Here is a 67,862-nt window from a genome sequence, read left to right on the forward strand (position 1 = left end):
TACTCGCGAACCACTGCACCCAGGACCTTCAAACTTCACCTGCTGATAGTACTTATTGAGTAAACCACCCCTACTGACTTTGGGGTTACCAGGTCAAAGGTCAAGGTCACAGGGGCCAACATTAACTTTTTGCACGAAGGCACTTTACTCGCGAACCACTGCACCCAGGACCTTCAAACTTCACTTGCTAATAGTACTTATTGAGTACACCACCCCTACTGACTTTGGGGTCACTAGGTCAAAGGTCAAGGTCACAGGGGCCAACGTTAACTTTGTGCATGAAGGCACTTTACTCGCGAACCACTGCACCCAGGACCTTCAAACTTCACTTGCTAATAGTACTTATTGAGTACACCAACCCTACTGACTTTGGGGTCACTAGATCAAAGGTCAAGGTCACAGGGGCCAACGTTAACTTTTTGCATGAAGGCACTTTACTCGCGAACCACTGCACCCAGGACCTTCAAACTTCACTTGCTAATAGTACTTATTGAGTACACCACCCCTACTGACTTTGGGGTCACTAGATCAAAGGTCAAGGTCACAGGGGCCAACGTTAACTTTTTGCATGAAGGCACTTTACTCGCGAACCACTGCACCCAGGACCTTCAAACTTCACATGCTGATAGCACTTAATGAGTACACCACCCTACTGACTTTGGAGTCACCAGGTCAAAGGTCAAGGTCACAGGGGCCAATGTTAACTTTTTGCATGAAGGCACTGTACTAGTTAACCACAGCACCCAGGACCTTCAAACTTCACATGCTGGTAGTACTTATTGAGTACACCATCCCTACTGACTTTGGGGTCACCAGGTCAAAGGTCAAGGTCACAGAGGCCAACGTTAACTTTTTGCATGAAGGCACTTTACTCGCGAACCACTGCACCCAGGAACTTCAAACTTCACTTGCTGATAGTACTTACTGAGTACACCACTCCTACTGACTTTGGGGTCAAAGGTCAAGGTCACAGGGGCCAACGTTAACTTTTTGCATGAAGGCACTTTACTCGCGAACCACCACCCAGGACCTTCAAACCTCACATGCTGATAGTACTTATTGAGTACACCACCCCTACTGACTTTTAGGTCACCAGGTCAAAGGTCAAGGTCACCAGGTCAAAGGTCAAGGTGCTGCGGGGGCATTTGTCATCATTAGTGACAGCTCTTGTTTTCTTTTTTTTTTTTTGCTATTGGGGAGCCAATTTTCAGCACTTTATTACGAATTGAAATTACCTGGGCTTTAGTACAGCATGTCAGCTTTTAATCTATGAAAAAATATTTGAGCTCTGGATAAACAGAAATCCCACAGGGGTCCGTAACGGACCAAGGGTACATTGATAATTTTGGAACTTCATCAAGTCGCTCAAAATGTCATTTTTGATGTTCTCCGAGAGTGTCAGTATATGCCTCAGATGTAAGATATAACCGTATTTGAGAGCTGCAGACCTAGACATTTCAGAAATATTTTCAAAATAAGTTTCGTGTAAATGTTGTTTCTACGGAAGCGTGAAAGGGCCATCAGACGCTAATACGTTTTAGTACGTTAAGGCTGCGGAAAGGATATGTCATTTCCAAAGAGCACTAGACCTGACTACATAGCTAATGATCCATGTATTTGCAGCTTGCTGTGGACTGGTCACTGCTAGCTTACTGGAAGGCTCTGTGTTACAGACGCCTGGATAGACACCCAGTCTGTCCTTATATGGGGAGAAACACTGATTCGGTGACCAAGGGTGACTGAGCCAATTTTTAAACAATGATTGTGTCAAGCCTGTTCGTTTATTTGTAAGCTTATTTATATCCGCCACCGGTTACCCATATGGGCGACTCCTCCAGAAGTCTGTTCGTAATGTTAATGGGCGGATAGGGCATGATATAAAAGACGCTGCATTTACAGATTCTGAAGCTTCCCTGGTTCTTTAGCGTGCCAGGTGTAAAACACCCATACACGGGACTCTTATCTCAATGTTAGTAATTTTTAACTGGAGAGGCGGGGGCTCGAACAGAGTCAGACGATCTTACCACTGAACCACTGCGTCTGCTCTAAAGCCTGTTCATTTGCTAACTCGTATATAGCAACGGTTCGTACTGTGTACTGCTATTTTGAACAACTGATCCTTGTCCAGAGATAGTTTTCACATAAGGCAATGTGAGTATATATGCATGCTTCCAAAAACCGATAAATAACTGTTTATAATCTTAGGAAATACATGTATTACTTACCAGTCAGCACAAGTTTCACGTGCACCGCGCCTCATCTAAAAACGGTTTCTCGGAAAAATAAAGCAATGCTTACATCAGCAATTAAACAGTTATTTATCGGTTTTTGGAAGCGTGCATATAAACTCACATTAAAATATAATAATGACAGCGATTATAAATAAAAATCCGAAATTCAATTTATTATAAATTTGCAAGAATATTTCTAATGAAAACCGTTAACTTTTGCGTTAGTTACTACTGTACATAATTACTGGGTGCGACTTTGAAAAACAAGGGTTTCGTTGGATTAGTAATATAATCAGTTATTTTTAGACTTATTTCATTGTTCATTTTGTACCAAACGATGTCTTATATATTGTTCTAAATTTCCTGAAAAATTTATTCAGTTCTCTTCGGTAGTTTTAAAGTTTTTGCGAAAAGGTTACGGGTAGCGTTAGAAAAGTTGTTAAGTGTATAATACTGTGTATATACTCAGTTCCAAAAGAAAGTGTGCACTTAGTTTTCTGTTATTTTTTTCTCGGTTATTTTCATGAAAACTTATAATGTTTGGTACCAAAATTTAAATCAGTTCGTAAACAAATTGGTGTGCATTTTAGATTTTGAGTTATACCTGAAAGTTAGTGTATGAAAAAATGAAACAAAAACGTCGGGGAATTTTTTTAAATATTTAAACTTAAAAAAGTGCACACTATCTTTTGGAACTGAGTATATACTGTAATTTAGGGGTTCAAAAACGCATCAACCTAATAAAACGATGAGCATACATATTGATAGCCTAAAATTCAGACCCAATGCCATTTTGCTCGCTGCACTCGCAAAACTTGGTATCAGTAGCATTTATAATAAGCTAAGTCCAGGAGAGATCAGGCAACAGACCCACTGTCTCGTTATACAACATACAAGGGCTCTTCAAAAATAATGTAGACTGTTGCTGCAAAAAAGCTACATATTCTGTATATTGCAATGCAAAATATATGACTGTTAATTTGCAATCTTTGTGTAATTTGGCCATACATTTTTGTAGGCAAGTTTGATGTTACGCGAAAAGCGTAGATGGTTCCAATATCATGTTAACTACATATAACCGCACCGGCGCAGTCGCTTTTTCAGCTCCCATGATTTGAATTCGGCCGCTAATTTTTGCACTGATAGTCCACTTGTTTACCTGAAAATATACCAAAGTGCAGCAATTCGTCAAGGCGATGTGCACTGGAAATATGGCGTCAAATTTGTTGGGCTACTAAACGACAAACGATGATTTTATTCAAGAGCAAATCACTGTTTGAGATATATTATTTCTATTCTAACACATTATCAAGGACTTGCTGGCTCCCATGTTTTGTACAGTGCTTTAGGGTATAGCGGATAGCTAACTAATTTTTCCTGCATTCCAATTCAGAGAAATGAAAATAGTAGTTTTTTAATCAGTGTATCAGGCAGAAAACATCTATTCTTCTTAAAACAGTCAGCATTTCATAGAAATTCATGTGTTTTTTCTCTCCAAGCCATTCTTTACATATGAGCTGATTTAGGGTGTACAGGATAGTTTTGGTCATTTTCTCCATTACTAGTTTAAAATCCACATCTTAACAAACTTTCCAAGATTTCTTTACTCTAAATCAGAATAATAATGTATTCTCTTTTCAAAAACATTCAGCTTTATAATTTCTATCTAATACCGCTTTTCATTCACTGACGTTTTTTACATATACAGTACACTGATTTAGTCTATAGGGGATAGCTTTATTTCACATTTGATGACATATGAAAAATAACACAACAAGCAAATATTTAAAATGTATGTCAGAATGTCTGTTTGCATGCCAGTAAAGAAAGATATGAAAATTTAAAAAATAATTCAATTCTAAATCTAAAATTTATCAATCTATCCTCTATACCCTAAAATCCGCTATACCCTAAAGTTTCTTATTCAGCGGATTTGACGTGATGACGTAATATGGTGGCGTAAAAAAAAGTGAACACACATTAGGAATTTAATTATTAGGTATTCGTGGCATGTTGAACCATATTATCTGAGAGCATTTGACCCATTTTAGGCTCGTTCTGCTTTTAGTATGGGACAGTAAATATATGACACAATAGTCCTAAATTCCATAGTTGTGTCCCCTGTCAACACTTAACACCATTTGTAAAAATGTGAGCGGATTTCGTCATTTGTCTTAGGTAAGTGCATTCAATTTTAAAGGCGCGTGCATACTGCGACGGTGGGATGGAGACACTCTACTGGATTATTAGTGAACACGACTACTCTTAGACCGGTAGCTCACAGACCTTGTCCGGATCCCATAGCCCGCCAACCATCCCGAAACATTTTGAGATAGTTATAACTTAAATCATGTTTTTTTTTTTTCATAAATGCATATTTATTATTTCAATTTAATGACATCTTTAATTAATTAATTACCCGATTATCACAAAATTAATGATCTTAAGATCTGATAAAATAGAATTTAGGATCGATTTTTTGATGTAATTTGATGCATTTTAGTTTTTGATGTAATTTGATGCATTATAGAGTTTCACTATTTTGTTATGTAATCTAACATTAAGGACACGTCGCGGCTGAGATAGTTTAGCATTATTACAATACACAGTAGGTATTGAAATTGTGTTTCCAATACATGTGGTCATTAGATAAATCCTCAATATCTATGTAAAAATAAGGGATGTGTTTTGTATGATTGCAACACTGTAAGTTGCTCTAATTACTGACAAATGACTGAAACAATAGGAATTCGTACGAGACATGGATAGACAAAACGACAGTGAAGTAACAAAATATTCTTTTATTGTTTTAATGTATGAGTTGTAAGCTACAATATAGAATACCCATTTTATGAAAATCAAACTGGAAGTTAGAAATAACAGAAAAAATTTAATTAGGTCATGAGTCATCATATACCTGTCAAAATTTGTCATTAGTTTTCACGAGCTGTCAAAATTATTTTTATCTCTATATTCTGCAAATGCATAGTTTTTGAAAGTATCTTGGTTGGATATTGTAGTGGGTAACTTACTTTACATTCCACATTAATATTTGTGCTTGAAATTGCTTTGTTGAGCTCACCGGAGTCACATATGAATGTCTATTGTTTTAGTTTATTGTCTGTTATAAAGGTACCAAATCTCAATATTAAAATATAAGAAGTGTTTCTTTCTGGTAGACAAAGGAAACTATTTGGTTGAATCATAATATAACGGTTTTTGGTAAGAACTGAATATTCTTTGGTTTTTTGTTATTCACCAGAAATTCAAAAAATGACATCACCTTAATTTCATGTTATGGATATCATAAAATCAGTCTATGATATCATAAATTATCTGAAATGCATTTTAAGATATCACAAAGCGGATAAGACATATCTGTTTTTTGATATCTTTAAAATCATGTTTTAGTTTTTCATTAATTCTTGTATCTTATCTTTTTACTCAATAAGTGGATTTTGTGTCTCAAAAATTAAACAGATTTAAGATAACAGAAGTGGAATCAAGGATATCATTAAAGACAAAACAGTTTTATGAAATTTTAAAAGATATTGAGGTATTATTATTATACCAGATTTATATTATTATAAATCTGGTATAATAATAATTGAGGTACAGTCGATATTGATATATGTTTGATGAAAAATGGTGAAAAATCTTGCAATAAACATTTTATTTCAAAGTATTAAATTGTTATATATCAATAGAATTTCAGATATCACAAACTCACACACATTTTTTGATACTTTAAAGTTTTACACATGTCATTATATTTTTTCAGATGCATGTTTGAAAGTGAAATATCTAACTTAAGTATAAAACATTATATTTGTAGGTATTGAATATATATACTATATAATGATACCATTAGACATGATTAATGATGTCTTGAATTGAAATAAATGATGTTATTTAAAAACATATTTTTTTTAAGTATATCATAAATGAGTTAAGGATGTTGTATAAAAGTTTAGGGTGGTTGGTGTCTTCACCGCACCACCACAATAATGCATACACTTTCAGAAATTGGAAAAAAATTCCTAGTTTCTGTTCCATAACCTATATATGGATATGACTTAATGTAAACATAATGCACTCATTCAATCCAGGAAGTGTAAACATTGTAAACATGATTTTCAGAAAATTGGTGTCACTATTGATTAGAATGATTTACTGCTGATAATTGATTAGTAAAAATCATGTGAAAATCTAAAATACCTGATAAAATGTGCAGGGATAAACTAATAAATTTGCTTCGATGCTGACACTATTTCATGTGCTTTAATTTCCATTACCAAGATTGACAATTGTCTTGTGTGTGTTTTTTTTTAGGAAAATGGTACAAATATTTCTAACTACGTAGAAGGGAATGTATCTGTGATAGGCTATTGTACAAGCCTGAACATGAGATAATGGCAGAAAGAAAAGTAAGTTAGATCTTCTTTTAGCACTTAAATACCAGTATCATGCAATATAGCATTAATTGTTATTTCAATCAAGGTCATTATTTGTTAATTAGTAACTGATAAAATACTGGAGGTTGCAGGATTGAATGGCACTGAGACATTGATATCAGTATGTTTTCCTTGGAAGAGGACTGTTTTAATAATATATATAATAATGATACCGGTAATAAAATAGTAATAGGCGTAAAAAAGAAAATTGTTTGTTTCCGGTATCCCTACCTGCCCTAAATTTTTGACCCGACCCTAAATGTTTTTATGGCCTTGGAGAATGATTTTTTTCTACTTTTTAACAAAAAATTGCAAAACTGCACTTTTTATGCTTTAAATATGGTTAGTGATGTTAGAAATCAACTTAGTAGTGCTCTAAGGCATATTAAATCCCTTGATTTGTGTTCTTTTTTTGACACAAAAATAATTTCTGAAAAGTCTCCCTTAATAAAAAAAATTCCAAAAAAAAAAAAAAAAAAATTCCGACCTACCTACCCTAATTTTTATACGCCCAAAGGGACGTATTATGTTATGACGCTGGTGTCCGTCTGTCCGTCCGTCTGTCCTAAGCAATTTCATGTCCGCTCTGTAACTCTTGAATCCCTTGAAGGATTTCAAGGAAACTTTATACAAATGTTCACCACACTGAGACAATGTGCAGAGCGCATGTTTTGGATGTCTAGCTTCAAGGTCAAGGTCACACTTAGGAGTCAAAGGTCATATCAGTTTGTTTCGTGTCCGCTCTGTAACTCTTGAACCCCTTGAAGGATTTCAAAGAAACTTGACAGCAATGTTCACCACACCAAGACGACGTGCAGAGCGCATGTTCCGGATGACTTGCTTCAAGATCAAGGTCACACATAGGGGTCAAAAGTCATATCAGTTTGTTTCGTGTCCGCTCTGTAACTCTTGAACTGCTGGAAGGATTTCAAAGAAACTTGGCAGAAATGTTCACCACATTGTAACGATGTGCAGAGCGCATGTTCCGGATGACTCGCTTCAAGGTCAAAGTCACACTTAAGGGTCAAAGGTCATATATGACTTTGCTTTGTGGATATTGCTCTGCATTGCAGTGCTCTTGTTTTTATTTGGCAGATCTCTTTTTTTTGCTTAAAATAATTTTTTTTTAATTACTTCCCTTTTAAGTTACTATAAATAGCTTATTTTGAAACTTTTTTATTATTGGACGTAGGGAAAAACCGAGACCACTTTTCTGTGGTACAACATGGATGGTACCTCCAATTTTTAGGTGTATTTTTACATACCTGTACCTGATAAGTATTTTTTTGTAGACTTTGAATATTTTTTTTGTGGACTTAGATTTGTTTTTTGAAGTTTTCCTTTTGTTGTTCCAGTCCTTTGGGGCTACCACATTCAAGTTCTTAAAATTTTGCTCCCATCCTATGATGTAAGCCTTCGGGCGTATATTGCCCCGCTTGGCGGCGCTCTTGTTATCTAAGGTGTAGAGTAAAGATTTTAAAATGCTACTTTTGTTTAACACTTACACTATTGTCATGACTTAGGACCTAGAAGGTGTCACAGTTGTAAAATACTAGTTTCCAAGCTTATATATAGCCAAGGACTACTATGTACTCTGATTAAAGGCAATAAATTTTTTATATAAGTTTATTTTCTGTTAAATTGATTTTGACTAATGAAATTATTTGCTTCTTATTTTGAGCATGTTACCGGAAACAAAGAATTTTTTTATAGGCCATATTAATAAATTTTTTTATAATTTTTATTTAATGAAGGTAACATACAAAATGTACATGGGCATAATGTAATATTGACATAATGTTTATTTTCAGTATGGCCTTCAATAAACAACAACAACAATATACATGTATATTCAAACATTCACAATTTTATGACTCATTTCCAGAAAAAAATATATAACAATGCTTTCCATTTATTCATTTGACAGATTTACATATATTAGTAAAAAGAGAAAAACAACAATAAAATAATGTATATAAATAGCATGTATATAAATAGCATCAACAGAGTAACACTTAGATAATCCTCATTATAGATAGAGTTTATGAAATGAATTCTTTGTGAAAAAGAAAGGGAGTGACCGACCCAGGTTTCTTTTTCTCGAAGAATTCTCTTAATGGTCTCTATCTGACATAGTGTGAAATCTACGTTTGACCAATCAGATTCTCTGCCTACCTTTGAGTGACACCTTGAAGTAATAAAAATGTGTCCGCTTCCTTTGAAATATGATGATGGGGTGGCCATTGGTACGCATGCGTTCTTCAGCATATAGAACCGTTGTTTGAAAATTATTGCTTAACAGTCACATTTGTCAGGAATAAGAATCAAATTTTTTTTAAAACAACTCGCTCTGATTGGTCAAAAAAGTAGGTTGTAATAGGGTTCTTTACTATTTATTGCATTGATAGTAAATGGGAACCTTTTTAAACTAACAAATCATGTTTAATGATTGCGACTTGTGTCCAGTTTGTTAGCTCACCTAAGCACAAAGTGCTTAAAGGTGAGATATTGTCATCAACATTTTGTCTGGTGTTGTCGTCAACATTTTACCTTGTGAACACTCTAGAGGCCACATTATCTATTGTATCTTCACGAAACTTGGTCAGAATATTTGTCTTGGTGATGTCTAGGCCAAGTTCGAATTTGGGTCATCTGGGGTCAAAAACTAGGTCACCTGGTCATATCAAAGGAAAACCTTGTGAACATGCTAGAAGCCACATTTTAAGTCCAGTTGTCATGGGAACTTGTAAGAATGTTTGTGTTGATGATTTCTCGGTCGAGTTCGAAAGTATGTCATCTGGGAACAAAAACTAAGTCACCAGGTCAAATCAAAGAAAAACCTTGTGGACACTCTAGAGGTCACATTTTAAGTCTGTTTGTCATGAAATTTGATCAGAATATGGGTGATCTGGGGTCAAAAACCAGGTCACCCGGTCAAATCAAAGCAAAACCTGTGTGCAATAGGGTCTGCATTTTTCATTGGATATTCATGAAATTTAATCACAATGATCTTCTTGATAAAATCTAGGTCAAGTTTGAATATGGGTCATCTGGGGTCTAAAACTAGGTCTTCCAATCAAATCAAAGAAAAACTTTGTGCATGCAATAGGGGCTGCATTTTTCACTGGATATTCATGAAATTTGATCAGATTGTTTGTCTTGATGAAATCTAGGTTAAAGTGGCATTATGCGCATCTTACTGCACATAGTGTGTTTCTGATGACTGTTTTATAAAAGCAATTTTCAGTTGCTGTGCATTTAAATGTGTTACATTAACGCCGCATAAGTATTTGAAGTTGATGCTTTAGATTGTTGCATTCACTTGTTTGAAGTGGTGTTCACTAAAAATTTAATGACTGAATAGCAAACAGAGCAGACTATGATCCATGCAGGCTGATCTCGGTCTGCACTGGTTGCAAAGGCAAAATCGCTTGCCGCCAGCAGGCTATTAAAAGGTTAAAAGACTAAAAGATATTGATTGACAGTTGGCAGAGGTGGATGAGGGGAGGGGGCTCACCCCCAGGTGTCTGTTAATGAATCAAGTTAATGGCAAAAGTTCATGTTGATTCACAACATTACACAGCTGGTGAATTATTTACCTTGAAATAGGGCCATCTGACATTGTTAATCGTGTTTATATCGATTTGTTGACAATATGGTCATCTCAATGATATATCAATACATCATTTTGGATTATCGGAACAATTAGAAAAGGAAAACTGATGAAAAATTTTCAAAGATGAATAAAAAAATAGTTTCTTTGATTAGCCAAAAGGATGAATTCTTAAATTGTTATTTAATCTTGAAATTAATTTGAATCTGTCAGTTAAACTTCTGTGTTTTAGGTATTGTTGATATTTTGTCAGTTGATATAATATTATGTTGATATTTATTGATATATGACAGTTCTACCTTGAAAGAGTAAAGTTCTAGTGTGTTGTATCATGTCCAATTCAAACAGATCTTTTCATTCAGAAGCAGTTACATACCTGTAAAAAAAAGGTTATTATATCAATGTCCAGACATAATATTGTGATAAAAGCAAGTGATCTCTTTATAATTTGGTGACTTCACTTCCTGATCAATTCATTAGATCTTTGAGGATTGACCTAATGACCTCTTTTTTCATAACCCAATATACCATACATACACACTACTGCACACACATGCGTGCAAACCTAAGGAAGGGACTGACACGTCCTGTAACATATTTTTTATTTTAGGATAGTCTAAAAGCTGGTAGCAGATATGAAGCCAACACTCAAAGCAGTCCAGGGACAAAACCTTCTGTAAAGTTGGAAAGTCAAGGTATTTGATTTTTAAACCTTCTTTAGTCTCATACAGTTTTAGTTAGTTACTTTCAGATTTGTATGAGTGTTAAAGTCAAATTTAATTGTGCCAAATGACACTTCTGAATCAGGAGGCATTTGTCTGTGAACTTTTAATCTGAAAACTCTGTGGTTGATTTTTGTCGAGCCCGCTTGCGGATGCGAAGACATAGTTGTCCAAATGGCTGTTCGGTGTATGTGCGTGCGTCCGGTCGTGCGTGCATCAGTGTGTGCGTGCGTCCGTTGGGATTTGTTTGTCCGGACCGTAACTTTGACATGCATGGAGCAATCTTGTTTATATTTGGCATGAATGTTAACCTCAGTGAAACGGAGTGTCTTGCGCAAACCCCAGGTTCCTATCTCAAAGGTCAAGGTCACACTTACAGGTAAAAGGTCAAATTCATAAATGACTTTGTCTGGAGCATTTCTTTTTGATGCATAGAGGGGTTTTGATGTAACTTGGCACAGTTGTTCATCATCATGAGACGGAGTGTCATGCACAAGATCCTAGAATTACTTCCCTTTGTTGTTACTATAACTTATATTTGTAACTTTTTTATTACTGGTTGTAGGGAAAAATCAAGACCACTTTTCTGTAGCACAACATGCATGTTACATCCAATTTTCAGGTGAATTTTGACCTATCTCTACTGGTGAGGATTTTTATGTGGACTTAGAATTTTTTTTTTTTTTTTTTTTTTTTTAAGATTTACGTCCCTTTGTTGTTACTTTAAATAACTTATCTTGTTACTTTTTGCAATCTCTTTTTTATTCGGCATAAATGTTTGCCTCAGTGAGACAGGGAGTGTCATGTCCAACTTCCAGTCCTTTAGACAGCTGGCGGGCTCGACATGTTGCCCGTGGGCATCTAGTGTTTATTAATATTTTACGGTAGGTGGATTAAAAGTAGTAAACTAAAAGCGTGTTGAACTTATGAAAATAATTAAGACGTTTTATTTTTACGGCTATGATAGATTGGTTGATGTGTCTGCCACTCAACCCAATGTTCAGGAGTTCAAGACCCTCTAGGGTTATAATAGCACCTCATTTGACACTAGAACTGATTTTTCGAGAAAGCAGACCCAAGAATTATTTAAACAAGATTATAACTTTCATCACAGTCTAACTAAAATAAATCAACATAACTGTATAATACTAGATAATGTCCAGTTCTGCCAGAAATTGAGGTACAAACTGTATATACTAGATTATGTCCATTTCTGCCAGAAATAAAGTATAAGTTTATTGAGGTACAAACTGTACATATGCCAGATTATGTCCATTTCTGCAGATTATGTCCATTTCTGCCAGAAATAAAGAATAAGTTAATTGATGTACAAACTGTACATACCAGATTATGTCCATTTCTGCAAGAAATAAAGTTTAAGTTAATTGAGGTACAAACTGTACAGACCAGATTATGTCCATTTCTGCTAGAAATAAAGTATAAGTTAATTGAGGTACAAACTGTACAGACCAAATTAATAATGTCCATTTCTGCCAGAAATAAAGAACAAACTGTATATGATTCTAGATTATGTCTAGTTTACAAGAAATGAAGTACATGTATAAGCTTACTGAGATACTAACTATATACTAGATAATGTCTAGTTTGCTAGAAGTGAAGTACAGTTTATCGAAATACAAACTGTATATGCTAGATTATGCCCAGTCCTGCCTGAACTGAAGAATAATTTTATTGAGATATAACTAAATATACTAGATTATGACCAGTATACAAGAAATGAAGTATTAACTTATTGAGATACAACTTGTATATACTAGACTATGCCCAGTTTGCAAGAAGTGAAGTGTAGCTTAGGGTGATGCCCTGCAGATGCTATACTTTATATAAAAGGTATATCTGTCTAATTGTCTTATCTGTTGCCAGATTATATTGTTACAAAAACGTCATGTTGTTTTTGTCTTATAGGAAAGATGAGATCAAAAAAATCGAATAAAGGACATCATGAATCAAAGCTAGAAAAATTGAAGAATGTTGTTATTCGAATTCTGAAGAAGCAACCAGATGGTGTTTTGAAAAATGATATCTGGACACTCGTTCATAAAGAGACAGGACTAAGAGTCAGTGCAAAAGATTATGGAGTATCAAAAATGGGCCGTGTGTTTGAGAAGTGGACAGATGTTATTCAGATGAATGCAGAAAAGCTATTCTTAGTGAGTTCTCAGGAAACGTTAAATGAGAATGATTTTTCACCAACAGAGTTGGAAGGGTTTGGTGAGGAAAAGGAATCTGTCACACAAAGTTTTTGTCTCAGTTCAATATCTGATATACATACTGCTCAAAAAGAAAATATTCTGTATGAAACAGATCTAAAAAGAGAACAAAAAAGACATGATGACAATAACCGTGTTCAAACAGGGCCTGACCATGATCTAACAATGTTACCAGACGTTTTTGATACAAACCATGGGAGAAACAAGAAAACCAAAGATCACTTTGCTGACTTTGTGAAGCAAAACAAGAATATTGTCACATTTGGGTTCTTATCTGATTCAGATTTATCGGATGAGTCTGATGTTGATACTGATGACGAAAGAAAAGAAATTAAATCAGTTATAGATGAGCTTATAGATGGTCAGAATGCTGAACCACCGAAGTCGGTGAATGGTCAGAAAGCACCTTCAATGCCAAGTTGGATGCATATTGCCGAAGCTTCAAAACCACCTGAAATTACAAAACTGGAAACTTTACAAGCTAGAATGCAATTACCAGTAAGAGAACAACTGGGAATGCCTGCAGTTGTAACAGAAGAACAGAGAAAATTAGCAATACAAACAGAACCTGTTATGGCACATGGACAAGGCCATGCACAGGGTATAATGTCAAAACCTTTAAAGGAACCACCAGGACTTTCATTGTCAGTTAATAAAGAACCTGCCGTGCAAGGGTTAGGTTCGAGTCAGTCAGAAATACCGTCCCATCAGTTTGGTGTAACAACTCCAGGATTAGGCAACATGGGATTTCCTCTACAAGGTATGGTGAATAGATTTTATATGCCAATGCAAGGCCATAATCAATTAGGAATGTTTCCAACCTATGGGCAAACTGGGATGTCCTTACTCGGAATGCCAGTAACATATAGAATACCAGTGCCTGCTCATGGTCACTTCGGAATGGGAACTTCACAGAATGTAGTGAATCATACCACACCTATGCCCCAAAATATGCCTATTGTCGGACAACCACACAAAGCTACAGAGTTAAGTGGAATACCAACAACTGGGACAATACCACGTGAATCCCCTTCACTGATTTCTGCATCTGAAAGTTTCATGTCAGCAACCCAAGGTAGCCCAGTGAATACAAAAACCTGGAGTCATGTAGTAATGTCTAAATCCATGTCAAAAAGTCCATCTCCTATTTCAAGTCCCAATGTTGTACTGAATTCAGACAACACAGAAGCAGGAAAACCAACCCCAGCCTGGACGAAGGTGGATGAACGAGAATCTCATTTGAGTCATGTGCAGATGCCATCACCTGTACCTAGAATGACACTGACACCAGTATCAAATTTTACAGGAGAATTGTCATCAAAACAGGAGAATGAAGGACATCATGTCGGAATGTCGTCTGCTGGTATTTCATCTTTATACAATAATATATACAAGAATCAAGCTGTCAGACCATCAGCTAGAGTCAGTCAAATGACAATGCCGATGCCTTTGACTGTACCTGGGAAAAACCCACCTGGAGCACCAACAGTACCATCAACTAGAGTCAGTCAAATGACAATGCCGATGCCTTTGACTGTACCTGGGAGAAACCCACCTGGAGCACCAACAGTAGACTGGGGACAATACAATCTTCCAAAACAAAATATGCAAGTGGGCTATGAAGGAATAATACCCCAAAATTATACAGCTTTGATTGAAAACAAGAAGGAGCAGCAAACAGTAATCAGCCAATTCAATAGATGGGATCTTGACCAGTGGCAACCATTTGCAGATGATATTAAAGATTTTGCAGTAAAGCCAATAGATAAGGAAGAGTTTGAGGCAAAGATTATAGACGTCAGGCCAGTTTATGTCCCACTAGGCAGAAAACCATCTAGTGAACAAGTGGACAGTGTTGCAAAAGAATGTATTGAAATGTTGGCTGATGCAAATGAATTTGTCACCCAAGAAAGAGTGGAAAAACTTCTTCTTCAGAGATTTGGCTGCAATGTTATTCAAGAGCTTGGAGTATACAATGTCGACCAAGTCCCATGTGTTTTTGAACATAAAAGACTTGTAAGCAAAATCAACACTTACATCACAGCTTTTCTGAAAACAAGGTCAATATGTACTCTTCATGAGCTAAAGGAAGCCCTAAGAGACTATGTTCCTGACAAGGGTGACTTTAGCATGTTGAAAACGGGACCTCTTCAAAGATTCCCGGTTTTATTTCAACAATTCCGTTTTCCAACAAACCAAGCAGAAATTCCTGAAATTACAAGTATGGATATTCTTGAACACTTTAACAATTATCTGTCAAAAAACAGATTGTGGGTTAATAGTAAACTGGAACTAGAGCCGTTCATGAACTACCTAGTGCAAGAATATGATGCTGATAATGCTTACATGCTCGGAGTAAGAATTAGGTCACTGCCACTAGCCATTGGAGTAAGTATCAACCACCTTTTGTTGAGTATGTAATTCATTCCTAGATTTTTTCCCACAAATTTCAAAGTATCATCCCCTTTTGTTCCAGAATATCATCAATGTACATTTTCCATGCACTGTTAGTCTTCTGCTTATGGACATATTGTTAGTAGAATTTTTTAATAAAAGTTTAACATTAGCCTGTACACTAAACTCAGAAGGGAGAGTGCAGATCTAAGGATTGTGAGGTTTGATTCCCATCCGAGATATATGTTCACCATGATGAGTTTATAGTAAACGTATCAGGAGTCATTTCATCCTACACTTCATGTGGAGAAGTTGGCAGTTACTTGCACAGAACAGGTTAGTACTGGTACAGAATCTAGGAAAATTGGTTAGGTATTACATGTTGAAAAACTGCACTAACCTCAAAAACTGACAAATAAAAGTTTAATAAGATAAAATATTCTTAATAAAGATCAAAAGTCATTAAGACTTAAGTGGAGACCTGCTATTTCCAACTACATGTACATTGAAAAAGTTACCAATAACAGACATAACTAAACAAGAGTGCATGTATGTAATTAAGAACAATTTTTTAAGAAATGATAAATTCCCAAACATGGTTTATCGTAAAATAACATGTGTTTTGAGTTCTTATGCGTAAGAATATATCACTTAGGCCATAGGCCTGAGTGATATATTGTTTCGCATGAAAACGAAAAACTCGGGTTATTCTACGATAAATCGCACTTGGGAACTTGTTATTTCGATTCTAACACAACATACTAGTATCAACAGTGTTAGAAAAAATGGTAACTACTTTTTACGACCGTGCTATGCCCCTGGAACGGATGACATCACTGCACGCCCATGGGTTATTGAAGAATAACCCGAGATAGATTTTGCTCTACATGTATGTAGGTTATTTGCTGGTGGTGTTAGAATAATGAATAATGAGTAAAAAGTATATGGATCAGTAAAAAACTGACACATAAGCAAACATTTATCCATATTTCGAAAGTTATATATGATACAGGGCTCCGGAAATTTTGAGAACTCAATCGGTCCGAAACGAAAATCATGACATCGGCGCTACCCGACCCACCACGTTACCCCACCCACTGCGTTACCAATATATAACAACTTTGTTTAAATTTCGATGTTTTTCCGAGAAAATACTTGCAGGATAAAATTGCCGAGGCATTGACACCGTGTACCTAACTAGTCTAAAAGCCAACGCACATGAGTTCGGTACCGTACCCTTACAGAAGCAAGCCTCTGTGGTGTACATGCTGCGTATTTACTGTGTATATGCCGCGAACACAGTAGTACGCCAGAGGAGTACATTTTACATACACCGCATGCCACATACTATTTCGACGAGTACACAACATGTACGCAGGAGGTCACTAGTACACTTCAAGTACGCAGCACAGACTCTGAAAATTTAAGGAGTACACTGCATGTACGCAGGAGGGACTTGTACAAGAAAATAGTACACTGCATGTACACCGCAGATACTTTGAAATTTGTGCAGTACACTTCATATACGTGGGAAAGACTTGTACAATTTCTTTTGGCATTTATACTTAGTTTTTTTTTTATAAGTTAAAGTCTGAAGTAAACTTCATATACGCGGGAGGGACTTGTTCATTTTCTTTTGGTGTTTATACTTTGATTTTTTTAGGTAAAAGTCTGAAGTACACTTCATGCAGGAAGGATTTGTACATTTTTTTTTTTTTTTTTTTTTTGGAAGCAAGAACTTGATTTCCGAGTAACTTTTATCTTAATAGCATAGAATAGTTCAGATTACCGGTATTCTGAACAATGAAAATTTGCCAAACTATTTGCAATGTTCATTTGTGAAGCTTACATCTTAGTGATTTCTGAGCTGCACCTTGCATGCAGTGTACAAATATATTCTTTTTCATTTTGAATTAATCCTGGAGCTTTCTAACTTGGATAATTGAAAAGCCTTATTTGAACTTCGTTGCATTACATTTTGTAATACATGAAATAATTACCAAGATAATGCCTCAACAGTGCCCGAATGAGAAGAATTAATAGCTCTCACTGTTATTTGAATACTCTTAAGCAAAACACCATTCTATCATGTTTTATAAGGGCTTTAATGCTCATTAAGTTAACTCATTAAGGCCTCACCAAATTAAAAAGTTGTTCATCGGATTTGCCACTTGTATATTTTCAGAACTATTGGCTAATTGCGCTCGCCCCATTGGAAAAAATCAATCCATAAATTTTTGGTGCGCTACTTTTTACGGACGTAAAAGTGTATAAATGCTTATATAATTCCAGTCCTACATTGTTCTCAGATGGATTTTAATCAAAATAAATACATACTATGCACACATCGTCTATAATAAATCATAACACTTATATTTAGTTGCATTAAAGTTGTTTCCCCTTGATGCAGTTACGCCATTTTCTTCAAATGTTTACCAAATTACATGCTACAAAAATTGATTTATTTCATTGAAAAGTGGATGAAGAAAAGCATACTAATTTATTTGATAACATCAATCTACATTATTTTGGTAAGGGTAAATACTTATTGATGCATGTCACTTATCTTTTTTCTGTTTTTTTCTGTCCAAATGATCAGCATTTGCATACGAAAGTTGGTGGGGTAAGGAATTTACGAGTTTTAAGAGTACACAGCATGTATGCAGCAGGAGTACACAGAATGTACGCCGCAGGACTCGGGCCAGGAGTACACAGCATGTACGCCGCAACAGTACACAGCATATACGCCGCAGGAGTACACAACATGTACGCCGCAGGGGTAGTACACCGCAGGCTCATTTGCATGTGAAAAGTGTATGTGCCGCGTACATGCTGTGTACTATTTCCCGCATACTAAATTCCTCCAGCGTACATCCTGTGTACTATGTAGTCCACAGCATGTACGCAGCAAGTAGTACGCGGCAGAGCTCATTTGCATGTCAAAAGTGTACTACAAACGTACTATCGGTGTATGTGCGGTGTATATCCTGCGTACTATTTAAAGCCCTTGATTTCAGTACACATCATGTACGCATCATATACGCTGTATGTACACAGCAAGAGTACGCAGCAGGCCTTTTTCTTCTGTAAGGGTATACACGGCAGACACTTTATGATGTTTCCTCATTCTTTGACGGAATTTTATAAAATACAATGCGTCAGAGCGATTTACTCGACACATATTCTCTGCCAAACATACTCAGTATTTTAAGAATACTCTGCCGTGGACCGAATGTGTACGTTATGTGAAGGCTGAGATCGAACTTCCCGCATGTATATACTATAGTACCATAAGGTCACGCGCGTTGGCCACAGATATTTCATTACGCTGGCGTTGTACTTCAACAAGCAGCTACATTCTATAAAATTCTCTTCTGATGTAAACAAAATTTCATTTTGAAACATTTTCTAAGACCGATTTGATAAACAGCGCCACTTCGGTTTTCTTTATCATTCGTGTTTGCCAGTCCATTTTTTTTCTTCTTTCTTTTCTTTTTTTATGTACAGTCGGGTTGCAAAGACAATTTTCTGTACTTGTTTCAACTGGAGTCCCAACAAATGAATCATGTAATTTTTAGAAATCAAGTAATTATAAAAATTATTTATATCGGTTTCCCGTGTGATGTCTCATTAAATGCAGTGACCATATTTTTTTTACCCGTGATCAAACATAGCCTTTTGAGAAAAAAGACATCCGTCGCATTCTAAATAAAAGAAGTGGATCCCCGTTGAAACCATTTGGATCCAGTCAGAAACATTTGGAAACCAGTCAAAAATGTTTAATACATTGCAGTCGGCTGTCTGCAAACATTAAAGGATGTGCCGCGCGAGCACTGATTGCGTCACGCGCTAATTACGGACCGATTATCAAGGTGACAATCAATCAGACCGTTTGAGACGTTTATTGATTATCTGAGGGTGCGACCAACACTTTCCTGCTTGGCAGGTCATCGTGTATTGACATTTCAGACCGAAATATATATTTTTTTCATTTTTACGGGACCGATTTTTTTTATTTTTTCACTCCAGGAATTGGTCTGAAAAGTCAAAAATCGGTCCAAAACCGACAAACCGGCAAATTTCCGGAGCCCTGATATGATATATACCATCATTCTGTTTTAGGTATTGAAGAAAGCTAAAAGAGACTCTGCAGCCAGTCACCATGAAATTAAAGACCATTTTGAAGAAAATTTGAAGACTGAAATTGGAGATGCTTTCAGGTAGATATAGGCACCCTTTTCTTGCACAGCAGACGGGGATTTCCGGTATTTTTACCGGTGCTGGAAAACTCCATCTTACACCCCGGGGTGTAAGATGACTCTCGTGCTGTAAATGACGTATTACGAACTACATATATGTAGAAGATTTATGTAGTAATTTTTATTTTATTTAAAAAATGGAATAAAAGTTCAATACCTTGACAGTTCCTATTAGTTCCTGATAGTATATTTCTCGATTCAAATCACTTTATTTTATCAAAAATTCATAACGTTACGCTGCAACTGATAAAACAAAACCGGAACTAAACATTGTTATTTGTTTTGAAACGTCATGACGTCCTTCCTGTTTACGGACGTTGGTTTCCCGCGCTTTGTTTACATACACTGCTATAAGAAATAGTTCTAACTTGAAGAAAGCCGTTCGACTGATTTTATTTTTATTATTATTTCTTGAAATTGGTATGCAAGAAAAAGATTCTGTCACTGGTTATAGGTGCAGATGGAAATATCCGGCTCTCGGGTAACTGTTTAGGCGGTAACTCGGCAAGGAGCCTCGTTACCGCCTAAACAGTTACCCTCGAGGCCGGATATACCCATCTGCACCTACAACCAGTGAAAGAATCTTATAATATTATAAAACATAACGTGTTCAATTCAATATAAGTCTCAGTCTCTTTCTTTGATGCTTCAATAAATGTGATATTTTTTAGAAAATTTCGAATCAGTATTTTACAAACTGGAGAGGGTGATGGACTGGAAGTACGCAGGCATTATTTGAAGATGAAACCAGAACTAGTCATCATGGAAATATTTGACAAATTTAATGTACTCCTTATGGTGACACAGGACAGGAGACTTACAAAACCTACAAAGTTCAGGAGGGTCGTTGAGGTAATAGCATAGTATATTTTGTAGAAGTAGTTGTAGTCTTAAAAGTGTTTGAAAATTTTTAATTTATCTGCACATTTGGCATATTTACACTCAAAACTGTGGCCATTTGGAATAATTTATGTACTGCCATTGTTGAAGGAGGCATTTAATTGCGTATTTATATCAGAATTTGAAGAGAAAGGCAGTTTTTCAGGTAAGATATTGAGAGGTGAATGGGAAAGGGCGTCAGCAGCGGTGTCCCAGTTTGGTTTAGTTTTTGTATGTAAGCTGGTATCTCAGTACCCATTAATGGAAATGGATTGAAACTTCGTCCGTCGTCCATAAACTTTTACTTTAAATGACATCTCCCCATAAACTGCTAGGCCAATTTTATCCAAACTTCACAGGAATGTCTCTTGGGTGAAGCTCTACAAAAATTATTCAAAGAATTGAATTTCATGCAGAACTCTGGTTGCCATGGCAACTGAAAGGAAAAACTTTAAAAATCTTCTTCTCAAAAACCAGAAGCCCTAGAGCTTAGATATTTGGTGTGAAGCATTGCCTAGTGGACCTCTACCAAGTTTGTTCAAATCATGACCCCCGGGGTCAAAATTGACCCCGCCCAAGGGGTCACTTGATTTTACATAGGAAAATCTTTAAAAATCTTCTTTTCAAAAACCAGAAGGCCTAGAGCTTAGATATTTGACATGTAGCATTGCCTAGTGGACCTCTACAAAATTTGTTCAATCATGACCCCCGGGGTCAAAATTGACCCCGCCCCAGGGGTCACTTGATTTTACATAGGAAAATCTTCAAAAAATGTTCTAAAAATAAACCAGAAGGCCTAGAGCTTAGATATTTCACATGTAGCATTGCCTAGTGGACCTCTACAAAATTTGTTCAAATCATGACCCCTGGCTTCAAATTGACCCAGCCCCATGGAGTTACTTGATTGTACATAGAAAAATCTTCAAAATTTTCTAAAAATAAACCAGAAGTCCTAGAGCTTAGATATTTGACATGTAGCATGGCCTAGTGGACCTCTACAAAATTTATTCAAATCATGACCCCCGGGGTCAAAATTGACCATGCCCCAGGGATCACTTGATTTTACATAGGAAAATCTTTAAAAAAATTGTAAAAATAAACCAGAAGGCCTAGAGCTTAGATATTTCACTTGTAGCATTGCCTAGTGGACCTCTACAAAATTTTTCAAATCATGACCCCCGGGGTCAAAACTGACACTGCCCCAGGGGTCACTTGATTTTACATAGGAAAATCTTCACAATTTGTCTAAAAATAAACCAGAAGGCCTAGAGCTTAGATATTTCACTTGTAGCATTGCCTAGTGGACTTCTACAAAATTTGTTCAAATCATGACCCCCGGGATCAAATTGACCCCGCCCCATGGGGTTACTTGATTGTACATAGAAAAATCTTCAAAATTTTCTAAAAATAAATCAGAAGGCCTAGAGCTTAGATATTTGACCTGTAGCATGGCCTAGTGGACTTCTACAAAATTTGTTCAAATCGTGACCCCCGGGGTCAAAATTGACCCTGCCCCAGGGGTCACTTGATTTTACATAGGAACATCTTCAAAAATTTTCTAAAAATAAACCAGAAGGCCTAGAGCTTAGATATTTCACACGTAGCATTGCATAGTGGACCTCTACAAAAAATTTTCAAATCATGACCCCTGGGTTCAAATTGACCCCGCCCCATGGGGTTACTTGATTGTACATAGAAAAATCTTCAAAATTTTCTAAAAATAAACCAGAAGGCCTAGAGCTTAGATATTTGACATGTAGCATTGCCTAGTGGACCTCTACAAAATTTATTCAAATCATGACCCCCGGGGTCAAAATTGACACCACCCCAGGGGTCACTTGATTTTACATAGGAAAATCTTCAAAAATTTTCTAAAAATAAACCAGAAGGCCTAGATCTTAGATATTTGACGTGTAGCATTGCCTAGTAGACTTCTACGAAATTTTTTCAAATCATGACCCCCGGGATCAAATTGACCCCGCCCCATGGGGTTACTTGATTGTACATAGAAAAATCTTCAAAATTTTCTAAAAATAAACCAGAAGGCTTAGAGCTTAGATATTTGACATGTAGCATTGCCTAGTGGACCTCTACAAAATTTGTTCAAATCTTGACCCCCCCCCCAGGGTCAAATTGACCCAGCCCCAGGGGTTACTTGATTGTACATAGGGAAATCTTCATAAATTTGCTAAAAATAAACCAGAAGGCCTAGATCTTAGATATTTGATATGTAACATTGCCTAGTAGACTTGTACAAACTGTTCAAATCATGACCCCCGGGGTAAAATTGGCGCCACCCAAGGGGTTACTTGATTTCAGTTTGACATTTGAAACATATTACTCAGGTGAGCGATCCAGGGTTATCATGACCCTCTTGTTTGACTTTTATATTCATTCAGTTGACAAGACTGGTGAATAGTCAAGCGTTGCTGTCCTCTGACAGCTCTTGTTATTCCTGACATCACACACATAAACCATATCAATGGCTGGATAACATTTATATAAACAGGATTTCTTGACAATGCTGAGAGAAGATGATCTAGGCAAGAATATTCTACACCTTGCTATATGCATGTCAAACACTGCTGTTGAAGAGACAGTTAGAGAGATGTTTACTCCAGCTGATGATGATAGTGATGAAGAAAATGAGAATCAGATGCATCATAAACCACCTCCGCGAAAAGGTACACTATACAACTTTTGTTTAAACATTTATTGAAAGAGCTTATTCAGTATCTATAGAGAAATGTGACACAGTCTGTCATGATTATTAAGACATTTCTTTTACAATTACTAATATCTGTAGTATAGTGTTTTATTAGTGTATTCTTCATAGAAGGGCAGGAAGTCAAAATGCTGCAAATGATGTTATACAAACACAAAACTTTCAGGCAGTCTTCACCAGACCAAGGAAGCCGCAAAAGTGAAGTGGGCCCTAAAATACCTCCATGCATTCCAGGTGGCTGCCATTTTTAAAATGGCCACTTAAAATAGGTCCAAACTTATATATACAGATGAGATATATTTATCAAAATGTACTTGAATTTACCTCATAATGGAGTAAACATGTCAGATTGATTGTAGAATAGACAGGTTTGTTAAAATGATAAAAAACAAAGATGACCATTGTTTTCAAAATGGCCACCAGAAATAACAAGAAACTACTTTTGAAAAAAGTGCATGCTCCCCCACCCCCCGACCCCCCGCACCCATACTGCTTCATTTGAATGGAAGTGGTAACTGATAAATCAATGTTTGGTAGTTTGGTTTAATATTTTGTAACCTATATGATATGGATCGGACAGGGAAAAGCCCTATTGACTTTTGACCTTGAAGTGTGACCTTGATCTTTGGGGTAGGGATCACAGCATGAAAAGTTCTAGGAAACAGTTGTGACAAAAAAATATGAAAATCCCTTGATGGATGGCAGAGTTATGAACCACACAGAAAAAAAAAAATCTACAGAACTTTGACCTCCTAATATGACCTTGACCTTTGAGTTAGGGGTCTGAGTCTCAAGTAATGTTAAAGTCCTTGGATGGATGACAGAGTTATGGGCCAGATAGGAAAAAGAAAGTTTTGACCTTCGCCCTCTGAGAGAGACCTCTATGGCCGAGTGGTTAAGGTCACTGACTTCCTCCACAATCAAAGCTGGAAAAGCGCCATATGACTTATAATTGTGTTGGTTCGATGTTAAACCCAACAAAATAAATGAATAGATTGCCCTCTGAGTGTGACCTTGAACTTTTGGCTTGGGGTCTTTGTGTTGCTCATGACACGTCATCTCATTATGGGATACATTTGTGCAATGTAATATTAGAATCCCTTCAAGAATGACAGAGTTTTGGACCAGACGGGAAAAAAACACTACTGACATTTGACCTCAAAATGTGACCTTGACCTTCCAGCTAGGGGTCTTGTTTTGTGCATGACATGTTGTCTCATTATGGGATACATTTGTGTCAAGTTCTATTAAGTCGTTATGGACTGGACAGGAAAAAAACACTATTTCCTTTGACGTATGAATTTGACTTATATGCTAGGGGTCTATTGTTATGCATGACACATCATCTCATTATGGGATATATTTGTGCTAAACCAATGACAGTGTTATGGACAGGACAGGACGAAAACACTACTGGCCTTTGACCTCAAAGTGTGACCTTAACTTTTGAGCTGGGGTTCTGGGTTGTGCGCATAACACATCGTCTGATCATGGGAAACATTTGTGCCATGTTATATTAAAATCCCTTGTTGGATAGTTGAGTTATAGACCAAAGAGGAAAAAAGTGCCCAGTTGACCTTTGACCTCCAAGTCTGACCTTGACCTTTGACAGGGATCCATGTCTGTTTGCTATATGTAAAGCGCCTTTGAATGTGTTTATCATGAAAAGGGCGCTATATAAATCTGGTATAATAATAATAATGTCTTGCGCATGACACATAATCTCATTATTGGGAACACCTAATGTCTTTCAAAAATCAAATGTTACTGCAAGAGAAGACCAGAAGACTTAATGTGTGTATTCTAAAGACATATTGGACAGTTTTCTATATGTAGATAGGTAAAAATTTTACAGAATTTCTTTAAACTTTGTGTACTGACTGAGAGTCAAGTTTAAAACGGAAATATGTATTAAAAATCATAGGTACCTGGGCTTGATCTTGAATTATCCAGAATCTTCTAACTTGGTAGCATGACTGGGCTATGAAGTAGATGACCCCTATAATGTTTGGGGTCAGTAATTCAAATGTCGAGGCCACAGGAGCCTGAACCTTGAAAATGGTTTCTGCTCATTAACTTTAGAACCACTTGATCCAGAACCTTCAAACTTGATAAGTTGATTGGGCTTATAAACCTCTACTCTTATTGGAGTCAACTGGTCAAAGGTCAAGGTCACACTGGCCTGAACTTTGAAAACAGTTTCTGCTCAATAACTTGAGAACTAGTTGATCCAGAACCTTCAAACTTGACAGCTTAATTTGGCTTTATGAAAAGGATGATCCCTATTGTTTTTTGTGTCAAAAGGTCTAAGGTCAAGGTCACATGGAACTGAGTATTAAAAACTATTTCTGCACTGTATTTTGAGAACCACTTGACCCAAAACCTTTAAACTTGATAGCATGATTGGGCTTAATAAAGAAGATGACCCATTTTGTTTTTGGTCAGTAAGTCAAAGATCAAGGTCACAGGGGTATGAACCTTGAAAACAGCTTCCGCACAATAACTTAAGAACTTAATAATAAAAATGTTCCCACTGAATAACTTAAGAACCACTTGACCCAGAACCTTCAAACTTGATAGCATGGTTGGGTGTGATGAAATAGATGACCCTTATTATTTTTAGGGTCAAGGTCAAGGGGACCTGAACATTGAAAACTATCTCTGCATGGTACTTGAGAACCAGTTGACCCAGAACCTTCAAATTTGATAGGATGGTTGGGCTTTATGAAGTAGATGACCCGTATTATTTTTGGGGTCAGTAAGTCCAAGGTCAAGCTCACCGGGGCCTGAACCTTGAAAAAGGTTCCCACTGAATAACTTGAGAACCACTTGACCCAGTATCTTAAAACTTGATAGCATGATTGGGCTTTTAATTAGATAACCCTTATTGTTTTTGAAGGTAGTAAGTCAAAGGTCAAGGTCTTAGTGATCACGGTACTGGAAAAGGAACAACCCATCATGGGGGGCATATGTGTTTTACAAACACCTCTTGTTAGTCCCCTACTGGTTGAAAACCAGAACCAGTTTTGGTGACTGTAGGATTGCACTTCCCTGTCCATCCATCTGTGCTAACATTTGGATACTTAGGTGGCTATAGGAACAATAGTTAACTGTAATTTTTCTTTGATGTCATTCATTCCGTAAGCTCTTATGTGGCTATTCTTTCTATTAAATGGCTGAAAGAACAATGGAGAGAACAAAAGGGTAGCCACATAAGTATCCATTTGTAAAGATGTTCGTCATTCCGTCCGTCTGTCTTTCGGCAATTTCGTAATATTACTTGCCACAAATGTTCCCCATGATTTGACATGTCATGTGCAACACACGCACCCTAGCTCAGAGGTCAAGATCACACTTTGAGGTCAAAGGTCAACTGGGCTTTTTTCCTGTCCAGTCTGTAACTTGACAATCCATAAAGGGATTTTAATATTACTTGGCACAAATGTACATCATAATAAGACAATGTGTCATGCGCAACACCCAGACCCCTATCTCAGAGGTCAATGTCACATTTGGAGGTGGTTTTTTTTTCACATTTGAAGTTCCCAAGGTCATATGAAGAATTTCTGAAAGATTCATGCTTGTATTACCATTTGCACTATTTTCCTAATTTTCTTCCCACTATCATGACAGGTGATATTTTTACAAGTTAATGCCATAGTTACAAACCAAAGTGTTAAATTATAGTAAAGTTGTTTTAAACTAATTAAATAGTTCATGTCACAATAATGTAGCTTTTCCTTGTTAAGAAGATGATTTTCCTTACTTTTCTGAAACTGTTTATGAATTGATGGTTGCTATATTCAGACGCCTTGGTAGCATCATTAAAGACATACATAGAACGATGCTTGAATGCTGGTGCCGTCAGTCTTACACATCTGAACCGCATTGAAGAGAAAATGCTCGAAGAGTTTGGATTTCCTGATTTTGGTATGATGGGTTATGGAAGATTTCTAGAGTTTCTTCTATTAGAGGAGACAAAACAGGTAGCTGACAGTTTAGTTATTCTAATGCAGTAGATGTTTTTGAATTCATAAATATAACAAAAAGTTATTAGGAGATATAATTATGTATTTTTATGGCTTTTAGTTCCTATGACTTACCAATTCTGTAAATAAATATATATAGTACTTTAATTTAATGTCTTAAACTTCTTTATGTTACTGATATGCATGTACACAGATTATGCCCTTTACCTATTAAGGCATAAACCATGTCTGTCAGTTCAGACCCATAGCAACCTTTGCATGGTAAATAAATGAAGCACCATGTATGTTTCCGCTAGTAGGTATCTTTGTTCCCTCGCAGTTTTATTTTACCTTTAATATATATCTGTATGATCATATGAAACTGAAGTAAAAAAAATAAAAGAGTCATATTACTGCAAACTGTAAATACAAAACACATCAGATAGAAAATCAATGAAATCTTTTGATAACTGTTTCATCTTAGATACTGGAAGAAAGTGTTGGGTTACTTCTTGGTTCTGGATCAGGAGGTGGGGACTGTGAATCATCATTTAAACCCCAACAGATGGACTTGGTAGATTTCATTAAGCAATGCAGACATCAGGAAGATAGTCAGGTGTGTCATTGTAAATAATCCAGCTGTTACTATACTATACTTCCAAAAGATCTTCTTACAAATTTTATTAACCTTCACAAAAGCAGTCTGATGTTTTTATATCAGGTCCATGTGGGCCATGAAGTCCATTCAGTGTTATTAGTTTGTTTGTTGTAAGTGTTGAGGTAATGTGTGTTAGGTTTTATGCAACATTCATTTTTTAGCTGACCTGAGCCAAAGGCTCATGGTGAGCTATTGTGACCGCTCAATATTCGGCGTGCGTCGTCCGTCCGTCAACATTTCCTAAAAAATCTTCTTCTTGAAAACCAATAGGCAGAATTACACCAAACTTCACAGGAATGATCCTTGGGTGGTCCCCTTTCAGAATTGTTCAAAGAATTGAATTCCATGCAGAACTCTGGTTGCCATGGCAACTGAAAGGAAAAACTTTAAAAATATTCTTTTCCAAAACCACAGGGCCTAGGGCTTTGATATCTGGTGTGTAGCATCACCTAGTGGTCCTCTACCAAAATTTTTCAAATTATCCCCCTAGGGTCAAATATGGCCCCGCCCACATGGTTTATATATAGGGAAAACTTTGAAAATCTTCTTGTACAAAACCACATTGCCTAGGGCTTTGATATTTGGTATGTAGCATCATCTAGTGGCCCTCTACAAAGACTGTTCAAATTATACCCCTAGGTCAAATATGGCCCCGCCCTGGGGGTCACATGGTTTATATAGAGTTATATAGGGAAAATTTTGAAAATCTTCTTGTACAAAACCACATGGCCTAGGGCTTTGATATTTGGTATGTAGCATCATCTAGTGGTCCTCTACCAAGATTGTTCAAATTATTCCCCTAGGGTCAAATATGGCCCCGCCCCGGGGGTCACAAGTTTTACATAGACTTATATAGGAAAAAAGTTTAAAAATCTTCTTGTCTGAAACCACAACAGTTACTCTTAGACCTTTGATATTTGGTTTGTATCATTGTCTTATGGTCCTCAACCAAAATTGTTCAAATTGTACCCCTTGGGTGAAAAGAGGCCCTGCCCTGGAAGTCCCAAGTTTTTTATAGACTTATATAGGAAAAAGCTTTAAAAATCTTCTTGTCTGAAACCATACGACCTAGGCTTTTGATATTTGTTATGATGCATTGTCTAGTAGTCCTCTACCAAAATTTTTCAAATTATGCCCCTGGGGTTAAAAGAGGCCCAGCCCTGGGGTCACATTGTTATTATGTGAGTTATATAGGAAAAATGCTTAAAAAATCATCTGATCCTATTTCCAAGACTATTTAATTATAATTACCTGATGACCCCAAGTAATATGATGTCACTTGATTGTGACCTTGACCTACTGACCTACTTTCTTGTTTTTTAAGATACAGCCTTGAAATATTGATGACTTACACAGTTTTGCACACAAATCGTAAAACTGAATTTCATTGACCATGAAAGTGACCTACTGACTTTCTTAATATTTTATCATCAGTTTGACATTTGAAACATGTAGCTCATATTACTCAGGTGAGCGATCCAGGGTCATCATGACCCTCTTGTTTTTTTTTTCAGAAAATACAGAAATGTAATATAATTGGCGTTACTTATATCCCATCTTTTACATGTTATTTTCTGCTATAATTGTCTTCCCTTTTTCTATAGTACAAAATGAAATATTAAACAAAATGAAAAACAAAATGTTTAACAGATATTTATGGGTCACCAAATATGTTTGTTTGGTCTTTTGGAATTATGTCTTGTTCATTCTAACAGAATTAATTCATTAAACTTTGTACATTCTTGTCATGATTATTTTCACTTCTTCAGCCTGACCATGTAGAGGAGGCCTTATGTGCACATTACAGTGTGAAGAATGTGCGAGACCTTGGTTACGGTAACACCATGAGACTACTCAGTTATGCAGAAAAACATGGAAAACACATGCAGGAACAATGTTCCATATTTTATGAGTCAGCTCTTGCTCAGTCTGTCAGGTACGGCTTTTATTAACAATTATTTATCCAGAAAAAATATTAAATAAAGTTCTGCTAGAAATATGCTTGTTTTCTTTTATTTGGAACAATCTCATGTAAGATGTAAAACATTGGTTTTCACATACCTTTTATGTATTAGATAGGAATTAAAAAGTATGGTTCTATTTTATACAAAGGTTTTCGCAGAATTCCACTTCGAAGGTTGGAATTCTGGGTCATCAGACCAGAGATGCTGCAAAAATTTGCCTACACAACTGCCCTCTCCTGGAAAATATGGCTGACTGGAGTCAGTGGAGTCTTGTGTTTGAGCCAGAACTTGGAAAGCTGAAAGATTTTGTGCAGAAATATGGAGGTGTGACAACAAAAACATATGAAGGTGAATGAGAAGTACAGAATTGCATTTTAACATAAACTATTTTATATACATGATGTATATTACAAAGTTGACAGCTACATATGTATATGTGGTAAACACTAATCTCGCAAAAGTAATTCAGTGTAAATTGAGTATTTCTTGAAGTTTTACAGGCTTTTTTTAACTGCTCATATGAACCAACTAGATCTTTTCAGGGGGTAAAATTGTTACCCTTGACTTCCTGGCTTTGGAGAGAAAACCTGGAGAACTTGTCAAAATTGTGTCATCAACAGCAGTAGAGAATGTTGCCATGGCTTTGAAGAATCGTGATGTTCAGTGTACAGCAGGTCATTTGGTTTCCATGGTAGTTGCATACAAAGGTATTGATAATATGCCTCTGGCTCTGATTGCGAGACATATGAAGACTGCACTTATACAAATACACGCAGAGGAACCGAGACTGGAAATGACAGGTAAATTTACATCTTGTGTAGATTGAATCTGAACTATATACACTGCTAAATTATATACACTGCTAAAATAATGACAAGATGGTTCAATGTATAATGAGCATTTCTTTTATGAACAGGTTGATGGAATAGATTTCTTTTCACTTCTTTTGTAAACCTTTTGCTGGTAGTAAAGTTTAAGTGTTTTAATGGAAGGAGAAATGCTAGGTGTCTCGGAGCATAACTTCTGGCACTGAATTAAATCAAATGTAGGGTCAATCGTTGATGGGATACGTATGTACTTTCCAATGTTTTTGTCTTTTGATGTAGAAGGCATCTATATAAAAGAATTTAATCAGCATTTGCTGTATCTCATAAGTGATGTATACATTTAATTATTTTTATGCCACAGTGATCCTGAACAGTAAAACAGTTACTGGATGGTAACTCAAGAAAGCTTGGGCCTAGGATCATGAAAGTTGATAGGGAGGTTGGTCATGACCAGCAGGTGACCTCTATTGATTTTGAGGTCAGTATTTGAAAGATCAAGGTCACAGTGACCTGGAACAGTATAACGGTTTCCAGATGATAACTCAAGATTGCTTGGGCCAAGGATCATGAAAGTTGATAGGGAGGTTGATCATCACCAGCAGATGACCCCTATTAATTTTGAGATCAGTAGGTCAAAGGTCAAGGTGACAGTGACCAGGAACAGTAAAACGGTTTCTGGGAAATAACTCAAGAACGCTTTAGCCTAGGATCAGGAAAGATGATAGGGAGATTGGTCATGACCAGCAGATGACCCCTGTTGATTTTGAGGTCATTAGATAAAAGTTCAAGGTCACATTGGCCAGGAACAGTTAAACCGTTTCTGGACGATAACTTGAGAACGCTTGGGCCAAGGATCATGAAAGATGATAGAGAGGTTCATCATGACCAGCAGATGACTCAAATTGATTTTGAGTTCAGTAGGTCAAAGGTCAAGGTTGCAGTGACCCGGAACATTTAAACTGTTTCCAGACAATTACTTGAGAACGTTTGGACCTAGGATCATGAAACTTGATAGGGAGGTTGGTCATGACCAGTAGATGACCCTTATAGATTTTGAGGTCAGTAGGCCAAAGGTCAAAGTCACATTGACGCGGAACAGTTAAACCCTTTCCGGTTGATACCTTGAGAACGCTTGGGCCTAGGATCACGAAATCTTATAGGGAGGTTGATCATGACCAGCAGATGAACACTCTTGATTTTGAGGTCAATAGGTCAAAGGTCAAGCTCACATTGAACCAGGCCAGAACAGTAGAACTTTTGTTTACAGTGAGCAAATAATTTCTGTTCCTTGTGCAATTACTAAACGCATCAAGGGGGGCATTTCGTGTTCGACGAGCTGTTGTTTTCAAATGCTGTACCATGATATTCATGCCTTGTTTTGTACTTCTAGCTGGTCTCCCAAGTCAGAATACTGCTGCTCTGTTTACTCTACAATGCATTTTGCGCATACCCACCAAGATATGTGTTTTGCTTGCCAACCAAATATTCCTGGAACCTTTGGGACAAGTTGTAGGCTCAACCAAGTCCAAAATATTGCTTGTACAGCTGTGTAAGACTGAGACAGAGCTAAGTCATTTGATACAATTAGGGTGTTTACTAGGAATTCAGGAATGGACAGACGTAATGCAGCAAAAATGTCAACTCCATGACTCGGTTGTACAGATACTTCCATCAGAAGTTAAAGAGTTCTTTGAAAATGACCATTGTGAGGTAAAGTAACTGTAATATATGGTTTACACAAAAAATATTGTAAAATTAATGGTTTACACAAAGGGTCATAGTTTATTTTCATGAAAATGCATTTCGCTTGTAAAGAAGTTATGTAACTAATGTTAACAAGGCACAGTTACTGCTATATTGGTTTTCAACCAGCATTTCTTTCTAGGGTCAGAAGCACTCCACCTACATCATCGTCCTGTTATACTGCCCTCATTTCACTAATTTTGATTTACTAGTCAATTCCCACTATTTACATCTTCGGTTATATAACCATTGCAGTGGGATGGATAAAATTAATAGGTTGTCTATCTACTTAATGTAGTATTTGAAATACCAGAAGAAATGATAAAACACAGAACATTTACCAGTACACTTAGTTCAGAACTAATCTTTTTTTGAAAATATTTGTTGTACATGCTATTGTACAACAAAACTTCACAGGAGTGATCAGTACCGTTCCGCTTCACTGCACAAAATGGCTGCAATAGCTAAAAATAGAAAAATCCTGGCCGGATTTCGATGAAACTTCACAGGTGTGATCAGTACCAACCCTAGTTATGCATATGGCCAACACTTCTGCTTGGCTGCACAAAAGTTGCCAGAGCTAAAGATAGAAAAATCTTGTCCAGCTTTCACAGGTCAAACTGCTGGCTGGATTTGGACGAAACTTCACAAGAGTGATCAGTACCAACTCCAGTTGTGCATATGCATGTTCTGCTTTGCTACAAAAAATGGCCATCAGAGCTAAAAATAGAATACATAGGAGGGAGACATATGTTTTTGTGACAAAAACACCTTCTAGTTACTGTATTATAAATCACATATTTTTAATTTTAACTTTTAATAACAGGAAGACCCTGTTAGCCACATGAAAAGTTCTTTCAAACAGAGAGCTTCAAATAATATTTAATATTTAAATCTGGTTCACTTATGTATTTCTAGGAAGAGGAAGAAGGATATATTGAAGTGTCAGATGATTCCGATACGGAAGATGTTGATGAAATTTTAGCTGGTGAACTTTCTGTTGATGAAGTGAAAGAGACTGGGGAAAGTAACAAAACAGTATATGAGCGAGAAGCTCAAGACAAAGAGAAAAAGATCACCATCCCTTCAGCAGAAAGTAAGTGGTGGATGCGTCATGGACTTTAAATAAACATAATAGTTGTAGGAGAAAAAAAATCAAATAGTGTTTTACTTCATGCAAATTTTTGCTAACTCAGTTTTTAACCGAAAGGTTGAGGGTGAGCGGATTGTCCTGCGTTCATCATCCTGCATCTGTCACCCGTCATCCTGTGTCAACATGCTTACTAACACCACTTTCTCTGAAACTGCTGTTCAGAATTACACTAAACATGGTCTGTAGCATCCTTGCATCGACTTCTCTAGAATTTGTTCAAATTGTTTCGCTTGACCCCTTTAAGGGCTAAAAATAGAAAAGGATTTAAATGATTTCTACTTGTGAACTGCCAGATGGATCTTCACCAAATCTTGTCTGTATCATCTCCTTGTATGAACCTCTCGGGGTTGTTCAAATGGTAAAATTTGACACCTTTTAGGGGCTGCAAGGGCAAAAATAGAACAAAAAGCATTAAAACTGCTTTGTGTGTATTAACCAATTCCTTGTATGGACACCAGGGCTAAAAATGGAATAAGGTTTGAAGAACTTTTTAGCTCACCTGAGCCAAAGGCTCATGGTGTGCTTTTGTGACCGCTCAGTATCTGTTGTGCGTCGTCAGTCGTCCGTCTTGTGTCGTGTGTCAGTCAACATTTTCTAAAAAAATGTACTTCTTGAAAACCACTGGGCAGAATTACACCAAACTTCACAGGAATGATCCTTGGGTGGTCCCCTTTCAAAATTATTCAAAAAATTAATTCCATGCAGAACTCTGGTTGCCATGGCAACCGAAAGGAAACAATTTAAAAATCTTCTTGTCCAAAACCACAAGACGTAGAGCCTTGATATTTGGCGTGTGACATCATCTTATGGTCCTCTATCAAGATTGTTCAAATTGTGCCCCTGGGGTGAAGGAGGCCCCGCCCCGGGGTCACAAGTTTTACATAGACTTATATAGGAAAAAACTTTAAAAATCTTGTCTAAAACCGCTAGACCTAGACCTTTGATATTTGGTATGTAGCATTGCCTTGTGGTCCTCTACCAAACATTTTCAAATTATTACCCTGGGGTGAAAAGAGGCTCTGCCCCGGGGTGCCTCAAGTTTTACGTAGACTTGTATAGGAAAAAACTTAAAAAATCTTCTTGTCTGAAACTACAAGACCTAGGCCTTTGATATTTTGTATGTAGCATTGCCTTGTGGTCCTCTATGAAGATTGTTCAAATTGTGCCCACTGGGTCGAAAAGAGGCCCCGCCTCAGGGGTCACAAGTTTTACATAGACTTACATAGGAAAAAACTTTAAAAATCTTCTTATCTAAAACCACAAGACCTTTGATGTTTGGTATGTAGCATTGCCTTGTGGTATACCTGTTGTATCCAAGTGATTATGTGTCACCTTACTGTGACGTTGACCTACTGACCTACTTCCTTGTTTTTTGAGGTGCAGCCTTGAAATTTGGATGACATGTACAGTTTTGCATACCGATCTTAAAAACTGACTTTCAGTTACCATGAATGTGACCTACTGACCTTCTTTTTTAAATATTTTAGCATCAGTTTGCCATTTGAAACATGTGGCTCATATTACTCAGGTGAGCGATTTAGGGTCATCATGACCCTCTTGTTCTCATGAACAGCTTGATATATCTTTTAACATATTTGATGGCTATAACATTCTTGTATGAACATCTCTAAAGTTTATTCAAAAGGTTTCACTTGATCCCTTTAGGAGCCACCATGGCAAAAAAAATCGTTAAACTACTTCTCATGATCTTTAGCATATTTTTAAGGAGGTTTCTCAAATTTTTTAATGGTTTTTACTTGACCCCTTTTACATTGACCGTTTAATGGATCTTCTTTAAAGTTGATCTGTCAAATCTTTGTATACACCTTTATCAGGACTGTTCAAATGATTAATTCTTCTTGCAGACCCATTTTAGGAGCCGCATGAGCTTAAATAAAAAATAACTTTCAAAACTTCTAACAAATCCCCCCCCCCCCCCCCCCCCCCACTCTCCCCACTATATGTATGATGGGAGATATGATTTAATTGATTGATTAGATTAATCTAAAGCTCATGATTTGACTTAGCTTGTATATATAATAACATCCTTGAAGTGGGGTTGTACATCCTTGTAGTGGAGTTGTACATTTTTGAAGTGGAGTTGTATAGAAGGGTGTTCAATTCAACTGCATTTGGGGGTCACCTGTGTTAATAATTTGAAACCTTAAAGTATCACCAGCTGGTTTTTCACCAAACATGACAGAAGAAAGGTCAAAAGGTAAAGGTTCTTTCTCAGGTGAGCGGCTTAAGACAGTTTGGGCCTTTCATGAAAAATAAAGCAAATTAAATGTCTTTGTTCAAAGAAATGAAGTCTTTCTTTTATGTGATACATGTATATAATATTGTTGGAAAAATAGTTTGATGTTTTCTTAGGGATATGAAATTTAATTTATATCTAAACAGTAAGGAACATTTTTTTCACACAACGTATTGTGTAAAGATCTTTGTTTCTTGTCCTTATCTTGCAGCTGCAAAGGAGAAGAAGGATATTGAGGATGATACAAGGAAGGAAATATCGTCATGTGAAGCAGTTGTTAACCAGATACGTAGAGATGAGTTTGGTGTGGGTGTTCAGCTCAGTGAAGATGGACAAAGACTGATGAAGGTGAATAATTTGTAAATCTCAGGAGGTGTTATTTCCCAGCATGAATAATTAATGTTGCTTAAAAAATCTTAAAATGAAAATTTGTTCTTTTTTCACTTCCAGGTACAACAAGAACGACTGGGTAGAAGTTTAGACCGCCTTTCCAAAGATCTTTACAGCAAAGACACACACTTTGTTCTAGAGTTGGTTCAGAATGCAGATGATAACAGTTATTCTGATAATCTACTTAATGACACAACAGACAATTGCCCTTCAGTGAAGTTTGTAATAGAGCATGAAGGAATATATGTCCTGAATAATGAACAAGGATTTAGAGAGAAAGACATCAGGGCTCTCTGTGACGTTGGAAGGAGTACCAAAGGAAAACATAAATTTGGATATATTGGTACAAACATGTCACTCTCCTTTTCTGCCTGCTTGCATCTGGTTTACTTTCACTCCAGACAGTTTTCCATCTGATTTAGATTTTCTGGAGACTCTTATGTACTCGACAACTTTTCTAACTCTACATCTGTTTTTTTTTTCTGCCAAATTTTGACAAGTTTGAATGAAAATTAGTTTTCGGAAGTAGTCATTTAGCTGCAACAGTTACAGTAATCAAAAGTCACATAATCCCAAAATGTTAACAGTAGACTTTAAACATATCAGATTGTTGATGAAATCCAAATTACTATATTATTGATTTTTCAGCTCTGTTTAATTGAAATAGTACATTAGTCAATATTTTCAACATCAGGGTGTAACTTAAAAATCAGGTGTTTTCATCACTAATGAATCCACATTACAAGGCAAAGGATGCCTGACAATAAAATAATTTCATATGAAAGCCATTCTCAAGCTTTCGTAACACTGAAAGAATTTTTAAAATCAGACCACTATTGAAAAAGATATGGCAGTTTGAAATCTAAGAAAATGGCTGACCATGGAGGCAGCCATTTTAGTGTGTTCATGACATATTCTGTCCCTAGATGGCACTACTTGTCGCATATTGACTTTCTACTGTTTCTATTTTTTGTCAAATCTGTTGTAGTATTGAAATAAATTGTTATTGAGAGTTAACACTAAATTTTAATGCAAGAATATTTGGGCATTTTTGCAAACTTTGGTGTGTTCATGTGCTTGGTTTTAGTGTCTTTTTATGCCCCTTATATTATGAAACATTACAGGAATGTTATTTTGCATGTGTAGTTGTGCATCTGGGGTTTTGTTAGAGATTTCATTCAGCAAGACCAGTGTGAAGGCTCTTGACCTAGTCAAAACATGCATAAAAGGGCTTAAAACTTTGTGTCACATGTATCTTAAAACATGTTTAACCTAGGGTCATGAAACATAGAAAGAATATTATTCAGCATGTGAAGTTGTGCACCAAGAATTCTTAAGTAACTGAGCAGAAACCATTTTCAATTTTGAGGACACTGTGACTTTGACCTTAGACCAAAAAACTAGAGCATGCAATAAATTTAAAACAAACACCCTGACCTATACTTGTGATGTGTAGATGATCCCTGTTGCTTTGAGGATTAGTATGTTAAAGGTCAAGGTCACAGTGACACTGAGGCTGAAAATGGGTTTCCGCTCAGTCAATGGAGAATTCTTTGTTATCTGTAGGTGACTCCTGTTATTTTTTTTATGTCAGTAGGACAAAGGTCGAGTCATAGAGACCTTGAAACTTAAAATGGTTCTGCTTAGTACCTTAAGAATACTTGAGCATACTGCCTTCAGAGGATGTTTGCCTGTGGTCAGTAGAGGACCCCTTCTGTTTTAGGCTTGGTAAGGTCTGAGGTCAATGTCACATAGATCTCAAGACTTATAATGGTTTCATATTGAAAGAACCTTTCTGCCTATAGTCATCATACTTCATAGGATGACTGCTTGTGGTCAGTAGTTGATCCATATTGTTTTAGGGATCAGTAGGTCCAAGGTCAAGCTTGCAATGATCTTGAGGTTGAAGACAGGTATCCACTCTGTCAATAAAGAACGCTTTGTCTGAGGTCAACAGATGACTCCTATTATTTTTGGAGTCAGTAGGCCAAAGGTCAAGTCAGAGAGACCTTGAGACTTAAAATGGTTTCTGCTCAGTACCTTAGGAACACATGGGCATAATGCCTTCAGAGTAAGATTGTCTGTGGTCAGAAGATGACTCCTTTTACTTTTGGGCCAGTAGGTTTAAGGTCAAAGTCACAGTGCCCTCAAGATTGGTTTCTGCTCAGTTACTTAAGAACACTGCCTAATGCCTTTAAACTTAATAGGTTGATTGTCTGTAGTCAGTTGATGACTCCTTTTGTTTTGTTGGGGTCAGTAGGTCAATGGTCTTAGTCACAGAGACGGCAAGACTTAAAATGTTTTCTTCTCAATAACTTAAATAACACTTGACATACTGCTTTCAGAGGATGATTGCCTGTGATCAGTACACGACTCCAATTGGTTTGAGGGTCAATAGGTCAAAAGACAAAGTTGCAGAAATCTCCAGACTGAAAATGGTTCCTGAACCTTGGGCTTTCTGTCTTCAAACTTCATAAGATGATTTCCTATAGCCAGTAGATGACCTCTTTTGTTTTGGTGGGGTCAATAGGTCAAAGGTCAGGGTCATAGTGATCCTGTGACCACTATTTTGGGCAAATATGTTTTACAAACAATTCTTGCTTAAAAGCGAGTGGCTCTAATGTACTCCAGAACTATGTTTAGACTTGATAGGGAGTAACACTCAAAATGTATAGGCTTAGAGTGTCTTATTCATGCGAATACTGCAACTTTCTCATTGAGCAAAGAATATTTGTGTTGATGTATGTATTTAGAAATCATAGGCAATAGAGATTGCACAGTATCTAATATAACAAACTGTTAATAATCCTGGGGCCTCCATGACTGAGTGGTTAAGGTCGCTGACTTCAAATCTCTTGCTTCTCACAGATGTGGATTCAAAGTTTGTTTAGGGCAGTAGAATTTATAATGTGAGGAAGATACAGCTGTCTTACAGGTCAATGCTGTGCTGGCCTGTTCCAGGAAACAATGCGTGGAGGGGCTGTTTGTGTCTTCCTCTGCCATTAAAAGCATGAGAAGTCACAGTGTGTCGTGTGACTCTAAATCCCTCAAAACAGAACAAAGAAGTTTTATTTTCTCTTTCAGTTGTGTGCTTTTAGGGCATGTGTGTATTGCAAAAGCAGTTCTTGTTCATTGGGGTGGTAAAAAGTTCCCTGTAAATTAGAGGACATTAATGTAGACATTTCATAGACACTATATGCCTCAGGGTAACTGCTGATAATGTTCATCACATGTTTTTTAGGACAAAAGGGAATTGGTTTCAAATCCGTTTTCCGAATTACTGATGCACCAGAAGTACATTCCAATGGGTACCATATCAGGTTTGATGTAAACAGTGGACCTATGGGTTACATACTTCCACACTGGGTACCAGAGGAGGAGAGAATCAGTCAGGATGAGTGAGTTTTAGTCATTATTTAATACATGTATGTTAGTTATCTGTACATATAAATAGTATTACTTATATTATAACTGGTTGCCTATGGGTGAATTTGTAGGATTCTGTGTCCTTGTAATTGCCAAACTTTGTACCATACAAGGTCAGTTAGGTTAGATATTGAAATAGTGTTGGTTCAACTGTTGTATGGTTCTCAATTTCACTGATGCATTTACACTTGTGAACTTTTCCAGCTAGACCCCAAAGGTTTTGTTAAATTTAAACAGCTGAACTATTAATGCACATAATGTAAAAAATTTGATTTCATTTTGATAAATTTAAAGAAAAAATATTCTGTAACAAGGCCCCTGCACTCAAAAGTAGCAAAATTTTGGTTAGAATTGTACAGTTAAAATTTGGCTTCTGGAAGCACTTGTTTACCTAAGCCTGATGTTCATTCTATTTTATATGGAGAAACTTTAAACTTACCTTAAACTTTTGAATTATTTCGTTAGTACTATTTCTCTTCATCTGATAACATCAGTGCTGAAAAAATGTTTTAATGCAGTTTAACTTGAAAAAATATCAAATGTTACTGAATTCCAATTATCAGAATTTCATGAAATTTCTCTTACTAAGACTTATTTTTGTAGGATGACTGTCAGGTGGCTTTATTGTATTTTGCAAAAAATACTTCTGAGAAAAAATAACTTTTGATACAATATAGATTAATAGCAGTAAAAGTTATAATTCTAGAATTTTATGATATGGAATCTTATTTATCTACGCTTGTCAGATATACTAAGTTAGACTTTTAAAGCTTGACTAAATAAAGAAAATAATAATCTTAATTGAAACATGTTTATATAACATTATTTTCTCCCTCACTTCGTTCGTCCGAAAATAAATTATTTCTTTCCTTTACTATATAACTAATACCAAACAAACAACTTAACACAAAATAGGTTTAAAAGATGGTGGTTTACTACTGTTCATATAACAAATCAATAACACAATAACACAATACAACAATGGAACGCCTTCAAAATATATATAATAGTAGTCAGAAATACCATAATATACTAAATATGCATGTACTTAAGCAATCAATATGTCAAAGGAAACATAACATAAACCGGACTATGTATGAACATATGCAATAAGGCAGAATACAGAATGGACAGTTCATATGTAATACGACAAATACTTGTCACATTATCTTAATCTTTACGCATTTTTTTTTTTTTTTTTTTTTTTTAATTTAATTTCATCTAAAAACTACCCAGAAAGACAGGTTAATCGTATGCTGCGAGCCGGCTGCCCCAACCCTAACTCTTTTCTAATTTTTATAATATTTTTATATATGAGGGGGGAGGTAGGGAGAATCCGAGGCTCTGACCAGCGAAAAGGCTCTCTCCACCCCCTGCTTTCCGAGTATTTACTAACATCAATGTTTCTAGAAGATAAATTAAATGTGCCAAACAGAACAAAAACAATATGAAAAAACTGGGTAATGTCCGTGAACTGTCATCCAATTATAAATCGATGAATTTCTTACAGAAATATTTCAGTTAATATGATTTTTACAGAATTATAAATGACATTAAGACCATCTCCTCATATTTCTGCAAATACTATGCCAGGATTTGGCGAACCTGCGTGTTATCGCTTTGTGTAGTAAACCTCGAATGAACTATAGCCCGCGCTAACTCATGAAAACTTCGTGCGTAAATTTAAACCAAATTTAACTAAAAAACAAGAAAGAACCATAAAGTACCAAAAAGAAAAAGATATTATTTTCTCCCTCACTTCGTTCGTCCGAAAATAAATTATTTCTTTCCTTTACTATATAACTAATACCAAACAAACAACTTAACACAAAATAGGTTTAAAAGATGGTGGTTTACTACTGTTCGAAAAAACAAAGATGTCGCGACTAAGCCCTGAGTTTCTAGCTATATGTTGTAAAACTTGTAACTTCTTGTTTAATTAAAATGAATTTAACCATCAGAGGAACTAGTGGATTTCCATCTACCGTGTTTTTCAACAATCTACCATCTATTTCATGCGTACTACAAATGTATTTGCAACCCAGAAGCTCCGCCACTTCGTAACTACGTAATGTATTTCCAAATTGATACAGTCGCTTACAAAAATATATCTCTACTTCTTGAATAAGATAAAGGATTAGAAGTATCTACGAGAGTATAATTGTTACTAGTTTTGAAAATTTTCACTTTTGTAAATACATATTGGTTAGAGGAGACGGTCAAGCATACAGCCGCTAAATAATTCTCCAACCATGGTACCGGACATAGTTTGACCTATTTTACTCTCTCTTATAAACAAAGACATGTGATTTTCATGAATATGAACATATTTCATTTGTAAATAACTTAATTTATTAAATCTTAAGAAGCTTGAAAAACCCAAGAATACACATTATACATATTCTATTGTCTTTTAAATTAATACTTTCTGTACTACTATACAGTTCTATTATACGGTTTATAATGTCTACAGTAACTAGTTGCTTTTTGCAGGTTGTTTTTCACAAAACACGTCTACTACAGTCAGAAATAAGTTTAATTAACTTGTTTGAACACGAATTATCTAGAAGTGACAATTCGTCACTTCCAGTTTATGACGTAAAAATATCCTTCCAGAACAGAGTCAGACACTTCACTGATAGTTAAATCACACAAAAAGGCAAACCGTTGTCACTTTTGCGGGTAAACCAACCAAACCGTGTTTTCCGCACCAAATTTGCTGAAATGTCCAATGTTTCTTGTTGGTATTCTTGAATTTCGAAGCTAAAACTATGTCCGGTATCTTCTTTGCTGCAGCGCCAAGAGAACCATGATTTGATAACTGCGATATCTCTTTCCATATTGCATGCTTTTAAAATTCCTGAAAATACATTACTCCAAACTGTAATACCTATAACCATGATACTGTACACCTGCTAAAAATCAAGACAACTATAATGAAGATCCTTGGAATGTGAATTCTATCTCTTCACATATTTCAGAATGATGTTTTTAACAGCATCCGTTCACAAATATATAAATATTTTATCTATATGCTTGTCTGTTTAAAAAAAAAAAATGGTTTCAAAATGCCAATCCACCCCTTCACGACAACTGTTAATCTTAAATAATAATGATAATTGTACATTTTTAATCTGGTAATTTTTAACTATGATAACTTTAGATCCTTTTACAAAAAATTACAATCTTTAATCGATTCCTCCGAATGACTATTATTATTATGTAAACTAACAATATGAGACTCTTCACAAAAACTGTAAATCGTTTAAACAAATTGATAACTAGATCATTAATCCGATAATTTTTTCACTAGCTAGGATAACTGTAGATTCTTAACAATAAAAATACTATCTTTTTACGATATTTCCGAATGATAGATGTAAATCATCTCTTCACGACACCCGTAGATTGTTAAATCAAAATGATAACTGTAGATCATTAATCTGATAATTTTACTAGGATAACTGTAGATCCTTTTACAATAAAAAATACTATCTTTATACGATATTTCCGAATGATCAATGTTAAACTAACATCTTTTCACGACAACTGTTGGACGTTAAGTCAAATTGATAACTGTAGATAATCTGATAATTCTTCACTAGGATAACTGTAGATACTTTTACAAAAATTACAATCTTTATAGGATATTTCTGAATGATAAATGTAAAAACATCATCTCAGGACAACTGTATATCGTTAAGTCAAAACGATAATTGTAGATAATTGATCTGATAACTCTTCGCTAGAATAACTGTAGATTCTTTTACAAAAATACAATCTTTATACGATATTTCCGAATGATAAATGTTAAAACAACTCTTCACGACAACTGTAGATCGTTAAGTCAAAATGAAAACTGTAGATAATTAATCTGGTAATTTTTCACTATCATAACTATAGTTCCAATAGGTACAAAAAATACGTCTTTATACGATTCTTCCAAATGATAAATGTAAAACTTACAGTAATTCTACACAACTGAAATTCGTTAAATCTAAATGATAACTGTAGATAATTGATATGATAATTTTGTACTAGGATATAACTATAGATCCTTTTACAATAAAATACGATCTTTATACGATATTACCGAATGATAAAAGTTAAAACAACTCTTCACGACAACCGTAAATCGTTAAGTCAAAATGATAACTGTAGATAATTTATCTGATAATTCTTCACTAGAATAACTGTCTTTTACAAAAAATACAATCTTTATAGGATATTTCCGAATGATAAATGTAAAACATCTCTTCAAGACAACTGTAGGTCGTCAAATCAGAATTATAACTGTAGATCAGTAATCTGATGATTTTTCATTAGGACAACTGTAGATCCTTTTTAACAATAAAATACTATCATTATACGATATTCCAGAACAATAAAGGTAAACCTAACAGCATTTATTCTCTAACATCTTCTAAAAAGATATATAAAAAGTATATCTTGCAGATGACGGTTTGTTTATATCATATGAATTATAACTATGCCATTATAATATAATTATGCATGTATATATTATGTCAGTAATTGATTGCCTAAATGGAAATTGTATAAATGAATACTTAAAGGCAATATATATTTTAAGGGGTAAGAATGAATGTGATTTTAATTAGGTTATGTGATAGTATAAATTGTATTTGGTTGTTGTTGTTCAGAAAACCAAATTTAAAATTAAGATGCATAATTTGTACTTTGTACTGATCTATATCTTCCTGTGCTACTTTCTATAAATAAAGACGTTATTATTATTATTATTAGAACAACTGTAGGTCGTTAAATCGAAATGATAACTAGATAATTAATCTGATAATTTTTCACTATGATAACTGTAGATCTTTTTACAATAAAACCATCTCTTCACGACAACTGTAGGTCGTTAAATCAAAATGATAACTGTAGATCAATAATCTGATAATTTTTCACTAGGATAATTGTAGATCCTTTTACAATAATTTTTCACTAGGATAACTGTAGATCCTTTTACAATAAAACCATCTCTTCACGACAACTGTAGGTCGTTAAATCAAAATGATAACTGTAGACCAATAATCTGATAATTTTCACTAGGATAACTTGATAACTAGATCCTTTCACTATAAAACCATCTCTTCACGACAACTGTAGGTCGTTAAATCATAATAACTGAAGATCAATAATCTGATAATTTTTCACTAGGATAACTGTAGATCCTTTTAGAATAAAACCATCTCTTCACGACAACTGTAGGTCGTTAAATCATAATGATAACTGTAGATCAATAATCTGATAACTTTCACCAGGATATAACTCAACTGTAGATCCTTTTACTATAAAACCATCTCTTAACGATAAATATAGATCATTAAATCAAAATGATAACTGCAGATCATTAATCTGATAATTTTTCACTAGGATAACTGTAGATCATTTTACAAAAAAAAACTACTTCATTTATACGATAATTAAGAATGATGAATGGAAAACTAACAACATCTATTCACGACAACTGTAGGTCGTTAAATCATAATGATATCTGTAGATTATTAATCTGATAACTTTTCACTAGGAAAACTGTAGAGCCTTTTACAATGGATATGGTAACTTTAGAACAAAAGAACATTTATGAAAAAATTATCCGAATCTATTCACTATAACTATAGATGCTGACCATAGTTCCTTTTCAAAATTATTTGGTTAGAAAGGCATTACTTTAATATTGTATATGACAATGCAGTTAGAGCTACAAAGGGAGGTAATCAAAGACAACAAATTCAATGAAACCTAATATAATATTCATAAATATTCAAACTTTTGTCAAACATTATAGAAAACAATTTTCATGCAAAGGATTTAAAGTTTACATATTTTATTTTAATATTAACGAAAAAAGGGCGGCCACATTTTTAAACTACTTTAAATCGAACTTGAACATAAAATTCCCTTTTTTGACAAAACTTTAAAGTTTTTATTTGACCCTCAAATTTCACTTTTTCTATTTGACCCTCAAACCCTTTCACTTTACGTTTGATTACATGTATATTTATATGCCGCAAATCCAGAATACGACTGTTTACTGTTACGGTCAATGGATATACACAATAGAGCTGACGGTCTACTTCAACAATACATTTCTCATCTAAAAGCTCCAAAAATCGCTATGACATAATTGTGGTGTTTTAAATAATAGATTTTATTTTTCAAATTTACAGAACTTGGCAACGTCGCAAAAAGGATTTTAAACCCGTTTCTGATTACATCTTCTATAGACGTGTTTACTTTCAGCTCTTTTTACCAAAAACTACTTTTTTACAGTCTTTTACGGTAATTGATACACTTTTACGCTCAATTGAATCAAAACATTTCAATTATCATACTTAACTTTACTTTCCGTTACTGTTGCCGCCTGGCTGGTCTGTGATGACTGCTGGTTGGAGTGTCTGCTGTGGTCTGGTAACTGTATAGACAATCTCTGGCGAAATGACCTGGCAAGTGACAGGAGAAGCACTGCCCGGAGAATCCTCCATTCTTGAATATTTCCTTCATGTGTCAACTTCCTGGCACTAAACGACCAAAAACTGAATACTAACTCGTCCAGAATAATGTCCCTTTCTTTGTCCAAGGCGTGCTCAATTTGTGTTGTTATTTCGATATGGATATGTTTTATGGAATCCGGAGGCGTTCCATTAGGAAATCTATGTTTGTCCCCTCTGGGAAATAAATTCTCGTCTTTGCTCATTGGAAATACTATGCCAGGATTTGGCGAACCTGCGTGTTATCGCTTTGTGTAGTAAACCTCGAATGAACTATAGCCCGCGCTAACTCATGAAAACTTCGTGCGTAAATTTAAACCAAATTTAACTAAAAAACAAGAAGGAACCATAAAGTACCAAAAAGAAAAAGATATTATATTCCCAAGTTTATCTTAATGGAAGTATAAAATTCAATATCTGTGTCACTTCAACACTGGTGTCACTAATAACTGATTATAAACCCAAATTCCCCATGACTAATCTTAAGAGTAAAAATGTTTATATTGCTTATATTATGAATCTTGATACATCACTAGAATCATACAGGTATTGTAAATTTATTGCATGAATGTGTGCATAAATTCGACATGTCTAACAATTTTATTTGTTCAACTTAGTGATTGGTTACAAAACATGTATGGAAATTGTTTAAGAAATGTATAGAAAAAATGTTTTTTTATCATTATTAATATACAAAAAAGAAGTTATACATCTGTGGAATAATTTCACGAGGGCGTGGCCTGAATGAATATTCTACCGATTTTGAGTGTATTAATTTAAGTGAAACATGATTGTGCTATACAATATTTCAATTCTGATGTGCCCTTTCTTACTTGGTCGCAACAAAAACATTGACGTCATCGCCCATTTATGTGACATCATTTAATTGTGAGCATGCTTTAATAGAAACAAGCAAATTAGCATTAAAACGTATTTTTTTTTAATTTGAGAAATAAAAAACATATATCTGTGTTTAAAATGGCAGAGGTGGCATAATGTGACATTCATTTCATTTTGTTATTAGGAACTTTTGAAATTGTGTTTAACTTTGTTTGTGATTATAACATTTGACTAGTGTATCTTAGGAAGATTGACAGATTCTGATAAACAGTTTAAAATTCCACAGAATCAAGGAAAACCTAAGAAACAGGTGTATGCTTTCACAGAGTCTTCCTTTACACATGGACCAACTGTGGCCAAAATCTAAGCAAATATTGTATCTTATGTCTCTGTTTTAGATGGATGACCCATATAATTCTGAAGTTGAAGGCGAACATGAGACTGCAGACACGAACCCTGGCTGCAAGGTTTAATGATATACACCCTTCACTGCTTCTTTTCTTGCACAGGCTGAGACAAATTACTGTAGAAAACAAGGTAAGATGTGGAATGCGTTCTTATAAGTATGTGGAAATTGATAATGTCTTTTAGCTAAAGTGAACTTTTCTGAATCACAATAACAGTATAACAGACAAACTGTTTGCATACTGAACATGCTACAGTACTGTACAAACATGTAGAAATGATGCTGAAAAGGTGTAAGTATGCATAGCTGATAAATGCATTGTTTTTCTTGAAGGACAGTAATAGTAACTGGTTACATACTAAATGAAGAATGTCTTAAATAATTACTGAAATACTGTTGAAAAATGGTGCTAAACTCACAAACAAACAAAAACATAAATTCTAGATATTGAATTCAGTGCATAACCTTAGAAAACTGTGTGTTTACATTTGTAGGTTGAGAACTCTGTTCAGACTATGCGAAGGAGGGACATTGGTGACAATGTTGTCGAAATACAACATGCACACGGCAGTGAGAAGTGGCTGGTTGTAAAGAAAATGCTGGATGCTAGTAAGATATCTATACAGACAAAATCAGGGGCAGACGTGGAATCAACAGAAATAGCCCTAGCTTTCCCACTAAACCAGAAGGGCAAAAGGACAACAGTCCAGGTAAACTTACATCTTCAGTCCAATAGAAAAAGTCTTCTTGTGTAACGATATTTACACCATTGTTTTAAAAACTTGGTTGGTAGCATCAATGTATGGTCAGATTCCAAGTTTGTTCAAATGGAGGTGCTTTGCCTCTTTTTGGGGCCACTAGAGTAAAAGAATAGAAATACATTTTAAGGAGATCTTCTCATCAACTGCTTGATGGATCCTCATCAAACTTGGTCTGTAGCATCTTTTTAAGTTTTGCTCCCAAATTTATTCAAATAGTACACCCGTCCTTTTTTAGGGCCACTGGAGCTAAAAGTAGAAATATGTTTAAACAACTTATTATGAACAGACTGATGTATCTTCACCAAACTTAGTCTGTACATCATTATGAAGTCATTTTCGCAAATTTTTCAAATTAGGCCACTTTGTCCCTTTTAGTGCTAAAACTAGAAATACCTTTAAATGACTTCTACTCATGAACTGCTTGATAGATCATCATCAAACTTGATCTGTAGCATCATTATAAGGTCTTTTCTCAGACTTGTTGAAATTTGGGAGCTCAGCCCCTATTATTGGCCACTAGAGCTATAAATAGAGGTACTTTTAAATGACTTCTTATGAAATACTTGATGTATCTTCATCAAACTTGGTCTGAAGTATCGTTAAAATTAGGGCGCTTTGCCCATTTTAAGGGCCACTAGAGTTAAAAATAAAAATACCTTTAAACAACTTCTTCTCATGAATTTGCTTGATGTGTCTTCATCAAATTTTTTCTGTAGCATCATTGTAAGTTTTGCACCCAAATTTATTCAAATTTGGGCATCTCGTCCCATTTAGGGGCCAGTAGAGCCAAATATAGAAATACCTTTAAACAACTTCTTCTCATGAACCACTGTATGCATCTTCATCAGACTTGCTCATTGTATGGTCCTCTCCCAAACATATGCATATGAGGGCAGTTGGCTCCATATTGGGGTTGCTAGAGTTAAAAATACACTGGGATCCCATTATAACGCTGTTGTCGGGGTCCAAGGTTCGAGACCCGCGGATCTAGCGGGGTTAAATTTATAACGCGTGTTGATCGTATTGATCAGCGGTATATGCAATACCCCACCCACGGTAATGTTTTAGATGTATTTTGGACGCTGTTTTATGTTAATAAGAAATAAGAATCGTACAAACGGGACATTTATTTACCTTAAATGCTACTGAAAAATACATTAAAAGAATTATAATGCTGTGTCATCTTCTAATTTTGTCATGATTCTAAAAGAAAGTTGGAATTGTGTATCCCGGAAGTAAACATATAACGTTGTGTGAGGAGTGTGCGGTCGTGAGAATTACATATGCAATGCAATTGCACTGGGGGTTTTATGTAACTAAAAGAGAAAAAAGGCGGACAGTCTTAAAAAATTTAATTTTGAATACATGAAGAAAATCGATAAATAAGATAGAAAATTGTTAAATCACCGTCGTTAATATACGATATTAAAAAGGGTGAACAATCTCAATATGGCTTTCAGTGCGTCGAATCTTCGATGAACTGAGTGTGATGATTACGAAAAACGGCTGCAGTTTATTACAAAACTGGGCCTTTTGTTGGATTTTTTATTCACTCAAGTGTTCATGTCATCCGCTTAATTGGTGCAAACTTAAACGGTTTTATAGTTGAGTGACCGATGTTACACGCTTGTTATGCAAACAATCTAATTTTGACACGGTACTGATTGCCTAATTGTCACATGTCTACATGTATTCAAACTTTAACAATGGCGATACCAAACAAGTAAGCTAGCAGACATTTTATTGATTTTTGTCAGAGTTGTCATGGCAAAGGTGTTCAAGTACAAAGTATACAATTTTAATGCTGGTTATGATCAAATGAAATAACATCCGTGGACTTGTGTCTTCTTTTTTTTTTTTTTTACCCGCGATAATTCCGGAGCCAAGAGGCTACCACGTTATAACGAATACCGCAGTATATCGAGTAGTGTTATAATGGTTTCGAGTGTATAACCTTTTTAAAGAGACCTTCCAAAATACCCTCAGTCTGCTCCAGTTGTCTGTGTGTGTTTTTTCCACCCAATTTTAAAGGTCTAAGAAGCATTGTTGAACTGTTTGTCATCTGTCACATTAATTTATGCAATCAACTTCTACTGTCTCTGAAACTTCGGACACCTGGAGCATATTGTGGTCCTCTTCCAAAGTTGCTCACTGTAGCCTGTTTAAGCTCCGAAACTCAGGTGAGCAATATAGGGCCATCATGACCATTTTGATGGGGAAATAATAAGACTTCCTATTGAGAAATATGATATGCATTGTTTACTTTTCAGAGAATGCCCCCAAAACAACCAATATTTGCCTTCTTGCCTCTCAGAAGTTATGGATTCCGGTTCATTATTCAAGGTAACCATTATATGAATACATGTGCAAGAAGTACATTTGTATTACATGTATTTATGTGGAAAATAATATATTTAGTTTAATGTTTCAAGAAGATGTGTTGAAATACATTTTATCTATCAATTCTATGTATGTTATAAGTTACTTATATATGTTACTTAGAACAACAACATACATTACTTTTGGCTAACTGCATTAATATCACACCTATTGAATTGGCCAGCCATTTTGATTTACTAGTATGAGATACATATGCTCTGTGCACATTTACCCACCGAATCCTTTCTTTTAATGCAAGATATCAGACAGAAAGCAGCCATGACTGTTCTTTAAATAGCTAGTGGCTCCCCAAGCAGCAATATAGGAACAATCCAGCAGGATTTGAATCTTCAACATCATGTTTCTGAGGTGTATGCAATAACCACTAGGCCACATTGTTCGTTCTTTTACAACCATTTCAAAATTTTGATTTAATGTTTTGGTAAGCATTAGCAGCAAAGTAGAGAGAACAGGCAATGCATTACTGTATGTTTGCAGGTGACTTTGATGTTCCATCAAGTCGGGAAGATGTAGATAGAGACAGCTCTTGGAACCAATGGCTTAGGAATGAAATACACAACGTCTTCATAGAGTGTCTTGATATTTTTAGGGTAATATAGGCAGTTTAGTTTGACTGATTTTAATTAGCATTATTAATAAATTGATTGAAATAGTTTTGTGAATGAATTCCTTTGACATATGTTACCTTGTTCTATCCATTTGTTTGATTAGAGAGTTTGTGATGCCTATCTGCTAAATCATACAAAACAGACGGAGTGGATTTTTGTCTTGCAGAGTGCTGAGTCATGCTCTTAAATGCTCTGACATCAGACAAGTTATAAAGTACATTGGTGTACTGACAGCTTGGATTGACCTTGTTTATATGTTTTTCTTTATACAGTCTGATATTTTGTCACTGTCTCCCCATATGTTGGGAGATATATTGATTATGTGCTGTCCATCAGATAGTTTGGCTGTCCATAAAAGTTTATCCAGATAACTCCCCTGAAACTACTGAAAAGATTTCAACCAAACTTCATAGTAGTACCTAGGCTAGTTTTGCATATGTATGATCATTTAACAGTTGAATGAGCTATAACCCCTTAAATGTCATTTTTAAAGGGGAGTATGCTATGATGCTAGCAAAGGTGTCCCCTATAAACTTCTCAGTAGTATAAGGAAAGCTTTAGCCTCACAACATGCACTTGTACCATAGCTCCCCAAAGCAGTCTTTAAGGGTCATCAGCCATTAACATCTTAGAGTGATTGCCTGTTGTCAGTTGATTTGGGGGTCAAAGGTCATGGTCACAGTGATTTTTAGACTAAAACGAAATGGAACAACCATTTGTCCTATAGCTGTAAAAATGCAAAGGATGATTGCTTGGGTCAGTAGTCACCTATGGAGAAAAGGTCAAGGTCAAAATGATCTTGTGAATGAAAGATGTTTCAGTTACTAAAGATCACAGTCATAGGCCTACTGCCTTTAAAATCATAGAACTATTGCTTGTCTTGAACTGATCTCAGTAGTTAATTGTTGACCTATATTATTTTGGGGACAAAGGTCGGGGAGACAAAATTTGTGTTTGCTCCATAACTGAATTACCACTGGGCCTACAGCTGTCAAAATTTATAGGATGATTACTTGGATCTACCTTATTTCCAATCAGTATTGGCTGACAGCTTTCAAACTTCATGAGTATGATTGCCTATAGTTATTTGATGATTACTGTTGTTAAAGAAGTTACAGCTACGTTAAATTAAAAGTGACCTTGAGATTGTGAGTTACATTGAGCATGTTAGGACCTACAGCTGAAACTTAATAGCATTATTGCCTGTTGCCAACAAGTTACTCCTTACAGTTTTGTAGTGATTTGGTCAACAGTGACCTTGAGGTGGAAAATTGTTTCTCATCAATGACTGGAATATTCTTAACCTACAACCTTTAAACTTCACACTGTGATTGCCTGTGGTCAGCAGCTAATAATACTGAAAACTTTAAGGTGTTTTTTTTTCACAAAAACGTATGTCTCCAGCCTATGTATACCTTTAGTTCTTGTGGCCATTTTGTGCAGCAAAGCGGAAACATGTTGGAAATATGCACAACTAGGCTTGGTACTGATAACTCCTGTGAAGTTTCGTCGAAATCTGTCCAGCAGTTTGACCTGTGAAAGCCGGACAAGATTTTTCTAAATTTTTTTAGCTCTGGTGGCCATTTTGTGCTGTGAGGCAGAACGTGCCAGCGATATGCATAACTAGGCTTGGTACTGATCACTCCTGTGAAGTTTCATTGAAATCCAGCCAGCAGTTTGACCTGTGAAAGCCGGACAAGATTTTTCTATTTCTAGCTCTAGCGGCCATTTTGTGCACTAAAGCAGAACATGTCAGCGATATGCACAACTAGGGTTGGTACTGATCACTCAAAATACGGCCAGCAGTTTGACCTGCGAAAGCTGGACAAGCTGTGGACAGACGGACAGCAAAGGCTAAACCAATATGTCTCCCCCATTTTATGGGGGAGACATAATTACAAACATAGTTTCCTCTTTACAGGCCATTCGTTAGTTATGTATTCCTCCTATATGTATTGTGGGAGACATATTTAGTCTGTCAGCCTATCAAAAAGTTTGTCCATGCAACTGCTGCAGCACAACTTGGCAGATTTACATCAGACTTCACAAGAGTGATCATTGGCAAGCCTCGTTGTGTGTATTGTTGGCATGTTCCAGTTCGGTGATTTCCAGCAGAATTATGGCCCTTGTTTGTCAAATTTTATGATGTTTTGGCCACTTCTATAATAAAATTGGGTGGATTCCCATCAGACCTTTGAAGAATGTCAATGCCAAGCCTCATTGCGCAATATTGTTTAAATTTTTGGGTTCATTGATTTTCAATGGAGTTATGGCCCTTGATTTGTCATACTTTACATTGTCTGTGAAAATGCTCCTAACCAAACTGCACAAAATGGTCATTACCAAGCCTTCTTGTACATATCTTCTGCTTGTTACAGTTTGATGGTTTTTAGCAGAGTTATGGCTGTTAATACATCAGATTTTATGATGTTTTGGCCACATTTCTTATCCTATTTGGCAGATTTCCACCAAATCTTACAGGAGTAATCAGTGCCAAGCCTTAATTTGAATGGTCTGGTTCATTGATTTTAAGCCCGACTTTTCAAAGAACCCCCTCCCCCCCACCAGGGGAAACAATTCCCATAACTCTGATTTGAATTTTGACTGATACGCCTGAAGGGACGTATTATGTTATACCCCCAGGGTCCGTCTGTCCGTCCGTCTGTTAGTAATTTCGTGTCCGCTCTGTAACTCTTGAACCCCTTGACACAAATATACACCACACAGAGACGACATGCAGAGCGCATGTTTTGGATGTCTCGCTTCAAGGTCAAGGTCACACTTAGGGGTGAAAGGTCATATCAGTTTGTTTCGTGTCCGCTCTGTAACTCTTGAACTGCTTGAAGGATTTCAAAGAAACTTGGCACAAATGTTCACCACACTGAGACGATGGCAGAGCGCATGTTTCAGATGACTCGCTTCAAGGTGAAGGTCACACTTAGGGGTCAAAGGTCATATATGACTTTGCTTTGTGTATATTGCTCTGCATTGCAGTGCTCTTGTTTTTATTTGGCAGATCCCTTTTTTATTCACTTACAACAAAAAATTTTTTAATTACTTCCCGTTTATGTTACTATAAATAGCTTATTTTCAAACTTTTGTATTATTGGCTGTAGGGAAAACCCGAGACTACTTTTCTATGGTACAACATGGATGGTGCCTCCAATTTCTGTACCCCCCGACAACAAAGTTGTAAGGGGGGGTATACTGGTTTCAGGTTGTCTGGCTGTCCGTCCGTCCGTCTGTCTGTCCGTCTGTCTGTCTGTCTGTCGGCACAGTCTTGTGCGCACCATCTCTCCTCATCCCCTTGACACAATTTAATGAAACTTCACACAAGTGATCAGTAACAACAGTAGTTGTGCATGGGGCATGTAAGGTTCTTTCAACGACAAAACTTGCAGAGTTATGGGACTTTGTTTCTTGTTAACGTACTATGTACATACAGTCTGCATATGCAGTCTTGTGTGCACCTAATTTTCCAAACCCTTGCACACAATTTAATGAAACTTCACACAAGTGATCAGTACCAACCCTAGTTGTGCATGGTGCATGTTACGTTCTTTTAGATAAATATTCTGCATAGTTATGGGACTTTGTTTTTTGTTACTATACTGTATACATACAGTCTATATTTGTTTTTTGTTACTATACTGTATACATACAGTCTATATACATACAGTCCACATAATTATGCAATCTTGTGTGCATCAAATTGCAATGTACTGTGTCAGTGCATGCGGGGGGTACATTCATCACCTTTAGTGATAGCTCTAGTTAGGTATATTTTGACATACCTGTATCTGGTAAGGATTTTTTTGTGGACTTAGAATTTTTTTTTGGAATTTCTTCTCTTTGTTGTTCCTGTCCTTTGGGCTTCAACAGTCAAGTTCTTTAAATTTTGCACCCATCCTCTGATGTAACCCTTCGGGCGTATATTGCCCCGCTTGGCGGCGCTCTTGTTTTTACTTAGAATTTTTAGTTAAAGTTTTTGATAAGGTCAAATATCTCTGTTACTATCAAGCTTTTTTGAATTCTATCACCAATATTTTTGAATTCTATCAAAGCTAGCTGGATAAAAAGGATAAAAAACAATTCCAATAATGGAAAGTGGAAAGAAATAACAAACAAAAGATTGGAAAAAATTTCAGAGATAAATCTATTTAAATGTAACTTAAATGAAAAAGATATTTTAAAATTTAAATTGGAAAATACATTCTTAAAAGATATCCTTATTTCATGGAGCAAAATAAATTTCAACAAAAATCCACAAAATATAACAATGCAAATAATTTGTTCTGGAACTGTACAAAGATTCAGAAATTTTGGAACTAAACTTTCAAATGGTTGAATGATTGTGATATCCAGGTACAACAGAATAAGTTTCTGACATTTTTTCACTCAAAAAGCAAGGTTACCTCATAATACTCGTGCTCTCAAAACACTTTATATACAAATGTGAAATAAAGAAAATAGTACCAGACATAACTAATTTTAAACAAAAGCTGATAAACAGATTAAAACTAGAAAAATATACAGCGTTTCATAACAACCGTCTTAATATTTTCAATAACGATTGGAAATGTTTCATCCCTTTACTTTAAACAACAAAGTCTGCATACCACTGTAGTCTTCTTACTTGTTTTTTTTTTCTTCCTTTCATGTTTTTTTTTTTTCTCTCAGTTTACTAACCTATCGACATATCGTTATTTCTAACAACTACATTTTCTAGAAATGGCCAAAACTACTATTATAATTTATGTACTTGTTAAAAATAGTACAAGATATTTCTTGTATATTGAAATGTAATGTAAATACATTGTGACAAATAAACGGGCCTTAAACGAGGTTCCAAATGAAAAAAAAAATAAAAAAAAAAAAAAATTTTATTTACTATCAAAGTCTACACCAGGAGAAACAATCCCCATAACTCCGATTTGAATTTTGACAGAGTTATGCCCCTTTTTAATTTAGATTTTTGTTTTAGTTATAAAAGTTTTTGATAAAGTCAAATATCTCTGTTACTATCAAAGCTTTTGACTTGAAACTTAAAATAGTTATTTACTATCAAAGTCTACACCAGTAGAAACAATCCCCATAACTCTTGATTTGAAATTTGACAGAATTATGCCCCTTTTTAACTTAGAACTGTTTGGTTAAAGTTTTATAAAGTTTTTACTGGCAAAGCTCTCATTCAGCATCAAGCACTGAGAAAAGTCTAGCATGCTGATTTATGGACAGCTGTTGTCAGCTGAGCTATGGCCCTTCATTTGTTGTATTTTACATTGTTTTTACTACTTGACGTATACCATTAGGCTGAAGTTCACCAAACCTCACGAGTGATCAGTGTGAAATTTAGTTTTTGCATGTCATCAGCATGTCCACTTGCTATTCTATACATTGCAGACCCATCCTGAATTTGGCAGTATGGAAGCTGTGTGTGCCTTTCTTCAGTTTGTGCCTATGGAGGATGAAGTTCTCGAGTTCTTTAAGCCCGTTGCTTCTGATATACTTAAAAAACTGAAAGCAAAACAGTTTGTTCCAACTCAGGCTAATGCTGAAGGTAAGCATTATCAAAATCTAGAGCTTAAATTTAGAAACTAGAAATTAGGTCCATTTAGGCAGGATTTAGGTTTGAACATCTTGGATTAATTTGTGCATGTACAGTGTACTAAGTTAGTCTAACAAAGGAAGGTGCATTTTTATGGGCCCATTTTTGAAAAATGGATATATTTTCTGTCTGCCTGTCTGTCAATCATATTTTGTATCCAGAGCATAACTCATTAACCATCAGATATTGACTGTAAACTTTGCATATAAGAAAGTGGCGATGATCAGAGCGCATGAACCAGATCGGTAGGTCAAAAGTCAAGGTCACAATGAAGGTAAAAGGTAAAATTTGCCACTCATATTTCATGTCTGGAACAAAGCTTAATTACTATTCAAGATAATTATTGACTTTAAATTTGGCATATATAGTAAAACTTTCTTATAGCAAACTCTGGTATAAGGAACTCATTTTTCTGGCCAAATTTTTTCCTAAATGTATTGTATATGAAAACAACACAGATATATCAAACTCGGATATAAGGAAGACATTTGTATGTCACAATGTGATATTTCACTTGTTTATAACTAATTTAGTTCATAATTTCAAGATTAACTATCACTTGTAACAAACAAAAAGTATTCAAATGTATGCTAAATATGTGACTATGATCAGTTCATGTATAATTTGAATAATTACAATCTTTTATTTAAACGCCGTTATCTCTAGTGACAAAAGTTATTGTCATTGTGCGATATAGTACCTAACAATGCATTTATAATAATAAAAATTATTTTGCCTAAAAATAATTACATTTATTTTCTCACGAAATGAATGGATCTTGTTGCTACGTGTGTAAACTAGAAACTATCGTTGTTGTCAAGTATTCTGGTTTTGTGATTTATTGGTTACCTGTCTAAACACAATAGAGTAATGATGAACGCCTTAGCGTCTGGGAACCACTCAAGCATTATATTAACTTCAGATCACGTGCAATATTCACAGTTGAATTTAAGGTGTACTGGCTAGCGTTTCAGATCGATGTTAAATTGAATAGCTAGATCTACATGCCACGTGGACGATACAGAGCGCTAGGAACGTAGAGGCAAGCCAGCTTGTTTGGAGGATGACCAAGGAAAGCAAACAAAAGACGGTGGATTTGCCAATAAATCTCATGCATCAAACAAATGCTGGTATGTCTTTTGTTATTGATTTGAAACACGCAAATAATTTTGTAGTCTAATAATTACCGTTCTTCCGTTGAGAATCTAAATATGGGGTGTGGCGGCCCTAATTCTTATGATTTGCAGATTCGAACCAAACCATTAGCGTTTCTCGTTTAACAACTGTAAAATTTGTTTTTCTGGTACTTCCAAAACACGAGATTCACAAATAGCATTTCCGCTAACTATTCGCAAGGTGCTCGTAGAGCAAGTTAGTGACGTCACGTTGCATAGGACGAGGACACTTTGCACATTTATTTCTAGCAATTAAATAGCATATTTGCAGAGGGTCTTACATTAATCTCGCCTTGGAATCTAAAAGGGACCGTTGAATTGTCTAAATAGTGAATGGCCCAGTATCATGAGTATGCGGGTTAAGTTTGGACGAGTTTATCGGAACTGGGCAGAAAGATTGTAAGCAAAAACTAGCGTCTTAGATAGTAGATAAATTTGTTTTATTATTTATACTAGTGACTTTATGTCAATTGATGTTCAAGTAATTTTTTATCATACATGCGCTTACAATCACCGGCTGTCATCCTGCGATAAGTAGCACAGGACCGGTAGAATCCGCCGGCATGCGTGAAACGTAGGCACCTGCACAAGTCTGACCAGGTTACACAGCATAGTTCTATCGGGATCTTAAAATCAGCAAATTCACTAGTCAAAATTTATGATTTGGAAGTACTTACAATTCTGCCCCTGAATGATCTCATTAATGTATACGAGTCCACGTGCATTCAGATAATAAGAATTTAAGATCCACTGTTTAATTTCAGATTGGATAAAATGTAACATAAATAAAGAGGTCGAATTTGTTAGGGTTGCATGTCGACCTTTGAAATGTTTTTCTTTGTAATACAGGTAATATACAGCTATACAAAGTTGTCAGGTGTAAATTTAGGCTGTTCCTGGATAAATTGGTTCGCGCAATGTTATTTGCAAACTTATTTATACAATATCTTTTCAGCATAGTTTTTAAAGGATATATGAATAATTGCCTAATATTGCAGAAACAAAGAGTGATTGAAATGTAACCAAATACATGGATGTAGATTTACATACATACTGCTATATTAATTCAATAAAATGTTAAGACATTAAACACATTGTCTTGGCCTAGAATATGTCACGGTCAATTTCAAATTGAATTCTTGTGTACCTCTTATTTTTCATGCAAATCGTGTATAGTTACCGTCATTGAATACAAACGAATACAGTTCTTTAATATATAGTTATAAATAGAAAATGATAACGTTATTAGAAAAGTTGAAAAAAGTGCTTTTCTTTTCTTTATATTAAATCTGGTTTTTCTTTACAGTCAGTCAGTACGATTCAAAAGTAGTACAACTGTTTTGTAATGGATAATTGTTTCAATATTCGATTCCCCTTTTATCAAAGATATCGTTACAAATAATCTTACTTTATCTTTTTATTCATATCGACGTCAAATGCTCACAAGAGGTTTTAAAACAAAATGCATGCGGTCTTTTGTGTTAAGAAGTTGAAATGTATTTAAGTTTCTTTTTGTTTGGTGTTTTGGACCCGTCCGATACCGGAGAATGTTGCATTACTGCGTTTTTGTTTTGGAGTTGGAGAGGAATTTTTTTTGTCAAAGCTCGAACTTTCGTACATGACCATTAGCTACATTAAATGTTTGAGAGGCTGTTTTGCATTTCCTGTCTGGGGCGGACCGAGTTTGTAATGTTATGAACTTGCGGTCCAGCCCAACTATTTCATTATTCTTAGAATGTTTTGTTTTGTATATACAGTACATGTATTTGTTTTTAAAAAAGGAAGGAAGGTTTAATTGAATTAAGTCAAATCACCTTAATTATATTAATTAATATAGTTTGGGATTATATCGGTATGACCATGAGAATATTAGAGTAAAATAAATAAATAAATATATAAATAAATAATGTGGTTAGCTTTTCTACAAAATTTAAGGATTGTCATTAATTTTTGATAGACATTTGTTTCGAATTCTAACATACAGCTGTTACATATTTATTTTGAAGGGCTTTACTTCTAAGGTTACTTGTGTCAGGTAACATGTATTTTGGATGGTATTCACGGGGGATAACAGCAGATATAACTGTTTTTTTTTCAATTGTTCCCCATTGACAGTGTCACTGTTTTGTAATTAAAGATTATAATAGAATATCATAGTTGTAAATATAAGATAAGCTGGTATGTTTTAGGCCAATTCCAACATTGCGTATCATATTGTTCTTAACATTTCTTTTAAATTATCAAATTCTATTACAACATACTTGGCTGTTCAGGACAAGTTTATCATTTGTGTAGCGAATTTAGAAGGTTGTCACAGGAACGGGTAATACTGGGTTTAGTTGATCTATACCAGCTGTCCGCTAAGTTATATATTATAAAAAAAAAAAAAAAATCGTCTTATTTTTGGTATGGTCTGAGTAGGCGAATTGTCAACACCAAATCATTTTCGAATAGATCATATAACACTTGTCAACGATATAAATTTGTATCACGATAATCGGTATTCGATGTTTGTAAGTCACATCAGACATCAAAAGAGCAAACCAGTTTTAAGCTTCTGCTTAATAAAGGTCAACTGTAGCCGCAGTCTAAAACTTCTGGAATTCTTTTAGAAATGCGACACAACATTGTGTAAGTGTTGGCAGGGTCAAAACGGGTTTTTAAATCAGTGTATATAGAATTTACAAATTAGTCAAAATTATTCGATGTTCAGATTCTTTTATATTTATGACGGGGCAATCTTAGCGAGTAGGGATATTGTCCATTATGAAAACTTATCTCAATAATTCCGTGGATCGCGCAAAATTTGTTGGATTAAGATCAGCATTGCCGAATTTGCTATATAAACAATTTAAGTCTAAATACATTAAATATTTCTTTGAATTGACAAAACTTAACTGATATTTTTACTAAAGACAGACATGTCAATGTCATTTATAGGCATTGGATTGAATCTGTATTCGTGTGCGTGTTGAAGATTTTGAAACATCATATAAGTTTCAAGTTTATTCATAAGTTCTCAGTTTATATACATGCAAAAATACGAGACAAATACAAGTTTTTCAAAGAAAACATTTCATTTAGTCACGCAAATATGAAGGCAACACATTGACTTTGTTTTGAGGGAACTATTTATAGATATTCAAACACGATTACAAGGTTAAAATTAGGTCATGTTATGTCAGTCAGAGAAGTGTGTCGCTAACCGAAGCGAAGTGTAATATTGAAATAGACACTGCTTGTCTGACCATTTATTCGTAATGGGACTTCAGTGCGATTGTGCAATCTATTTATAGAATGGTTTGTTGGTGCTACTGGACCGAGGAAATCTATTGTATGTACTATTAAGATTTGTATAGAAGTGAATTGTATATCGTCATGTCTAATACGACCAATTTCCGAACTCGTTGAAAGGAGACAGTTTTTATCGCCTAAATTAATGGGGTAAGAGGTTGGATTCAGATTTTAAATTGATTGATTGGGACATAATTCTTTAACTCCAATTTGTATTCAAAGCAAATAAATTTTACCTTATCTATTACTTATTTCGTTCAAAGGTTGAACCTGAGTTGTATTATACACCATTATCACGAAAACAACGATTTGGTTAAAAGTTCTTGTTTGGTTAAAAGTTCTTTCTAGATAAAAAGGTCTTATACACAGGTTTAACGTGATTTCATTTAATCTGCACGTGATGTTGGCAAGATTTGCCGTGCATGTCATGTCTGTTAAGTTGCCAATTTATTTATATTTAAAGTTACATGGTTCAGTTAGGTTCGTTTATAGAACAAATATAATTGTGATAAAAGTACTATATTTGATTTAAGAAATCTTACTCAGAATTTTTGGGGGATAAATTTTGGCAAATTTATTGTGGCCGAGAAAAATTCTGTCGACCGCGGGGGCGATCGGGCGTGCTTACGAACGTTGTCATAGTATGGATGTTACTGTGTAAAAGGTATTGCTCTAGTGCTTTGGCAATATCTGACTAGCCTTGCTTAAATGTGTCATAGCCTTGCTTATGTCATAGCCTTGCTCATTATAGTATAGTTGCCTTGCTTAGAATTACAGTACGTTGCCTTGCTCCGTTGGTCCGCTAAATATTCCTTCATTACTTTGGCAGCCAACCGTCGAGTTATGGGGAATGTTTAATTTACTGTGGTGTACTGTAGCCTTGCTCCGTTGGCCCGCTAAATATTGCGGTGTACTGTAGCCTTGCTCGCTTTGCTTAGAATCACAGTACGTTGCCTTGCTCCGTTGGTCCGCTAAATATTGTGGTGTACTGTAGCCTTGCTCGCTTTGCTTAGAATCACAGTACGTTGCCTGGCTCCGTTGGTACGCTAAATATTCCTCTTTACTTTGACAGCCAACCGTCGAGTTATGGGGGTGTTTGGTTTACTTTGGTGTACTGTGGTATCCCTTGCGTTTGTGTGGTGCTGATTGTTGCTTCCACAGCAAACCGTGGAGTAATGATGTAGTGCTTTACAGGCGCGTCTGGTTTCCTCCCGGTCGACAGGGTTACTACAAACAATGGAGTGGCCAAACTTTGCCATACTATTTATAATAACTTTCATATATAAGTGTGAATTACATAATTAAAGTTGTTGCTTGCAGTATCATATAAACCTATAATCAGTATAGCCTATGTGAATGTCATAATACCTAAATGTACAAATAAACATATAGTAAACTGTGAATATTGCAGTTGTTTCTTGTGTAGAATTTCGGGTAGTAAAATAATAAAAATTATTTTGCCTAAAAATAATTACATTTATTTTCTCACGAAATGAATGGATCTTGTTGCTACGTGTGTAAACTAGAAACTATCGTTGTTGTCAAGTATTCTGGTTTTGTGATTTATTGGTTACCTGTCTAAACACAATAGAGTAATGATGAACGTCTTAGCGTCTGGGAACCACTCAAGCATTATATTAACTTCAGATCACGTGCAATATTCACAGTTGAATTTAAGGTGTACTGGCTAGCGTTTCAGATCGATGTTAAATTGCCCACCCGCCACACCCCAATAATAAAAATTTCTGTTGTTATGCTAAAACTAATTATATTATCGCATTTTCAATTCTGCTATGGCAATCTGACTGTTCTGTGAAGTACTTATGTTACAGATGATATGCTGCCATTTGGATGTTAACATCGGAAGTGAACAGAATGCAGGCACCTTACATAGATACAGAACTGAACAGATTCCTGGGCTACAAATCAATCGTGAAACAGACAAATCCAATTTGGCATTAACTTTTTCCAGATGGCTGATGATGAGAAACCTAGATGACAGTTTACCAAGTTATGCATTGAGGACCAAAAGAAAAAAGAAAAAAAAAAAAAAAATATATAGACATTTTAGTTATACAGATAAGAATTTATTTAAAGCGAATCTAAAATTCAAATTAATCTTCTTTATCTTTATACTGATGTCACTCCTAATATATTAAGGGCCGAGAAAAATTCTGTCGACCGCGGGGGCGATCGGGCGTGCTTACGAACGTTGTCATAGTATGGATGTTACTGTGTAAAAGGTATTGCTCTAGTGCTTTGGCAATATCTGACTAGCCTTGCTTAAATGTGTCATAGCCTTGCTTATGTCATAGCCTTGCTCATTATAGTATAGTTGCCTTGCTTAGAATTACAGTACGTTGCCTTGCTCCGTTGGTCCGCTAAATATTCCTTCATTACTTTGGCAGCCAACCGTCGAGTTATGGGGAATGTTTAATTTACTGTGGTGTACTGTAGCCTTGCTCCGTTGGTCCGCTAAATATTGCGGTGTACTGTAGCCTTGCTCGCTTTGCTTAGAATCACAGTACGTTGCCTTGCTCCGTTGGTCCGCTAAATATTGTGGTGTACTGTAGCCTTGCTCGCTTTGCTTAGAATCACAGTACGTTGCCTGGCTCCGTTGGTACGCTAAATATTCCTCTTTACTTTGACAGCCAACCGTCGAGTTATGGGGTGTTTGGTTTACTTTGGTGTACTGTGGTATCCCTTGCGTTTGTGTGGTGCTGATTGTTGCTTCCACAGCAAACCGTGGAGTAATGATGTGGTGCTTTACAGGCGCGTCTGGTTTCCTCCCGGTCGACAGGGTTACTACAAACAATGGAGTGGCCAAACTTTGCCATACTATTTATAATAACTTTCATATATAAGTGTGAATTACATAATTAAAGTTGTTGCTTGCAGTATCATATAAACCTATAATCAGTATAGCCTATGTGAATGTCATAATACCTAAATGTACAAATAAACATATAGTAAACTGTGAATATTGCAGTTGTTTCTTGTGTAGAATTTCGGGTAGTAAAATAAACATATATATTAACATCAAACATTTAATTCAGTGAGATAAAAGTAACTGTAACATGAAAGTACATAGTTGTAATTGGTCATGCGTTTTAATGACAAGTGATAGGCATCTTAAAACAAATTCCAGAATTATCAAAGCAGTTAGTTCCATTGATACTCTTAACACAGAGGTAAAGAATTAAACTAAAAATAAATAGATTCTATGTTTTTGGTTAGACAAATACTGAAAAACTGAATTGGAATAAAAATATCATAACCAAACAGTGACAGATAAAAATGAAAAAAAAAATTAATAGATATAAATACTTAAATAAAACTCTATTTTGATAAAACAGCAATTAAACATGTCAAAAATGACTCAAATCACAGTTTTCCATGTTTGCTTTATGTCAGTCTCGTGTTTGTTATACAATTCATTTATAGTGAATTATGTCCGCTTTATGGATATAGCATATCTCAAATATAGCAAACACTTTCTTTGTGACCCTGATGAGTTCCTTATAACTGAGTTTTACTGACGATGTGCAGAGTGCATGTACCAAGTTAGTTGGTCAAAGGTCATGGTCACAAATGGAGCTCAAAGGTTAACTTTGTCCTCAAGAGCATAACTTAATAAACATTAAAGATATTGATTTGGTAGGTCAAAGGTCAAGGTCACAAATTGAGTTCACATCTGTCCTTTGAATTTTGTGTCCAGAGTGCAACTTTAAAACAGTTCAGTTTGAACTTGGTCCTTAGGTCAAAGTTCAAGGTCCAATTAAGTTCAGGTGTAATACCTGTCCTTTGCATTTAGTGTCTGGAGCACAACTTCAAAACTATTCGAGGTCTTGACTTTAGTCTTGGAATATAGGTGGGTGGTGATGAGACAATTTGAAGAGTTCACATTACTCCCCCCACCACCCACATATAGCCCCTCCCATTTAATTTTTCGTTTCTTGTGCCTTTGCCACTGCTCAAAAAACCCTAACCCCACTCCGCCATATTAGATCCTCTCTCAGATACACACAAGAAAAATATTTATTATTCCCCCCACCACTAGGGGAGACATAATTATTGTTTTTGCCCTGTCCATCCGTCCGTCACACTTCATTTCTGATCAATAACTGGAGAACCACTTGACCCAGAATGTTGAAACTTCATAGGATGATTGGACATGCAGAGTAGATGACCCCTATTGATTTTGGGGTCACTCTGTTAAAGGTCAAGGTCACAACTGACAAAACATGGAAATCCATTTTCAGTTAGTAACTTGTGAACCATTTGACCCAGAACCTTGAAACTTCACAGGGTTGATAGGACTTACAGAGTAGATGATCTCTATTGTTTGTGGTTATACACCATGAAAGGTCAAGGTCACAGGGGCCATCTGTCCATCACACTTTATTTTTGATCAATCACCAGAGAACCATTTGACCTATAGCCTTCAAACTTCATAAGATGATTGGGCTTACAGAGAAGATGACCCCTATAATTTTTGTGGTTACTAGATCAAAGGTCAAAGTCACAGGGGCCTGAAGAAGGAAAACCGTTTCTGATCAATAACTTCAGAACCACTTGACCCAGAATGTTGAAACTTCATAGGATGATTAAACATGTATCTCGTCATCTTAGATGACCACTATTGTTTCTTGGGTCACTTAATCAAAAGTCAAGATCACAGGGACCGGAACATGGAAAACAGTTTTCGACCAGTAACTTGAGAACCATTTGTCCAGAACCTTCAAACTTCATAGGATGATAGGACTTAAAGAGTAGATGGCCTTATTGTTTTTGGGGTCACTTGAGCTAAGGTCAAGGTCACAGGGGCCTGAAAATAGAAAGCTCATTCCAATCAATAACTTGAGAACCACTTGACCCAGAATGTTGAAACTTAATAGGATGATTGGACATGCAGAGTAGATGACCCCTACTGATTTTGGGGTCACTCGATCAAAGGGGGCATATAGATTTGCTCTTGTCCATGTGTCCGTCCTTCCATCCGTGCGTCCGTCCGAAGTTCGTGACACGCCTAGCTCAAAAAGTATTTGATATAAATTCATGAGTCTTTATCACGATATGAACTTGCGCACCTTCTATTTTTCGTCTGGCTCCGCCCCCTAATTTTAGAGTTATGGCCCCTGAAATAGTCAAAAATGCACATTTTTTACATTGTGACACGCCTAGCTCAAAAAGTATTTGATATAAATTGATGAAACCTTGCATGAGTCTTTATCATGATATGAACTTGCGCACCTCCTTATTTTTCGTCTGGCTCCGCCCCCTATTTTCTGAGTTATGGCCCCTGAAATAGTCAAAAATGCACATTTCACCTTGTGACGCGCCTAGCTCAAAAAGTATTTGATATAAATTGATGAAACCTTGCATGAGTCTTAATAATGATATGAACTTGCGCACCTCCTATTTTTTGTCTGGCTCCGCCCCCTATTTTCTGAGTTATGGCCCCTGAAATAGTCAAAAATGCACATTTTCACCTTGTGACGCGCCTAGCTCAAAAAGTATTTGATATAAATTGATAAAACCTTGCATGAGTCTTTATCATGATATGAACTTGGGCACTTCCTATTTTTCGTCCGGCTCCGCCCCCTATTTTCTGAGTTATGGCCCCTGAAATAGTCAGAAATGCACATTTTCACCTTGTGACACGCCTAGCTCAAAAAGTATTTGATATAGATTCATGAAAGCTTGCATGAGTCTTAGTCATGATATGAACTTGCGCACCTCTTATTTTTCATCTGGGTCCTCCCCCTATTTCTAGAGTTATGGCTCCTGAAATAGTCAAAAATGCACATTTTCACCTTGTGACACGCCTAGCTCAAACAGTATTTGATATAAATTGATGAAACCTTGCACGAGTCTTAATCATGATATGAACTTGTGCACTCCTATTTTTCATCTGGGTCCGCCCCCTATTTCCAGAGTTATGGCCCCTGAAATAGTAAAAAAATGCACATTTTCACCTAATTATGTGTCTCACTCAAAAAGTATTTAATGTAAATTCATGAAACCTTGCTTGAGTCTTTATCATAATGTGACCTTGCACACTTGGCATTCTTCTTGAGAATTTTAGTGTTTATTACAGAGTTATGGCCCTTGAAATAGCCAAAATAGTGGATTTTTTGTTTGTGATGCTCATAGCTCAATAGGTATATGGTATAGAACAATGAATCCATTTCATAAATATTTTTTTTGAGGCTGTACCCCATTAAGACTGCAAGCATTTGAATGATTTCCCATTATTTGTGACAAATGTACCAGTGGGGGGCACACCCTGTGTCCTACAGACACATTCTAGTCTACATAACATCTTTTAGTTTATTTATATTTTACTTCCTACTCCTAT

At 35.7% G+C, this 67,862-nt stretch overlaps 1 protein-coding gene across 1 annotated transcript; it reads left to right on the forward strand.

The window, feature by feature from the left end:
• Nucleotides 1-10,922: 10,922 nt before the first annotated feature.
• Nucleotides 10,923-57,597, forward strand: LOC128552593 (uncharacterized). Its single transcript, XM_053533641.1, has 22 exons — nt 10,923-10,993; nt 12,947-15,639; nt 19,768-19,865; nt 20,576-20,756; nt 23,293-23,467; nt 27,316-27,494; nt 27,961-28,092; nt 29,904-30,070; nt 30,247-30,446; nt 30,641-30,898; nt 32,316-32,640; nt 32,881-32,905; nt 33,587-33,764; nt 36,290-36,426; nt 36,529-36,811; nt 39,710-39,866; nt 47,648-47,786; nt 48,150-48,365; nt 50,687-50,759; nt 51,294-51,406; nt 56,828-56,984; nt 57,491-57,597. Exons 2-22 carry the CDS (start codon nt 12,952-12,954, stop codon nt 57,595-57,597), a joined length of 5,988 nt encoding a protein of 1,995 aa, XP_053389616.1. The 5' UTR covers nt 10,923-10,993; nt 12,947-12,951.
• The last annotated feature ends 10,265 nt before the right edge of the window (nt 57,598-67,862 follow it).

Source organism: Mercenaria mercenaria, unplaced genomic scaffold, assembly GCF_021730395.1.
Source record: "Mercenaria mercenaria strain notata unplaced genomic scaffold, MADL_Memer_1 contig_2933, whole genome shotgun sequence".
NCBI lineage: Eukaryota > Metazoa > Mollusca > Bivalvia > Venerida > Veneridae > Mercenaria > Mercenaria mercenaria.

Excerpts from the sequence above, each read along its gene's own strand:
- LOC128552593 (XM_053533641.1), top strand. The coding sequence starts at position 12,952 with ATGAGATCAAAAAAATCGAATAAAGGACATCATGAATCAAAGCTAGAA. Across the intron at positions 30,899-32,315 it reads ACCGAGACTGGAAATGACAG|CTGGTCTCCCAAGTCAGAAT; the intron begins GTAAATTTACAT and ends TTGTACTTCTAG. Across the intron at positions 36,812-39,709 it reads ACATAAATTTGGATATATTG|GACAAAAGGGAATTGGTTTC; the intron begins GTACAAACATGT and ends CATGTTTTTTAG.